General features: G+C 54.7%; 2 protein-coding genes across 5 annotated transcripts; both read right to left on the reverse strand.

The window, feature by feature from the left end:
* Positions 1 to 4,003: 4,003 nt before the first annotated feature.
* On the reverse strand, positions 4,004 to 35,604 carry NTN3 (netrin 3). Of its 4 annotated transcripts, XM_053992064.1 has the most exons (8): positions 35,544 to 35,604; positions 34,762 to 34,873; positions 24,940 to 25,935; positions 18,424 to 18,612; positions 12,532 to 12,681; positions 11,537 to 11,590; positions 4,677 to 4,751; positions 4,004 to 4,422 (listed from the first exon to the last, which is right to left on the reverse strand). In XM_053992064.1, exons 3-8 carry the CDS (start codon positions 25,904 to 25,906, stop codon positions 4,094 to 4,096), a joined length of 1,764 nt encoding a protein of 587 aa, XP_053848039.1. In that variant the 5' UTR covers positions 25,907 to 25,935; positions 34,762 to 34,873; positions 35,544 to 35,604; the 3' UTR covers positions 4,004 to 4,093. The 4 variants fall into 4 exon arrangements, with proteins under 4 accessions (XP_053848039.1, XP_053848041.1, XP_053848040.1 ...); XM_053992066.1 differs by lacking the exon at positions 35,544 to 35,604 and having other exon boundaries at positions 34,762 to 35,008; XM_053992065.1 differs by lacking the exons at positions 34,762 to 34,873; positions 35,544 to 35,604 and adding an exon at positions 33,225 to 33,295.
* Positions 35,605 to 58,436: 22,832 nt separating this feature from the next.
* On the reverse strand, positions 58,437 to 59,980 carry LOC128815460 (noggin-2-like). Its single transcript, XM_053992215.1, has one exon. It carries the CDS (start codon positions 59,101 to 59,103, stop codon positions 58,471 to 58,473), a length of 633 nt encoding a protein of 210 aa, XP_053848190.1. The 5' UTR covers positions 59,104 to 59,980; the 3' UTR covers positions 58,437 to 58,470.
* Between the last annotated feature and the right edge of the window lie 9,631 nt (positions 59,981 to 69,611).

A 69,611-nucleotide genomic window follows, 5' to 3' on the forward strand; every position in this document is an offset into this window, starting at 1 on the left:
GAGGTCACGCTATGTAGGTCTTGCCCTTTCTTAGAGGCTCAGCTCCTCACCAGGAAGAATATTCCCACACCCCAGCACTGAGCTGTGCCCTGCTGGCCAAGCAAAATGCTCTTTGCTTGATCCCATTTCACCTAAGGAATGTGTTTTCCTGTCTGATGCAGTCAATTTTATTTATGTGGACTTTGGTTACCAAGAGCAAAATGATGGAAAATACTCTACACATACATCCATTTGTCAGGCTGGAGTTCAGCTGTTCAAACTCCTGTGATCTCTCGTGAGTGGAGCTGGCTGGACAATACAGAAAAAGAGCATTGAGTTTTCTGTAGTGTTCTCACATTTTGTGTCTTTCCTTGGCCAAATTCTGGGCTTTCATGAAAGATGTCCACTGGCGTTTTGAAATGAGAAAAATTTCAACCAGCTGCAAAATTCAGTCCCAAAGCAGGGGGGAAACTGCAAACCTGGCCTCTCTTTCCGCTGCCTTTGTGTCTCAAATACTTTGCCCCAGCTGAATACTGGGAAAAGACCTGTTAAATAAAAAAACATGGATGGAAATGTGCGTGGTGGTTTTGGCCCTTCCCACATGGGCCGGCATCCACCGCCTGCAGCAGCCGGTCCCAGCACGGGGCTTCTTGGCACACTGAGCTTGGCCAGCTGCTGCAAGGGGAGGGGGATCCGTGCTCGAGGAATTGGGAGTGCACCAGGGCACACCAAAGGCTTTTCAGATACTTTGCTGAATTAATACTTTTTTCCTTGAAGAGCTATTTTGGAAAATACATGGCTTTGTAGTGCCAAGCAGAGCTTGCACTGCAGTCTCTCTCTCTTGCCCTTGCAAAGCCCATGGCTGTTGGCTGCAGCCACCAGGACTGTGTGACATATCCTGCTGCCACCTGAGCCCCCTACCCTGTGTCACCCGTGGCTTCTGGCTGCTCCCAGTGGTGTAAAGCACTCCTCACCACCAAAGGGTGGACAGGGCTGGGTGGATGCTGGTGGATGTGGAACTACCCCTGGATTTGCAGCCCTCCACCAAATGATGCCTGAGCTGGTGTGTGTTCCAAGCCCGATCTATAGGGCAGGACAAGCAGTACCTCTGAGCAAATCCATGGTGCCTCCTCCACTGCCCTTGGTGTCCTGGCACCAGCTCAGAGTGATCCAGCTACAGTGACCCAGGTACAGCCAAACCCATGTGCAGACCCCAGTTCCCGTGCCAGGCAGAGGAATAAGAAAGGTGAATTCTTGCTTTGGACATGGAGGTGACATAAGAAAGACAAGTCAGGAAAAGTCCTTCAGGGATCAGATTCAGTGAAGAGTGTCTTCCTCAGTCTAGACTCAGTGCAGAGTGTCTGCCTCCAGTCCTTCAACCAGGATTTTAGGACATTCCCCAGCCAAAGGGAGAGAGGGAGAGAGGGAGAGAGGGAGAGAGGGAGAGAGGGAGAGAGGGAGAGAGGGAGAGAGGGAGAGAGGGAGAGAACTCCTCTCCTCAGCACAGACCATGGGGTGGTGGTTCTGCTCTGGCATCTCTGATCTGCCCCAGCATGACACTGAGGTGCCAGATGGGAGCCATCCTTCCTCAACAGATGGCAGAGGTGAAAGAAGAGGGAAGAACTGCTGGGAAGATAAACGGAGAACTCCAATCAGCAAATTCCTTAAAGAGTTTTAGGTACCCCACTTCAGTCCCAAATCAGGTCCCAAAGGAAACCCTGGATTTCCCTGCCTGAGAAGGCTGTGCCCAGTGTTTTTGCGGAACACAGACACATTGTGCCTCTCCTTGCTTGGAGAAACCACGTACTGCTGAAGCCCTGCCCTAAGAAGTATCCATGCCTGTGGAACAGAGGTGCTGCCCTGCTCCTTCTGGGCTGTGGCTGCTGAGTGGGGGGGGGGGGGGGGGGGGGGTCAGAGAACCCCCACACCCTATGGAGTGATGTTGAGGGATGATCCTGATGAAAGTCCTGTCCTTGCACACCCAAAGGGTGTTCCACCACTGACATCTGTGTGAGGACTCCTGCATTTGTCCAGAGAAGCTGTGGCTGCCCCATTCCTGGAAGTGTCCAAGGCCAGGTTCGATGGGACTTGGAACAATCTGGTCTAGTGAAGGTGTCCCTGCCCCTAGCAGGACTTGGAAGAAGGTGATCTTTGAGGTCCTTTCCAACCCAAACAATTTTGTGACTGTTGGGTGCATGGGGTTGGAGTGAGCCTGAGCCAAGGGCAAGTTTGGTGAAAGCAGCCGTGGGAGGAAGAGGAGAACTGGGTGGCCCAACTACATCAAGAGCTATCTCATGGCAGAGGCCAATAGTCTGTGACATTCCAAACAAGAGGAGCCAGGGATGGGAGGGTCCTTTCAGCTCAGAGAGAGGAGGGAAGAGGGTCTGTGTAGGGAGAGGGGATAATATCAGCTCATCCAAGCCCAAGTGGTCCCACATACCCATTACCCCTCAGCTTCTAGCCTCCCCACACCTCTGCCCATGCCCTTTGTAGGCACCCATGGGACCTGAACAATGGCACTACAGGCCCTCCACAGCTCTGAAATCTCACTTCCAGCATCTCCAGCAGCTTCACCAATGCACCTGCATGTCCACACAGACATCCCCAGGGCCTAGATCCTCACTCCCCAAATTCCATTGTCCTGAAACCCAACAGTGCTCCACTAGTCTGTTTAGCTGGAAGCTCCAGCACTACCCTGGGATGCTGAAGCCTGGAAGAACCACCCTGGAATGGGGAGTCCACACAAGCTGCCGTGGGCTGGAAATGGTAAAGTTTAATGGAAGACCATTAGGCTACAACCCCTCACTGAGCCATTCAATAAGCAAGGCAAGGTTTGTGTGGAAATGAATATCTATTATCAGAGCACCTATTATTTCTATTTGTATTTATTAAGCCAAGACCACTACAATCTCAACATGGGAAGATACTGGTGTCTGTTTAACCAGAGACTAATACATGGTGAAGAAGATATAAAAGCCTAGAGGTGGATCAATGAAAACTCTTCTCTCTTCCTGTCACCTCTGCCTTGTGCATCTCCTTGGACAGCCTTGGCCACAGCAATTCTTCCCAGGAGAGCACAGTCTGGCCAGCTCTGAAGATGCACACCAAGACAGATGGTCACTTGGTGTCATCTCAAAAGAAACAGGTGGAATTATGTCAGTTAGTACCAGGTGAGAATACAGGCACATAGATCTGGGTGGATGGATGATTGGTTATACATGATGGCTCCAGTCAGCCTGGCTATTCCAGCTCAGGTTCAGACAGAGCAGGTGGACATGGGAGGGGAAAATGGTGTGTCCAGGTCTTTTTCACTGGGTTGTCTGGACTAGGCACCAGGACAGTGGCAACCAGGGGTTGCCAGGTCTGTCCCTTTCTCCCTGGTGGACACAGTCCTGCCTGGTAGTGGCCACCAGCACACTGCCAGGGCTTGGCTTCTCCCTATGGCACTGCAGCACCGCACAGGTCCTGCCCCAGCTAGCAGCACTGGTCCATGTCAGCCCAAGGTCGCCGGGGAATAAGGCCTTGTAAAAGTTTGTTTGTCCTTCCTGGTGGAGGTCCTGGGGCTGGACACTGCAGCACTGGACAATTTCCACTCAGCCTGCCCGCATATCGGAATGAGGGACAGAAGACTCTGACTTCCTGTTCCTCCTGGGTGAGGAGAAAGGCAGAGAGAGGTCTGGAAGCAGCACATTTTCAGAGTGAGGAAGAATCATACCTGGGTGCTGGAGAAGGGAGAGCTATCAACTGAGATGTCAGCACTGGGCAGAAGACAACTGTGTTAAAAGGAATACAAAAGCCTTGAAAATGAGTTCCAGAATGCCTGGAGCAGGACACCAATCTCCTTCAAGCGCCTTCAGGTGACAGGCACCCACAGGACCTCGCTCCACTTTGCTCCTCATTAAAGGTTTGTCATTACTGCATTATTTTTAATACACACTTAGAGAAAAGGACTGACACGCACACCCACCCATGCACACGCACACAACGGGAAACCATTGCCAAAATATACACTATAGACAAAGAGTCCATTCACACTATATATATGTACAGAGTCTGTGGGCAGCGCCCAGCTGGGCTAGGGCTGGGCATGGGGGACAGGGTGGGTGCAAACCCCTCAGGGCTTCACACACTTGCCCTTCTTCTCCCGCCGCTGCAGTTTCCGAAGGCGGCGTGTCCAGGCATCCCGCCACTGGATGACCAGGCTGTTCTTGTCGGCCATCAGTCCGGGCCGGTCAGTGGAGTTTTCACTGATCCCCATGACCAAGTACTTCTTGCTGATCTGGATCTTGGGGCACTTGCAGGACAGGTCTTTCAGGTGGATCCACAAAAAGTTGTCACCACGCTTGACCCGCTCGTCACGGCACTTGTAGACAGAGAGGATGTTGATGGTGAACTTGGCCCAGTTGGCCACTGTCTCCATCTCAAGGATGTTTACCTGGACCACTGAGGGGAAAAAAGGGGGAGGCATAGTGATGGGGGATGCTTTGCCTTGCTCCCCCAAAGGAAGGCTGGGGACAGGAACTACCCTTCTCCAGCAGCCCCACCTGCCTCATCCATTGCAACTTTGGGACGGTTCATTTGGAGACCTCTCTCCATATGAAGTGTCCCCCAACCCCTGGATGCCTTCATCTGCCCCACCCACAGCCAGCCCTCATCTGCCTGTGGGCCAAAGCCCAGGGGAGGCTGGAGGTCCTTACCATAGTCCTTCTTGCAGTACTTCTTCATGTTGATCTTGTAGTTGCCCTTGGCTGGTTTGCAGTAGGAGTCGCAGTCTGTGGCAGAAGAACAGTGGGTTGAGCACTGAGGGGCTCGAGGCACGTGGGGACTCATCCCACCATGGGGGAAGAGGGAGTGGGGTGGAGGGGACAGCAGCAATACCCAGCCTGGCAGAAGGTGGTGGGTACTTGACTCCTCCTGAGCCAGGGCCTGAGCACTGCTGGGGACAGGGGTCTGTTGAGTCCAGTTGCTCCCCTGGCACTTCACAGGGGCCCAGGGCTCAAAGACCAGCACGAATGGCTGATGCCACATCAACTGGGAAGAGGAACCAGGTGGCCTTGGGTGCATTGAGCAGACTCTGTCACTTTTGGTGACGGTGTCCTGCAGGATAAGTCAGCAGAGGGGTAGTGGAGGAAGCCTGGAGACTCCTTCCAGACACAGAAAGGGATGGATGGGAGGAGTGCAGGGGAAGTGATAGTGGCTTCCATGGAGGGCTGGCAGGGGCCATGGCCAAAGAGAGTCAACAGAACAGCTGTGACCCTGCAGTCCTGGGTGATGTGGGAAAAGAGGATTTGGCACCAGTCCCACAATCAGCTGCACAGGGGGCAGATCCAAAGGCAGGTGTGACACCAGACCAAGGGGGTCATGATCCTCAGAGTGATTCAGCTCTCAGGGGCCAGAGTGGTGGGAAGCACGCTCAGGGGGTAGCCCCTCCAGGGACCTGTGCCTTGTAGGTTCCCACAAGTGGGAAGGGGACTCAGGCTGTGGGAAGGAGACAAGTGAGGGAAGTGGCCCTGCTCTACCACATCACTCCTGTTGCCCAGGCATCCCCTGCTCAGGCTGCTCCAGAGGGGCTGGGGAGGCCACCAGGCTGTCCTCCACCACCCTGCTGTCCCCCAAGGCTCCTGTCCTCCAGGAAGCTTTTTTCTGTGCATTTCTAAAGCCTCCAGATTTGCATCTCAAGCAGAGGGAGGGCAGGGAATACCTCTTTCCTTCCCAAAGCCTTTGATCCCAACAATTGCCTGAAGCAGCCCTGTTCTCCTTCTTTCTTTACCCTGCCATCTTCCTTTGAACATCTCAATTTGTCTCTTTCCAAATAGCATGTTTTTTTTCTGAGCCCATCTTTCTTCTTTTCTCTGCCTTTTGCAGGTTCTCCCTCTGGTTTGGCCCCGTGTCCCAGGACAGAGCCAGCAGCTTCTAAAGTTGTCTTTGTTTGCAGGTTGCCACAGTGATCACTGGGGATGGAGGCAAAGCTCCGGGGGAAGACAGGGAATAACAGAGCCCTGTGCCAAGGGAAGGTGGAGAAATAAGGAAAAAAGAAGCCAGGAGCACAAACTCACCCTGGGCTCTGCTGTTCTCCTCTCTGCCCAGCTCCTTTTTATCTGGGACTTCATGCCACCTGTTCCAAATTTGTCAGTGATAGAAGCAGTGCAGCATTAAGCTAATTCTTGGCAGAGGGGGGATGAGCTCTGATTCTCAGTTCAGCCCCCCCATGCTGCCACACTGCCCCTCTGCCTGGGCTGGCAGAGCTGCCTTGGCCCTGCTGCCTCCCCTGAAAGAGCTGAGGTGGCTACAGAGGGGGCTCAGGGCCTCTCCATATAGGGAGGTGGAGTGTGCTGGAGTGCTGGGCAGTGGCACTGAAGGTGCCCTCACCCACTGCATCCCTGGGATGTGCTGCAGCCTCAGCCTGTTGTGCTCTCTGGGATACACTACAGTCCCATCCCAGACCCCAGAGCACCTCCTGAGACAGGCCACAGGCCCAACCTGACACACCACTCCGCCCTTTCCTGCTCCATGAAAGGGACTCTAGGGAGAGCCTCCCACCTTATTTTGGGGAGCGCCCATCAGGACAGGAGCCCCTTTCCTCCCCAGGCAAAGGGGCACAGAAACCATCCTGCACCTGGCACCAGTTGCCACAGGCCTGCCCATGGACACCGGGCACTGTGGGGAGGAGGGTGGCATGGCCTGGGGGCTCAGCTGGAGCATGGCCTGGGCTGGGATGATGGGTGCTGGGCTAGTGGAGTGTGGGGTGATGTGTGCTAGGAGGAGGCTGTGGGGCAGCCTCAGCCAACTGCCACCCCCTTCCCTTGGCAATGGGGGTGAAAGAAAAGCAGAAAGAAATCCTGTAACTGCCCTGGGCTCCTGCTCATGATTAACAAAATAACACTGTGATTCAAAGGAGCCAGAAAATGGTGTTGGGAATTAACAATTTAGGATTAGTTTAGGGTTATTTTTAACCACGGCTTTGTGCTGTAGAGGAACATTCCTCAAATGTAGAATCAATTCCTGCTCCACTTATCTAAGAAACTTGGGAAGAAAAAAAAATGTCCAAATAACTGGAAACATTTCCGTTCCTTAGCCCTGAGTACATGGCCTCCTCCATCACTGGGTGTGGGGCAGACACAGGTGCTGTGGCTGGAATGTGGCAAGGGATGTCAGGGCAGGATTCTGCCTGTACCTCCCCAGACTGCCTCTCCCTGAGCATCCTGTCCTGTTCCTGCAGGGTTTTGCCATGGGAGGTCTCTGCTTGGGAGCTACTCAGTCCCCATCACAACACAGCTATGGAGCATGGTTCCATCCTCCCTGGGATGCTGAGTGTCTGATGGGGCTGCTCCCACAGACAGGCCCTGAGAGCCCATGGCTTTACACATTCCACAGGGCAGTGTGGAGAAGAGCTGCTTTAGCTGCCTTTCTGCTGTGTCTGTGCAGCTGGACTGGTCAGCCAAGCCCCACAGAAGGGCTGGGGGTCAGCAGAGACCTGACAGAGCCCATGGCATGAAAGTGCACCCACAAACCCTGAAATGCCTCTGCATCTCCAGGATATGCTACAGCCCCATCCCTGGCACTAATGCATGTCTGGGACAAGTTACAGAGCAATCTCTGAGCCTGAGACATCACTGCGATGGGTTACAGCCCCATCCCTGATACTGCTGCATCCCTGGGATTCACTACAGCTCCATCCCAGGCACAAATGTATCCTTGGGCTATGCTACAGCCTCAGCTCTAACACTGCTGCATCCCTGGGAGATGCTGCAGGTGCAGAGTGGGAGGAGGCAGCTGAAAAACAGAGCCACTGGCCTGGCGTGGCATTCTCCCATCCCTGGGGGGGAGCATGTGTGTGAGAGGTGGCAGGTTTGTACATCTGGTTTACTTCTCCTCTCCTTGAAAAAAAGGAATATTTTGTTTTAAGAGAGATGTAACTTAATCAGGTGCTATGGCTGCAAATCTTTTACTGCTTACTTTGAATTCCCTTAAAGCCCTGTTTTGCGCTCCACGAGTTTTGTTAATTCTGCTAATGGGGAACGTGGATTTAATTTTTTTTTCCACTAAGTGGAAAATATTTTAAGATAATAATAATAAAAATTATGAGAAGTGGACCCAGGACGTTTCATCACTAAGCCAGTCAGTTGCTCAGGCACAGACATCAAAGCTGGACCTCAAAGGCTTTGGAAAATTGGAAAGGCAGGAGAAAGCTGGGAAAAGTGATGCAGAAGATGGCAATGTCAGTGAAAAGCCTGGACACACCCAGGGACTGTACCCCAGCGTGGAGGAGGATGGGGAGAGGGCGGGAAGCCCAGCACCTGAGCATGGCAGCCCTGAACAATGTGCCCCTGTTCCTGCAGCCAGCACCTGCTGCCAGAGGCAGGGCAGGAGGTGGGGAAATGGGGGGAGAAGGGGCTTGGAGGCTGCCTCAGGTGCTGAGAGCCCCTTGGGGAGTGTCCTGCTCAGGGACAGCTGGGGGCTCCTGGGGCAAAGGGATGTAAGCTGAGGGGCATCAGGGAGCAGGCAGGGTGGAGGTAGAAAAGACCATGGCTGGCAGCCCTGCTTGCAAGAGAAGCACACCAAGTGCAGGTAACCCTGGCAGTGCAGCCAGGGCAGCATCACCCCCATCTCTGATCCCCCCAGTGAAGGGAGCAGTAGGACCCCCAGTGGGTCCCTTGATCCTTCAGTGGCAACGACTTTGGGCAGAGGCAGCTACATTGCATTAAGGATATTTGAGCTAGAAGCCAGAAATCTTAAACCAACAAACCCACAGATAAACTGGATGCAGTTTGAGGTAGACCCGCTCTGCTAAAACAGAGTAAGCCACACAGCTCTCCGCCAGTGCTGTTTATTTTTGTGCAGCTGAACAGCTCAGACATCATTGTGAGACTGTTCCTATTTATAAAGCACTGGAGGGGAGTCACCTTAATTAACTCTGCTCCATGCAGCACTCTCTGCTGGCAATAAAACTGGCCAAATCTCTCATTCCGCCCCCCCCATTTTTTTCTTTTTCCCAAAGCCTGATGTTCCCAGTCTCTCCCCACAGCTGGCAGGGTGGGCAGGGTGGGCAGGGCAGGCAGGAGCAGAGGTGGTGGTGGTTTGCCCTGTCCCATGCAGCTCCCCCGAGCAGTCGTACCATCACCTCAGCTCAGCATCTTCCCATTGGGCAGGATGTGCACTCCAGGTCTCATCACTCCCCCTCTGCCACTGTGAGGAGTGAAACCTCTGCCAGATCCAGGCAGGGATGCTCCTCACTGTCCTGAAAACACCCCCTCTTTTCCAGAGCCTCTAGGGGCAGGGCTGTGAGGGCTTAGCAGTGCCCATAGGTGCTGGGTGGGGTGCCAGGCTGTGCAGAGCTCCCAGGCTCTGCACTGCTCCTTGGGGTGCATGTGTGCTAAGCCAGCACCGCTCTGCAAGGAGCTACAGATTCTTCCTTGTGCATCTCCCCTCTCCATCCCCATCCACACACTTTACTCTTGCCAGAAGAACACAGAATCATTAAGGTTGGAAAAGGCCTCCAAGGTCATCGAGTCCAACCTTGAATCAAATATACCACCATGCCCACTAAACTACATTGCAAAGGGACACATCTACTTGCTTTTTGAATGCTTTCAGGGATGGTGACTCCACCACTGTCCTGGGCTGCCTGACAACCCTTGCAGGGAAGAATTTTTCCCTGATGTCCAACCTGAATCCCCCCTGGCACAGTTGAGGCTGTTTCCTCTTGTTCTATGACTTGTTCCCTGGGAGCCGAGCCCGACTTCCCCATGGCTGCCCCTTCCTGACAAGGAGTTGTAGAGAGAGAAGAGGTCCCCTCTGAGCCTCCTTTTCTCCAACCTGTGCCCCTCCATTTCCTTCAGCTATTCCTCATCAGACTTGTGCTCCAGACTCTTTCCAAGCTCCTTTCCCTTCTCTAGACACACTCCAGCCCCTCAGTGTCTGCCTTGTTGTGAAGAGCCAAAAATTCCATCTCTTCAACACACCTCGTCCCTGGCTCTCTCCCGCAGCCAGCGAGTTCATGCATGGGGCTGCAGCAGCCACACTGGAAAATGTTCCCAGAGGGCTGGAGAGCACATCCCAGGCACACACCAGCCTGGGAAGAGGCTGTTGGCATTTTCCATTGCTAAGGCAAGGTGGTCATGGTAAGGAGAGCTGGGGAGATGGATACAAACAGAGCACTGGCTCTCCAAGAAAGGAGTAGGCCTCCTTGGGATAGATGTACACCAAACAGGGCACAGGAAAGTTGCTCATTAAATATGGGTGTGGGGAGCTGGAGGGGACCCTGCTGTCTTCACATGCTGCCATGGGATGGAGTGGAGGATTGTTTGGGATGTCTATTCCAACACAGTGGAATGCAGGGGAAGACTAGGCTCTTGGGGACAGCAGGAAGAGGGGGGGCCCAAGGAGGGAAGGGGCTGCTTCTTTCCCAGCTTCTCCTCCTCCACCTGGCTTGAAATCCCTACAGGGGATAGACCTGGGATGGCTGGGAACAGGCACACTGCAGTGCTGAGGGGACTGCAGAAGGAAGAGGAGGGGAGGGAGGAAAGCCCTGCTACAGCCCTCTTTAACCCTGCTGGGTGCATCCTGCAGCTGAGCATGGAGGGCTGAGCATGGTGGCACTGGATCCAGGGGCTGGCACACTGCTTGGTGTCACTGGGACATGCCATGACCCATGATGGTGGGAGCTCAGGGCACTTTGTGGGACCTTGGTCCCTGGCCTGGCTGGAAGAAGGACCCTTAATCCATCAGTGCAGGGAGCATCCATGCACCCACCCAGCAGTGCCCAGCTCCAGCCAAGCCTCTGCAGGAGCACAAGTGAACCTGCAGCTTGTACTGAGACGCCAACCTTCCCACTCTAGTCTGAGGAACCAGGGCAGCTCTTGTGGAGCTCTGAGGACCATGGTAGCAATGCCTCCCTAGCCTGTGCAAGGCCTGCAGTCTGTCAATGGAGCTGTCACCTCTCTCTCTCTGGGTGACCACAGCAGTGACAATGGTCCCTCCGTGGTCCAGTTACCTATGATCCCATCACCCTGTGCAGCCAGGAAAAGCAGCTCATACCCAGACCCTTCTCTCCTGCAGACATGGATGAGCTGAGCACCATGTCACCCACGTCCCAGGGGAGACCTGGCAGCCTGTGCTCCAGCACAGGGGCCCTGGAGCCTGCCTGAGACCTTCCAAGCCCCCCTGCCCCAGCACCTCCCAGACAGCTGGGGTCTTGAAGAGGCCATGGACACTCAGGAGAAACCTCTTGCACTGGCGCTGATAAAAGGAGGTTAAGCAAAGCCAGCTCCCAAGCACCCACTGGTGCCGTATGTCACAATCCCTGCATTAACCTGCTAAGGGATGGCAAGGCTTTATCCTGAAAAAGTCCATCAGTCTTAGTCAAGTCCTTTCCAGAAATGCACAAGATTTTAAATCTCAGTCACATCTTTCACCAAAACTTTTTACCATTAATTTTTTGCCAAATGGTTGGGTAGAGCTCAGCCTTCCCCTGTGCTGTGCCAGGGAGAGTGAAGGTGGGATCTGCCCCAGGTCTCTGGGTAGGGCTGAGGCCATGGACTTGGCCAGGGACACTTACCTGCAGGTGCCTCTGTGCTAGTGACCAGGGAGGTGGGGTTGATGGCAGGAATCTCTGGAAAAGAAAGGGAGAGGTATCTCAAGGATGAGATTCCTAGCTCTGGGGGTAACAACTGGGCAAAAGCCCTCTGAAAATGGGCCACAAGGAGATTTTGTTGGTCACAAATGAGAGATGATGGGATGAATCTCAGCTGACCATTGCAGACCATTGAATAGACCTGGAGATGCACAAACTGAGCTCAGTAAATTGGGCCAGGCAATTCTGCAATCCCCAAGGGCCCTAAGTAGTTGTGTGAGGATGTGTGCTCCAGGGATGGATGCTTCCTGGGTGCTCAGCTCATCTGAACTGAGTTTGGACATCAGATGGGTGCTTGGCTGAACTCAGCACACCTCAGGCAGCCCAGCACAGGGATAAATGTGGGAAAAGGTAACACTTTCTCAGGACTCTTGGCAGCAAAACTGGGGGGGATTTCTTTCCTAAACTTAAATCTGGGGAAGAACAGAGAGAGAGGAGCCAGCTCCACCAGTCACCTGCACTGCCACTGCTCCAGCAGCCCAGCAAAAGCTGCAGGGTGGGAAGTTGTTCCTCTGCCACTTGGGTCAGATGCAAACCCACTGTGACAATAAACACAGTTTTATGCTGACTGTAGGCTCTGGCCTTGCCCCAGAAGTGACCGTGCTCAGGGCTCAGCTGGGTGAGGAGGGCACGTGCTGTACCAAGGATGGGATCCAGCAGAGCTGTTTCAGCCACCTGGAAGCACTGACCCAAGGGGTCATCCAGAGCCTCCTTCACTGAGGCAGGTGAAGCCCAGGTTGCCCCAGAAAGTGATTAGAGAGTCCCACTTGACCACATCCTGGAGAACATCCATAAGGACAAACAGTCTCTTGTCTGAGCCTCCCACCCACCACAAACCATCCAAGGTGAGTGAGGTCCAAGGGGCATCCCCTAGTGCCTGTGGGGGTCCCTGAGTGCAGGGCAAGGCGTGGGGCACTCACTGATGCAGGGGGCCACCGGCGAGCGGCTCTGCTGGTAGCCCTTGGCACAGCGGTTGCAGGTGAGGCCGGTCACGCCGTCCTTGCATGGGCATTGCCCCGTGGTCTGGTTGCAGGTCTTGCCAGCCGCACCAACAGGGTGGCAGTCGCAAGCTGGGTGGGAGAGAGAGAAATGGTTATGTGAGAGGGGAGGCACAACACAAACCCCAAACTGGACCCAAGGTGCAGTCCCAGAATGGTGAAGAGGAGAGGGACCCTTCCAGAGCACTACTGGAAATCAGCTACTGGGGCTGGCACAGCACAGACCCAGCTGGACCCATGCGTCCGGACCAACCGTGGCCCCACATGTGCTGTGATCAGCACTGGCAGGAGAGCGAGTGGACAAAGGGGTTAGCCAGGGTACGGCCTAGCTGACAGGGATGCTCAGGAGGAACACCTGGAGCCTCTGCAATTCCCACAGGTGTCTGCAGCGACCAGCTCTCATTTAAGATCTTCCCCCACCTCAAATCCAGGGAGATGTTCCTGTCACAGCAGTAAAAACCATTTTTCTCCACTTGCTCCCCTACCTCTGAGCTTTTCAGTCAATGGAGCTGAACCAACACTGGGTTTTTACACAAACAACAAACCTTGTCTTGGTTTTAGAATGAAGCAGGTTTTCTCAATGTTTCCCAAGCTCATAAGCCTCAATGCCCCTCCTGACTCCTGGAGACCCTAGGTGACTCCACACCTTTCTGCAATAGCCTCTCTAGGGACAAGCCAGACCTGAGGTGGGTGAAAGCTGCCTTTGCTCTCAGAAGAATGCTCCATCACGTCACACTGGATGATGGACCCTCTGAGGGTTGTCTACATGGAGGGATGTAGGAAGGAGATACTTGCTCAGAGGAGGACCTTCCCATCTGCTTGCCTGGAGCTGGGCTGGCAATGAGCTGGAGGAGGTTATCTTGGCTTCCATCAGTGTAAGAGTTGAACGTGATTTCAAAGCAAAACAAAAACATCTCCCCCACCCGCCCCCACAGCCCCCTGATGTTACTGTTTCCCTAATTTTCACCAGATGGGACTGGTGGGAGCACCATGGCACTTGAGCCCCTCTCCTGCACAGCCAGAAACCAGAGTGAGCAGCCTCTAATGGGGACCAGATGCTCCATCCTTATCAGATCTTGGCTAGGAGTAGAAGCGGACATCTTTCTGACAGGAATATATTGGGGGCTCAGCTGTGATAATAAATGGCGGCGAGCAAGGGAGTCTTGGCATGACACAGGGCTGTTGGAAACACAAGGCCTTTCTTGGGCCCCAGTGGTCTGTTCCTGGTGTAAAGTTTATTGACAGACATAAATCTCAGCCCAATCAGGATCCAGTTCATCTAAGCTGATCTCTCTGCATGCGGTGGAAGGCAGATTTCAGTGACTCCGGATGTTTTACCCAGATAGGTAAGTAAGGCAGCTTTGCTCATCTTAAGTGCACAACCAGAGTCATCGGGGTATGAGCTTGGTCTCTTCCAGACCAATCTCTGCCCACTTGCTCTACCATAGTGGGATTTCCCACAGTCTCACAAAAATACACTGTTCCTTCCCATTCCCATGGGATGAGTATCCCAGGCAAGAGCGCTTCCCCTGATGGGTCCCGCACTGCAGCACAGCCCAGCCCAGCTGCGGCTGTAGCATCTCCGTCCTTCCTCATCCTGACATAACCTGTGGAGGGGGCTGTCTCAGGGAGTCTATCCCAGCCCCAGGGAAGCAGCTCTGCACTGCTGCCCACACACCGAGCCCTGCTGCTCCCAGCCTCTGGCTGCCAGGATCTGGCCCATGGAGCTTGAATGGTGGATTAAGTCACTAGCTTGGAGCTTAACTCATCAAGCTGTGCTTGCCAGAAAGCATGTCTTGCACCTCATTTTGAGGGTATTTTTGCATCTTGAGGCTTAGCTGCTACTGCTTCACCAGTTTTCATTGGAGAAAGGCTCACGGTTTACAGCTTTGTTTAAATTACCAAGATTAATGCACAGCCATCCTTTATTTGACTTTTCAATTAGCACCATTGAATTAATCCTGAAGGTTGCTCTGCCTTTTCCATCCTCCCAGCTTTTCCACCCCGCAGGGTCCAGCAGCAATGCTGGCAGTGGGAGGGAAGCACTCCTTGCTCACTGGCCAGTGGCTGAGGGCTCTGCACAGTTCGACACAATCTGCAGCTGGTAATTTTGTGCCTATTTCAGGGATGCTGCATCCCAGCAGAGGCAAACTGTGGTTGAAGAGTTATTTAGTACCACATGCTGGGGTTTGTTTAAATAAGATGTGGTAGTTCCTGGCCTCTGGGTTACTGATTTGCCTCCTGAATATTAACTTAGCCATCTGCAGCCTGGTCTAGCGGAAGGTGTCCCTGACCATGGCAGAGGATTGGAACCAGATGATCTTCAAGGTCCCTTGCAACCCAAACCAGTCTGTGATTCTATGAGCATCTGCCTTCATTGCGATGCCCAGCCTCTGTCCTGGGCCAGCACTGTGGCAGGTGCAAAAGCCTTTGTTCAAATCCTCAGCACACTGTTCCCATCCACCTGCTCCATGCCTGCTCTAAACATCCACTGAGAGGATTCTTGCCTTGCCTTTTTCCTGCAGGAGTGTAGATACCTGAGCTGCAGGTATGGGACATATCTTTGGAAAACACAAGTCCAAATTGTCTTGTCACACTTCTATGTATTTATATGCCTCTCTGGAAGAACCAGCTCTCCATTGCCAGCACTGGGACCTTACTTTTCCTCTAAGGAGCTCCCAATCCCAGCAGACCCACCTCTGTGAAAGGGAGGAGTGGAAATGCTTTCTGCTTTACTGAAGGAGGGGCAGCCAAAGATGCAGAAGCATCAGGGATTTTATTATTAACTCTGTTCTCCAAGGGACAGCCAGGAACTGGCTGCCCAGACCCAGGGTACCACCTTTCCTGCCAGATCCTCCTCAACATATGCACCATGGCAGGGGTCAGCCCTGTGCACATGTTCATCTGGCTCGGCTGAACTTTGCAGCCCTTCCAAACCACAGGCAAACCCTGCCAGCCCTCCGGAAGCAGCATCCTCCGCCCAGCCTGGCAGAGCCCTGCCCGTGGCTTGGCACAGGGACAGAGGTTTGTCTGCGAGGGGGCACCTGTCCCACTCCTCTGCTCCTCTGCAGCCCAGGCACTGCTGGCTGCCATTTCTCCTGTGCTGCAGCATCTGCACTCACCCCATCCCATCAAATCCTGGGCATAGTGGGATGCTTTGCCCACCCTGTCCCCTCCAGAGGAGCCACCTTGGATCAGAGATACTTTCCATCACTGTAATGCTGCACAATTACTGCCCTGTGAGGGTGGTGGAGCAAGACTCACACTGACAAATGGTGGGCACATGCAGGTGGGAGCAGCCAGGCCCCCTCTGCCTCCCCTATTCCCTGCAAGGAGAAGGGCTTGAGCCATAGCCAGGTAGGAAACACTGCAACCTGCAGCTGCCCTGCTCCCGCAAACCATGCTATATTCAGTAATCCTCCCTGGTCCCAGCCATATCCAGCTTGCTTTATTAGGCTTTGGCATTTTTTCTATTATTGCTCTTTGCTAAGTGCTCTCTTTCCCATCTGGAGCAGAAACTGAGCTCCTCAATGCCTAGGGAAGTGGTGCTGGGGGCCCTGGAGAGGTGAATGCCTGCAGGGCATCCACTTTGCTTGGTATTGTATCAATTTTGGAGCAAAAGTAGAAGGAGCCGGTCAGAGAATTACAGAATATCCCAAGCTAGAAGGGACCAAATATGACCATTGAATCCAACTCCTGTCCCTGCACAGAGAATGCCAACAATCCCACCCTGGGCATCCCTGGCAGTGCTGTCCAAATGCTCCTGGAGCTCTGGCAGCCCTGGGGCTGTGCCCATTCCCTGGGGAGCCTGGGCAGTGCCAGCACCCTCTGGGGGAAGAGCCTTTCCTGATATCCAACCTAAACCTCCCTAATCCAAACAAAAGCAGAAACTGTTCATTGGGGAGGGCTGGGAGGTGAGCTGCTGCCTACAGGAGATGAAGGGTGAGGTGGAGGCAGCACAGCCACCCCGGTGCCTCTCAAGTGCTGGGGGAGCCGGGTCTGCCTGCCAGCTCTCAGCACTTGACGGAATCCTCATGGAAAAGAGAATTTTGCTGCAGCTGCCCCAGTTTGGTGGTGCTGCAGCAGGAGCTGGGGGCTGCTGCCATCCATCCCTGGCCTCAGCAGAGCCAGGACCCCTCCTGGGAATGGGACACAATCTGGGACACTGCACCATAGACCATCAGGATGCATGCTTTGTCCTGCCTCCTCCTCTTCCTCTCTCCCAGTGTCTGCCTTGTGTCACCCTGAGGATGCTGGCCCCTGGCACAGCTTGGGACCTGGCTGACACCTGATACAATCTTCATCAATGGTGTGCTGCCAGGGGTTGTCATGCCCACAGCCATAGCTGTGGCATGGCTTGGCCAAGGCCACAGGGTGGAAACCGCTTGTGGTTCCCGGGAACACGGGCTGTGAGGGGGACATGTCAAGGCAGCTGCTTGAAAATTATTAGCTCAGTTTGCTAATGAGCTGGCTGCAGATAGGGCTCCTCCTGCCAGTGCTCTCTCCGCCCTCCTCCTGCTGTGACACTGCACAAACATAGGAAGTTTCTCCCTTCACTCCATCCTCTCAAGCATTCCTGGCAGTAGCTAGGATGAGAAGAGGCACTGGCACAGACCAGGCAATGGAGGGATTTCCTTTATTATATCCCAGCCTGAATGAGCCAGACCTCCAACAGCACTAATGCACCTGACAGGGGAACCCCAAAAGTCAAATCCTTCAATTTGGGTCCATGCCCACAATGTTAGCGGTCCAAAACCAGCTCCAGTAATTCCTGAAGGCCCTACATAAACACATGAGCATCATGTTCTTGCAGCAGTGAAGGGGCCTGGTGCCCCCACAGCTGCAAAATGCATTGGAGAGAGATCTGAGAGGGACACTGTTCTCCCTTCCAGGAGGGACTCACAATCAAAGACAGAAAAACAGGGATCAGGGATGAATTCTCAGCCTCTGAACAGCCATGGCTGACTTTCTGCCCATCTGATGTTCCAGTCTGGATCTAAACAGTCCTTGGGGACAGGCAGGGTGTTTTCTTATCTCAAATTCTTTGGTGAAACTATTGTTTTGAAAAGGCTCCATAGACAGGCTGAGCAGGGAGAGGGAAGAGGAACCAGATAGGCTTGGCAAGGAGTTAAGAGGAGGGAGAGGAGAGGTACAGGTCCCATGATGTTTGGCACAGGCTAGGGACCTTGAGAGGACAAACTGCAATTTGATGGTTTGGAGCCATTGTGGCTCCTGGCCAGCTCAAGGCCAGTTACCAGGACCCACAGTGCTCAGCATCTCCCCAAAAACAGATCCCAAGAGCCATCTCACAGCTAAAAAACACAATGCGGGGTCCAGCCCCACAGCCCACGTGGGAGATGTGACTTTCACCAGCATCCCCAACCCTCCAGAGCAGGGAACCCATGCTCCAAGCATGTCTATATCCCAGACAACATCCATAACAGAGACAGGGTTTCAGCACATTTAGTCATGTCTGTTTCAGCAGCTCCCCAGCATCTCTCCAAACACTGACCAATGGAGATAGTAACTGCAAACACACCAGAACCCTCCCAGGCTCCTGGCAACCTGCTCTCTCCCTTCCTGTAATCCTCCTCCACCTCGAGTTGATACTGAGCTCAAAGTGCTATCCCTGCCTGGTGCCCTTGGGGTGGTAGAGGAGATCGGGGTGGTAGAGGAGATCAGGGTGGTGGTGGCTGGAGCTGACCTGCAGCTGCCAAAGTGAGCAGAAGGACATCCCAAGGATGGGAAGGGAGAGCAAGAAGAGCGAGAGAGATTCTGTCCCTCATCTACCCCCACGGAGCGCCTCCAGCTTACCCTTGCAGGCTTTGCGGTCAGTGATGGCCTTGCTGAGGTCGCGGTAGAAGCCCTCCTTGCAGTAGTGGCAGTGCCTGCCCGCTGTGTTGTGCCGGCAGTTGAGGCACACGCCGCCGCTCTTGCGCCCCGACAGCTTGAACAGCTCCATGTTGAAGCGGCAGCGCCGCGCGTGCAGGTTGCAGTTGCAGGCTGTGAGGGAAGGGGAGAGGATGAGGGCTGAAGGTGAAATTCAGGACCCTCTGGGTGGGCTGGAGCTGCCCCGGTGTCCCCCACTGCAGTGAGGGGCTGTGCTGGGACTGGGATGGACACAGCACAGCACAGGTTGTCCCGACGTGCCGTCCAGATGTGCAGTGTCCACCACCCTGTGGGGCCGGTGTCATGAGGTCAGGGCAGAGGAGGAAGGACACGTGTAGGAACTGGCACCACTCAGCTGAAGGCAAGCAAGTGTGGGATGGAGGGCTGCAGCTAGGGGGTTTGGCAGTGCCAGCTGGGCACTTGCAGCCCCATGGTCCCCCCTGCTCCTTCCCTGGCAACTGGCTCTGGTGACAGAGCCCACCCGGCCTTCCAGCAGGACCACCCACCTCATGCCAGGCTGTGTGACAGCCCTCCCCTGCAACCGAGCCCTCAATTCTTTATATTTATGGCTCTATCTTGTATGCATGAGCCACACACAGAGAAACCCACGCAGCAGCCTCTGTGTGCTCACGTCCCTGTGTGTGCATGCACAAACATGCACAAGCACACATGCACACAAACATACCCATGAACACACGTGCACACAGACATGCACCAAAATACCCCCAGAGCTGTACACGTGCCCATGGGCAGGCACACGCAGATGTGCACAGAAACATCTGCACATCCTTACATGTGGATGCAGAAATTAGCCCCGGGAAGCACACAGCCCTCCTGGTTGATTCCATGTGTGTGAGATAAAAAGGCAAAGCACTGCCTATTCCAACTTAACACTCTTGCAAAAAGATAATGGGAACAAGATTTCCTTCGGCAAAATGTGGCGCCCTGCTCCCCCAGCCCTGGCCCCCTCCCCATGCTGGTAAAGGGAGGTTGGGTGAGAGCTTTTCCAGGCTTACTGTGAAATTCATTAATGTGCCAGCCCAGATTTAACTGCCTGGGCCTGGCCTGGCGGCCGTGTGAAGTTGCCTCCCTGCAGCCAGTGCAGCTTCACCCCGCACAGATCAAACACCGCCTTGCCTGCCCTGGTGCTCTGGCCATGGGCACACTGCAGGGAGAAAGAGCAAACCCCAACAGTAAAAAAGTTTTTTGGAGGCTTGAGTAAAGCATAAGGTAAGTGCCAGCACACTCAAACCTCGGCTGCCCCCAGAGCTCCCCTGAGTTATGAGATTAGTGAGAAATCACATGGCAGGCATCAAAATAACACCCAGCGTGGCTGTAGGTACCTTCAGGGGCTTGTTCCTTTTCAGCTTTTTTCTTTTTTCCTGGTGACAGTGGAAAATAGGGATTTTTAAGGCGAATTTTGGGTTGTGGTGTGTGGAGGGAAAGCAGCAAATACTGCCCAAGGCTCCAGGTAGCACAGGATGCTGTTGAACTGGGAATGTTGACATTCAAACAGTCTTTGCCAGGGCTGGAAGGGACTCAGTAAAGTCTACTGACAGCCAGTGTGCTCTTGCAGTCTCCAGATAATAGGACAGGGACAAGACAAGGTGGTTTTTGCTACAGAACTGTGGCAAAGGAGCAATTTTTGGGAGGAGAGGGGCCTTGTTTTCCCCTTGCAGCACTGAAAGGCAAGTGAGGTCATCCCAAAAGGCAGTTCTGTGTCCCTGTTGGAATACCCCCAGCATGCCTGGGGGAAGAAGAAAGACTAGCAGCCCAGAGGGGAGGCAATGGGCAGTGGAGGAGGACTGTTGGGTACATGATTTACTGTCCTCGGCACAGGTTCCTCTCTGCCTCCAGTTTAATTGGTGACAGAGTAACTGGCGGTGCCTTCTCCTGGCATCATTGACCCTGGCACATCCTGATCTACCCCAGGGCCACCCTTCCCTTGGAACATGCTGCAGATCCTCTGACCATCCCATGAGCTAGATTTGGGGAAGAAACCTCCCCTGGTAGCCCAGTATTATCCCCTCTCCTTCAGGCTGCCCGCTCTGGGCCGGTGTTGGTAGCTGCCAAGCAGACAAGAGCCAACAGGGGGACCTGGCTGGGCTTGGCCACCCCGGCTTGGGTGGCTGTCCCCACTCAGGGACAGGGTCACACCAGCACGTATGGCAATCCCCTCAGCCCCTGGCGCAGCCATCCGGAGCTAATCAGGGCAGACAGGTCCCCCTCTTACCCAGCTAAATACTCTCGCTGTTCCTCAGTACTGAGGCAGTTGTAAGCTCTGTCTCCTGTTAATCACTAATTAAAGGCTTGAATGTTCCCTGCTGTTTGGGGTATTAATAAGAATTTAATTGCACAGTTTGGGGCTAATTACCTGGTAGCTCGCTTCCGCCCTTGTACAGTATGCCCAATTAAACAATCATATGATCAATTAAACAATCACAAGATCTAATAATTTGCAATAATAGACTAATTAAACATTGACACCTTGCAATGGAGCAATCTTTTGTCTCCCTTTTGATGGTGTTTGAACCCCTTCACAGGCCCTGGCCACCCCAAAACCTCTCCTCCTCCAGGCTGCTGCAGATGTAGGAGCCTGGAATGACAGCACGAGGGGGTTTGGGACAGAGACCCTGGCAGGGCACAGGCAGCGCCATGCACCGAGGCACACGTGGGGCAGCAGTGGAGCCCGCAGGGCAGGAGCAAGGCTCACCGCCCCTACAAATTTCCTGGGAATAATTAGGGAAGGCAGACGGATCAGCGAAACCCTAGACCGGCTGCTGCTGCCAACCCGCAGTAGATTTGAGCTACGCCCCTGCTTTGGCTGGAGCAGAGCCTGGCTGGGACACAGGGCAGGATGAGGCTGCACCTCTCGGTTCCATGGCAGCTGAGACCAGAACAGCCCCTTTCCTCTCATCCACACTGTCCCTCTTCCTGTGAAAGGCACTGGGGGAGAAGGGCTCACTCTGCTCCTGCCAAGAAGCAGCAGGAGAAGCAGGAGAAACCCCCAAGGGGCTGCGAGGGACAAGGCTGAGGCATTCCAGCCCCATCCCGGGAGGAGCAGAACTCAGGATGGTCAGACAAGTGCAAATCTCTGCCGGGGTGTCTGCCTTCCCCTGCGCTCCAGATCCGCTCGGGGATGCGGTGCGGTGGGGGGGGGGGTGTCCAGACAGGGGTGGCAGGGACACGCTGTCCGCCTGCCCACCTCCCAAAGCCAGTCGCCTTCCCCCTGCTCTCCCCAGGAAAGGACCATGGCTGGTGCTGCTGGGAACTCACTGGTTTCCAGCAGGTCTACTGGGGAGCAGGTGCAGAGAACCCTGTCAGGGGAACTCCCAATAGAAGGGAAAGTGTACAGGAAGGGGCACAGGGGACAAGGGAATTACATGTGATCCTCCAAATCCCACCACTACTACGGGGATTGGTGTTTTCAGGCACCGACGTCCCGGGTGGAACACCACATCCCCCCCGAGCAGCCGGCGAGGTTTTCCCAGGAGAGCGCCGCCCCTTCCCCGCCGAGGCCCCGGATCAAAGCGAGCTCCGTGCATTATCCTGGTGCTCCGGAGAGTGCTCCTGCCGCGGCGGCCACAAAGGGAACAAGGGCTCCCGCATCACCAGCGAGTGCATCAATTACTTCCAGTGACTGCCTCGTGCTAATCCGCTTCCCCTCCTTCCCCAGGCCGGGTGTTTGGGGACCGGGCTGCCCCCAGCAGCTCGTGGGTGCAGGCTGAAACCGGCAGCAGTGCTGGGGAGGTGGAGGTGTAAGTCTGCAGCGATAAAGATGGGGGCGAATCCCCAGGATTCTGGCAATCCTGTTCCTGCCAGCCCCTTCGCTGGGATATTCCTTCACACAGCCTGTCTCAGGCTAAAAGCTGGGGGGATACATTAGTGGGGACACGTTCCTCTTCCCTGCCCTGGACACACAGAGCGTCCCAATACTGGCAGGGCAAGCTCCCTGCGGGACGTGCAGCCCCTATGGTGTGCCAGGAGAGCCTCCCGTGCCTGCGGGCCGATGATCTCCAACCACCAGGCACGGAGGAGTGCGCTCTGCGGCACAAAGCTGGCACAGTGCCCTCTTGCCAAGCCAGCAGCTTGGCAAATCCACTGTCACTGTCCTGGCTGCGACAGCCCCAAGCCTCCCTGCTTGCCAAACTCATGCTGACCTACTCAACACTGCAGCACAGTGATGTCCCCACGAACACCACAGTCACCCTGCGGCAGCCGTGGTGGGGTTGTGCCGTGTGCCAGTGCTCAGACCTCAGGTAGTACTTGCCTGCTTCACCTGTGCGTTTTCCAGAGGCACAAATTCTAGTGAAACAACAAATGTTTATCCTCACTTCCATCTGAATGGATACATGTCCCGGCATCGTGCCATGCTGTAGGACATCAGTTTGTCCCCGTGCTGGAGCAGGCTGAGACTCCCATGCACTGGACTGAGGAAAACCCCCATGCATAGTGCTGGGGAGCACAGAGCCAAGAGCTGACACATCCCAACATGACCTGAAGCTGTACCAGCCCCATGGATCCATTCTCACCCCCTTTCAGGGCGCTGCGATCCTCCACCCTGGCCCTGGGCTGTCACTGAGCTGCCAAGCCCCTGCATCCACCAGCTCTCCTCCTCTTCCTCGCCACGTCTGACATCCACCACCACGAGCCAGCAACAGCGCTGTCTGACCACAGGACAGAGTCCGAAACCCCGCAGCCCCCAGGCTGAGCAAAGGGAACTTCCCGGGCAGCCTCTCCTTTTAATTGGTGCTAATTGCTGCGTCTGTTCGTGCTGGCTGGGGAGATGTCATTGTTGAAAGGCACAGAGGGGAACGCTCGGGAAGCTAATCTAGCTTTCAGCCACTAAGCCATTCGAAGGCGGGTAATGGAGAAGCTCTTTCAGGTCCCTTCAGAGAGGGCACAAAGCCCGAGAGAGGGAAGGGAGAAAGAAGGGGAGCGAATCAACAGGAAAAAACTACTTTCACACGCAGCTCGGGGAAGGGTCTTTGTGTGCGGAGCTGTCGGGGGGGGGGGGCGGGGGGCGGGGGGGTTGAAGGGATGGCGCTGCGGCCCCGCCTCCTCTTCCCTCTCTCGTTTATCTTTTCAGCTTCATCTGCCAAAAGGGTGACGCAGCTGGGGGCTGGATGCTCAGAGCAAGGGACCCTCACCCCGCCCTGGATGAGATGGATAGAAAACCTGCAGATGCTACTCAAAAATGAGCCTCCTCTGTTTTAACCCCTTTTGTGCCAGCAGAGCCACCTCCACTGCTATCGTGCTGCTTTACTGGAGGATGTGGCAGTGAGGCAGGTATAGAGTGGGGAGTACAAGGGGGCAGCCAGTGGGGTGAGGTCCTCCTTGTGTCCTGGGGGTTTCCATGGGCTCACGCACATGCTGAAGGCCTCTCCTGCCTGACCTGCAGCAGCCCTGGGAGGGTGAAAAGTGGAGGTTTTTTTTCTGAACTCCAAAACTTATCTTTCTGAAACAAGTGTAAAAACACAAGGGCTGACACATTCCCACAGGGCATGAGGTGGCTTAAAGCATCAGCTCCAGCACTTGCTTTGAATCCGTTGCCTTTTTAACCATTCTTACAAGAAATCTGCTGGAACATGTATATATTGAAGCAGACAGCTGGGTTCTCAACAAGACATCGATCACAAATACTAACAAGTCCTTCTGACCTCTGGCACATCCACTGAGCCTTTCAGAGGCTGATTAATGGTACAGCTCTCCCTTGTCTCCATCTTCCCGCCACCCCCTGAGACCTGGGCTCCTGTCCAGGAGGAGCAAAAGGCTCTTCCTCCCTCTCCCAGACATTCACAGGGCTCTGGCATCCCCCAGCTCCATCCCAAAGCAGGACAAAAAGCAAAAGTCTCCACCAAAATCCCATAAAGATTCATGAGCAGGAGAGCCAACTAATACCAGTTTGATGTTTTGGAAATGTTTCATTTTGTGACAATATTTTTAACTTAGGGAAACCTCTGCAAGGACAGACAAGCTAAAACCACCACACAGACTGAACATGAAGGATGAAATTTCGATCTGGGAACCTCAGCCTCTGCCAGGTTTTTCTGCCTGCTCCCTGTCCGCAAGCACATCTCACAGGGAACTGCTGCAATTGCGCCTCTGGCCCGCAGACAGCTAGTTTGCTGCCCAAGGGAAACAATTCCACAGGGGCATCCCGCACTGAGGTCTGCTGACTGGCTGGAAGACACCAGTGATTTTTGGGAGCGTTTTGGTACTTTGGCTCACGGTGGAATCACTGCATCTCTTACAGAACAACTGCAGCAGAGACAAGGAAGACGGTTGAGCCTTTCCCAATCCTCCAGCACAGGGGATGCTCCCCAGCATCTCTGGACAAGCACACTCCATTGCTTTGGCTCAGCACCCATCACTTCCTACTCTGATGACCTGTTTTAGCATTTCAGCCCCAGAAAACAAAAATGTTTAAAAATGCCTTACCCAGACACTCGTTTGCCTCACGGGCAGTAGCCCGCTGCCAGGGCCGGTCGTAGTGGAAAGGCTTGCAGCGGTCGCACTCAGGTCCCTCTGTGTTGTGCTTGCAGTCACACACCAGCTTCTGCTCCTTGTCCTTAATGCAGCGTGCAGCGTGCCCGTTGCACTTGCAGCGCCCACCGACCTGCAGCTCCCCCACCGCATAGTAGTAGGGGGTGGAGCCCGTGGCCCCCTCCTCCTCAGCGGCATCCCGGCTGCCCAGGTCACGGAAGAGATGCGGGCGGCTGAAGACCACGCGGATGTCGGTGGCCGTCACCCAGTCCTGGAGCACGGGGCTGCTGTCAAAGTCCTGGGCCGAGGGTCGCCCGTCAAGGGTGCTGAAGGCAATGAGCCCCCCGGTGAGTGGGTAGAGGTCGGTGAGGCCGTCAGTGCACAGGGCCTCCTGCTCGTTCTGCTTGGTGACTGTGGCTTTGCTGGGCTTGCCATAGATCTTACGGCACTGGGAGGAGTAGTACTGGTAGGGCACCCAGGTCTTGCCGTAGTCCATGGACTTGAGGATGGCAGTGGACTCAGGCCGGGGTGAGCAGAACTGGAGGCTGACGTAGACCACCTCAAACTTCTTGCCAAGGGAGAGAGTGAGGGTGACGTTCTGGGGTGAGTGGTGGAGGGTTTCCGAGTGCCAGCAGGTCATGTTGGAGGCGGTGTTGAGGTCAGTCAGGTAGGCGGGTGGGTGGGCTCGACGGGGGTCCGAGGCATTGCAGTGCCGTGTCGGGGGCTTCCCGCATATGCTGGAAGCTTGAACCTCCTTCCCAAAGGCAGCGTTGACAAATTCAGGGATACAGCGTCGAGGAGCACCACTCTCATCGTAGCAAGGGTCTGGGGGGCTCTGCTGGGCCACAAAGGGGTTCACTGTCTGGGACAGGCCCAGCATGGCAGTGGTGAGGAGCAGGCGCAGGAGCTGCAGGACCTCCATCCTTCTGGGGAGAGGGAAGTGGCTCCTCCCTGAAGGAAGAACAGTAAGAGCAAGTGGTACCAGCAGTGTCATGGACGCAGCACCACACATATTGGGAAGGCTGGTAAGGGATGGAAAACTGCCCCATGTCTGGTCCATCACCTGTACCCATCTTTCCACCCTGTATCCACTGATGCAGTATCCTGGGAGTGAGGCAGGGAGGCAATTACTTCACAATTGGTGTGTTGCCTCATCCACACCAATCCCTCACTGCTCATCAGCAGGACTGAAATACCATGGAAATGGGAAAAGGGCCTGAGCTTTGGGTGTGAGGGGTTGAAATTGGGGTACAGCCTTTCCCCGGCCTCTTACAAACTGTCCTGTGGTGACAAGAATGTTCCTGTCTGCCAGCAGCCCTGGATGTCACACACAGTTCAGAGACCCTGTTACTGAATGGGTGACAAGGGCTGGTGGTGGGGAAGAGTTAGGGGAGATCTTTCTGATGCAACAGGAGCTGCAAACCCCAAGTTATCTACCTGTGGCACGAAATAGCTCGAGAAAGAGCAGGAGAAACAGCAGCAAAAACACCTTGAAGGCACATTGTGCAAGAGACAGGAGCTCGTTGGGATGAAGATCTGGAGCTCCTGAACACACCACTACTTTCTTTTCTGGCTATGGGCACAGTGGCTTCTCCAGGCCAGGGGCTGGATCCCCTCCATATTCCTCTGCCACACTACCCAGCAGCAAAGGAAGTTATTCTGACCTCACCCCCAAGAAATCCAGGTCTGGGTCTGGTATTTTTGTTGACTGGGGGAAAGGCCAGGACCAAATGCAGGACTTGGCTGGGCCCCTCTCTCAGCAGCTGCAGCACAGGCCAGGGAGCTCAGTGGCTCCCAGGGGATGTGGCCCATCTCCTGAGTTACTGGCTTGAAGAGTGGAAGAGCTCTGGAGGTCACATTCCCTCCTGCTGGCTCTGAATGCATGAAGGATCTCCCACACAATGCAGATTGGCCATGTCCCTTTCTTGCTACAGCAGACCTCTGAGCCTCCTGGATGGGTGGGTGGCATCAGCCCTGTCACCCCATGGGTTGTGCTGAGCCAAAGCCAAGTTGTCCGGCCTCAAGAAGCCCAATGCCACGACCAGGCAGGAGGAGGGGGTCCCCTGATGGTCCCCTCTTCCACTAGTAAATCTTTACAGGATGACTTGTGTTTCTCTCTGAGGAACGAAGGTCTGCATGACCTAGCCCAGTATCCCCAGCTCCAGCCTCCACCTACAGCCCCAGTGCCACTCCTGCCTGTCCAGCTGCCCACTCTGGCCAAAGGAAGCTCCAAGGAACAGCCCATTTCAGTGATCTAGGACCTTTTTTTTTTTGGTTTGTTATTCCATTTTGCAAAGCAAAAGGAGCCATCACTGTGGAAGAAAACAGCCTCTCCAGGCTGCCAAACCACTAATGAGGGAAAGCTCCTCCCTGCCCAGCCGCGGTCAGCCCAGCAGCCACGGCCTGTGGGTTGCTCCCAAAGGAGCAACAGGGACAGGGGTCTCAGCCCATCCTCCTGGGATATCTCCCTCAAGGCAAAACCTGCCCCTGCCACTTCCGTGCTGTTTCCTCATTGCTTAATCCTCTGCTGATGGAAAAAAAAAGATGTGAAAAATTGGTAGCTCCCTTGGTGGTCCCTGCATCACCCTAACAGCACAGTTCCAGCTTTACCACAATGCTGCAGAGCCTTTTGGGGACATGTCAGCCCATCGCTTGGTGACTTGGCTGCCGGCAAGACAAATATACTGTCCCTGGAGTTCCCAGAGCATTGAGAACCCACTACTTGAGGAGTGTGGCTGCAAGATTAGAGACTGCAGGGATGTAGCAGTCACCACAGCAGAGGAGGTGCCATGCCACGAGCACCAGGCAGTGAAGAGCATCCCCCCACAGGCAGGCAACCTACAAGGCCCCGTTGGGACTCCTGGCCCCACTGCAGGCAGCTGCCTCCTGGGCAGGAGATGAAGCTATGGCTGCTGCCAGATCCCTGCATCTGCTTGTTGAGCAAAGGCTGCAGCTGGTGAAACCCCCAACACAATCCTGACAGGATGATCCCCCTGCCCCTGCCTGGTGCTGAGCAGTGCACAGTGGGCATAAGCTCCTGCCAGCTCACTGGTAGAGCCCTGCTCCTGTATTCTCACCCAGTAAAGGGGCTGCAAGGTGCTGATGGATCCCCCCTCAACACCTGGCAAGACCCAGCCGTGTACTTGCAGAAGCCAGCACAGCACCTTTGGCCCTGTGGTGCTGCCAGCCCTCTCCCCCACAGTGTCCCCTTCCAACTGCATGTCCCACAGAGGGCACACAGTCAGGTGCTGCAGCCATCACCTCCCATCCCACCACCCACAGGGCAGCGCTAGCAGGGATACAACCCTGTGGGAAAACCTCTGCAGCAGGAGAGAGTAGAAACCCCCAGTGGTCCTCAGCAGCTGCATCCATCCACTCCAGGAAGAATCAGGATGTAAGTAACAAGGCATCTACTAAATCCATCCTGCCATCAAAGAGTCTCCTCCACCTCCTCTCTGCTATGTGGCAGCAAGGTGACAGGAGTAGGGACATGCTCAAGCAAAGGTCTTTTAATTTCCTCTCTGGTAAGACACAAAGGTCTGGGGAAATCCTTGCCCAGGGGAAAGTGACAGCAGCAGCATCTCTGGTAACCAGGGGAGAGGCCACAGGCAAAGTTGTTATGAGCAGCAGGTCTAGGACCCAGAACTAGGTTACTACTGGTTTTAGCATGCATGGGGGCATGAGCAGCTCTTGCTCATCCTTCCTGTGCCAGTGGGGAGCTTTGTCCCTCCTGCCAGTCTTACCAAAGCACAAGTCCCTGAGGTTCAGTGTTAAAGTTTTGGTGGCTCTGCTGCCGGGGAGCAGCCACTGGGGAGCCAGTAGTCGCTCAGCAGCACATCAACACTGCAGAGGCAGGGCAGGAGTGGAAATCATTATCATCCGCAGGACCACACACAGGCACGCACACTCCGTGCTCAGCTCACCCCATTATCCCACTGAAAGAGAGCTGGGGCCGGTGGTCTCCGTGGGCCTCACCTCCGTATTGGAGAGGAGGGCAAGCTGCAATCTGCTCCCTTTCATGCATATTCAGCATGACCCTGGGACTGCCGGCAAGCTGCCAGAGAGGCCTGGGAGTGGGTATTTCTCTCCCTGGTCCCCATCTGCCCCCCTCTTTCTACTTCCCATTTTTGCTGCCCCTGGTTCAGATCAAATGGAGACACTGCTGACTAAGCAGAAAGAATTGGGATGACCCCTGCTGAATCCAGCCCAGCACGTTCCGGGATCTGGCATGAGGAGTGACACGAGCAATGGAGCCCCTTTCCCTGGGACAGTATCCCAAAGGTGTCCCCAGCAAAGCTCTCGGGTGGCTGCCAGCTCCCTGCCACCAGCAGTAGCCATGGCCCGGGGGAATACGGCGGTGGGGCTCACCCTTCCCGAGGAAGCGGCCGCCCTCCCAGCTCCTCCCCAGAAGCGGCTGCATTTTTGAGGTGTGCGATTTCCTCACTCCTCCACCCCGGGAATGCTAACAGCCATGCGGCTTGGAAGGAAGTCATGCTGCCAGAGCACTTCAGAAGTGCTTTAAAAAAAAAAAAATGAGCTTCCACATCCAACACCTCCACACCCCTTCTCTCTACGACCACACGCTTCCCAGAGCGACCAGCAGTGCTTCCCTGCCTTGTGGGAGACTTGTCAGGGCGTTGCTCCCGCCTACCATGGGCTTCTTCTCCATCATCTTTGCAGAAGCCAGTGCCACCGAGGGTCATGCTGGGTGCAGATGCATGTCTGGAGCTCCAGGTTTCCCAGTGCTGAGCCATGGGGGAGGTGCTTGGCCCCCAAAATAGAATGGGTGAGGTAGGGCAAGGAGAACAAACTTCCCACGATGTGGATGCTGGTGCCTACAGCAGGCCCAGGATCACCACCTGGCAGACCAGGGCCACAGCAACTTTGCTGAAGTAATTACAGGATTAGGTGCAACAACACAGGGCAGAGAGGGAAGCAGGTTATTAACCAGATTTGATCCCAGGACCTTTGCAGCGCAGGAGCAGCTTTCTCTAATTAAAGTGGAGGGGAAGGCACGAGTGGTGCTCTGCTGTTGGAAAAATGAGGGCTTAGAGGGCAGGTGACAGCTAAAGCTGAGCAGCCAGCGCTGCCCTAGAAGGGGATGGGAGAACCCCAAGGAATGACAGGGGAATGGTGCTGCTCCCCCAGGTTGATGCTCCTGCACCAATGCTGCTGCCATGCTGCAGCCCACTGCATTTTTCTTCTCCAGGCCAGGACAGCATAGTGTGTGGGAGAATTGCATTACTTGAGGAAAAGACGTGGCCTCACTTGGAACTGGTTGAGAGGGGAATGACTGGTCCCCATGAGGTGCTGCATCAGCCTGCGCACAGAGATAAGGTCCTGGGTGCCAGCGTGGGGCAGGGATAGAGCCACCCACCCGCATGGGGCACAAACATGCACAGCAAAAGCCATGGATCAGGAAGCAGAGATTCCTGGGCAAGGATCAAAGGAGCTGAGTACTTGAGGGGGTCCAACAACTAAGACTCTTGGGTAAGACTGATACAGGAGGACTGCTCATTCCTGAACTGTGCCATCCCCAGTAAAGCCCACCAGCATCTCGGATGTTCTCTACGAAGGAAGCCACTGGGAGGACAGGACAGGACCCAAAGTAGAAGAGAAATTATGTGCTCAGAGAAGCTGAAACCAGGCACAAATGACCAGAGCATGTCCCTTAACCAGGGTGTATCTGCTGCCACAACCTGCACATTTCCACCTCATTACAGGCCCTTTGTAATGAGGGCATCTGCACTCCCTTGCCACATGTGCTGTGGGAGCAACCCCCTGCAGCTCTGCCCCAGCCCATGAACAAGATCCATCCTGGGGGGCTGCCAGGGTCCCTGGATACCCAGATCCCTCTCCCACCATGCCGATGCCAGCTCAGGGAAGCTTAATTTCTCCAGCCAACAAACAGAGTCAAGCCCAAACTCTGCTCCGGCTGTAGATAAATCATTCCATGTGTTTCTGGGATATAAAAACACAACTGAGAAGTATTTAAAGTGAAAGGAAAAATTCCATGGAGCCAAGGTACTGGTCCAGCTCAGCTTTCCAGAGGGAGGGAGTGTGTGCTGGGAGAAGCTGGAGAGGTGCAGTGTGGCTGGGAGTGCTAATCGCCTTCCCAGCCACTAATGGAGCAACTGGTGCCCACTTGGGACATGGCTAATGGCACAAAGGAGAAGCCTCACTTTCTTTTATAAGCTCCCTCATCTCTCCTGATATTTAAGTATCAGAAGCTTCTGAGTGCTTATGGCCCCACAACCACAGGGCTGCCCACTCCATGCAGCCCCTCGGACTCAGCCCCCTGCACGCACAGCTCAGGAGGGCAATCACACAGCAGCATCTTCCTGCAGCAGGCATTGCAGGTGAGGGATATTGCAATGCACTCTTGGCAGGTCACAGCCAGAATTACACAAGCCATACGATACTCTGGTGGTGCCAGGAGATGTGTACAAGTTACACTGCACACAGGAAAGCATGGGCCAGATTCTGACCTCAGTGCTTTGGCATCAGCCCGAAGTAACTCCATTCACATCGGGCCAAACCAAGACGTAAGCAACTCCATTCAAATTTACACAGGCATACCTGTGGTCAGGATCTATCCTGGCTTGAATTAGTTGCAGCCTGATGTTACAAAAGGCAGCAGAGCCCAGATTTCCAAGGTTATCGAAAACAATTAAAAGAAAAAAGAAATTCACCATAAAACAAACAGTCCTCAGGCTACTCAGCTATGTGCACGGAGCTGTCAAATGCAGGACACTAGGACACATCCCTGCTCACCAGTTTCAGTAACTCATAGGAAGGAAGGACCATAGGAAGGAAGGACCAATATCCAGCTTGGGTGTCCTGCTGGGTCCCCCATACCCAGTCTGCTCACCACTCACTCACCCTGGGTAGAGGAGACTTCAGCATAGTATCACCATATGATGCAGACCTGAATTCATTTTGCTGCAAAGCTCTTGCATCCCCCAGCTAGTGCAAGCTGGAGATCTCCTAAAGTTCCCAATGCAACAGCAGCTCAAGGAGACATTTGGAGCCCTTGACCTTGCAGGACAAGCAAGCACTGCCTGGATGCATTTGGACACAATGGTCCTTGTGGGTCCCTTCCAACTCAGGGTGTTCTATGTTTTTTTTCCACCCCATTTATTAACCTCTACTGCATCTTGGCCCATTAGTTTTTTTATGCAACTCTAACCCCACCGCAGTCTCCCGAACCCCTTTGCACATTCCGACCACCATGCTTGGCTCTACTGAGTGGTCTCAGCAGTATCCCTCAGGGTGCAGAGAGTTTTCCTCCCACTACTCCCAGTGGATGCAAGGGACTCAGAGTTCCAGTCCAGAAGTCCTCATTGCTTCCACCCCTTTCCACTCCATATGAGAATAAAGTGATCTAGTTTCCATAACATCCCTCATTGCGTTTTCACAACATGCCGGGCACAGATGTTGAAAATAGTCTGGATGAATATTTAAAATGGTATTCAGAAATGACAACATTTGGCCAGCTTTGAAAGAGCTCTCACATCGGGCAGAGGATGGCTCACAACAACGGGCTGGAAACACACTGCACTTTGACATCTCTTTTTTTTTTTTTACCCCCTCTCTGGCTATTGGTACAATATTTCATGCCCCTGGTGTCCCACGGTCTGTTATTGCTTGAGTGCCAGCCAAGCCTACAGCATTAGGAAGAAGCTGTCATGTACATTTTTAAACATCACGGGGCAAAGCAGAATATGGAAAATCTGTCGCGTTTCCATACCGAGCACAAGTGTCCTGCGCAGGCTCGGGGAGAGGCTCGAAGGGGCACAGAATAATTGCTTCCTTATGGGGCAGGGCCTGACTAACCAGGGTCGGGGAACAGGAGGCAGAGGTGTTGCCTCAACACCCTTGACATGCTGGGCTGCTTTCCTGCTGAAGATGTCTCAGCACACCCCCCCAAGGTGTGCACTGATGCTCACCTCCTCCTTCAGGGCAGGGGAAACCCCCTCTCACAGTCACACCTCTGCCAGCAGTCAGCCAAGGTGGGACCTCCATTCAGTCCAACCCAGACTGAAGACACCATTGTTCTGGTGCTCAGAGAGCAGTGGAAATGCTCCTCAGCCTGAATGCCTAGCAGCTTGCATTTCTGGTGAGCATCTTGCACTCAGCTGCATCCCTAGGCCAGCCTTCTCTCTTCCACAGCCTGCAGACACACATCAGCTCCTTCCCAGCCTGGCATTATACCTGCCCTCTTCTCTGCAGGGACCTACCTTCCTTCCACACACAGGTAGAAGAGAAAGGGGTGTTGGGACCCTTTCAGCGCACCCTGCTCTTGGACTGCTGGATCTCCTGTCCGCTCATCAACCCGCTCCAAACAGGTGTCAGAGGAGCACAGCAGCTCCCTCTGTTTTGTAAATGGGATACTGCAGAAAAAGAGAAAAAAGTTGCCCTCCATCCATCCAAACACCTTGGAGACTGTTTCCAGCACACGGCCAAAGCCACATCCCTCTCCACTGGTTACAGAGAGCTCTAGCCTCTCCTGGCTCTGAGAGACAGGCAACAGCAAACTTGGCCAGGGAAGAAGGGTCTGTGGCATTTCCAGCCATGCAGGGTGTGCACATCCATGTCTGCATTCAGTATTGTCTCAGCCTGGCTACTGGTCCAAAACAAATGCCACAGATGGAGGTGGGGATGCTCAGCCTGGCTTACATCCCATATGTTCATGGGATGAGCTCCCTGAGAGAGGAGCATTCATGCCCAAGAGCTGCCTAGATGACCATCAAGCCAGCAGGACCCAGCACTGCCAGAGCAGCTTGTGCTCCTGCCCGTGGGGCCTTCCTCACCCACCCTGCTTGGCGACACAGCAGACTGCCAAGCACCACGTCCCCGTCACACCAGTTAGTCCTCATCCCAAGAAAGGTATTTCCACCCACTCACTCTCCAGTGGGCCAGGGAAGCTGTAGGCCGGTGTTTTGAGGAAATGAGGTTTCAGCAGCTCCAAGAGAGGAAAGCAAAAGCAAGCCCACCAAAGTCAGCCCAGCTTCCCTTCCCATGAAGGGAAAGGCTCGCACATTCACTGGCCAGAGCTCTCACCCCAGCTGTGGCTCAAGAGCCAGGTGCTCGGGGTTCCAAGGGTCTCACCCAGTCTGGCTCCAGAACTGCAACAGAACAGAGCACATCCCATGGGAGCCGTTTCCAAAGGGAGCCGACCCACCCCGCGGGGGAGTCTCTCAGAGCAGCCGTGCTGGGAAGGGACCAGCAATGGACCCCAGCCTGGGATGGTGACAAGAGTGATGCCTCCTGCCCAGGTGGCTTTGTGCGGGTGGAGCCCTCACGGGCGGAGAAGGGCCTGCGGTGGGAGCGGAGGGCAGGGGACCACGTGCGTGCCTCGCGCCCGGTCAGCCGGGCTGGCACCGCAGGCTCGGCCTGGCAGGGCTCCCACCGCTGCCCGCACCGCACCCGCACGGAGCGGGGCCGGGGCTCCGCCGGGCTGCGACACTGTGGGGCCCCCTAGAGCGCCGAGAACCCCCGAGCCGGCTCTGCAGGGCGGCGGCAGCGAGCCGGGCCGAGCCCGGCGAGGGTGCGGAGCGGCGGCGGCCGGAGCTGCCCGGGGACGGGAAAGGGGCTCGGCGGCGGGCGGGCGGCCTCGCTGCGGGGAGGTCCCGTTCTCGGCGGTGAAAAGATGGAAAGGGAAATAAAGGGAGGGTGAGCGCGGGGGGAGAGGGAGGAATAAAAGGCAACGAGGGAGGGAGCGGTGGGGAAGAGAGCGGGAGCCCGGAGCGTCGGGAAGTTGGGAGCGCAGCTTACCGCGGCCGGGCAGGTAGCGGGGCCGGTCTGGGCGACAGGTCCGGGAGCGGCGGCGAGAGGAGCCGGGGCCGTGGCGAAGCGGACGGCGGGCAGGGATAGCTCCTTCCCGGTGCTGGCCGCAGCACGAAGAAAGGAAAAAAAGTGAAGAAAAGGGTGTATGGGGTGAAAACCAGTGATAACAAATTTCCAGGGAATCGTGCGTGGGGGACGAAATAAGGCGAACTAGTGAAAAGCGGGAGCGCTGCTCCCGGCAGTGCGGGCGGGTCCCAGCGCCGTGCCCGCAGCCGGCCGCGCTCCCGCCCGCTCCACCGAACCGCCGGCGGCTGCTTCGGCTGCGGGAGGGAGGAGGAGGCGGCAGGGGAGGGCGAAAAGGAGAGGAAAGGGAAAAGAAAAAACACCCCTTAAAAAAAAAAAAAAAAAAAAAAAAGAAAAGAAAAGCAAGAATTGGAGAAACTGAGCCCCGACCGCCGCCTGGACGTGGAGTAAAAAGACTCCAATAAATCCCGGGTTGAAAAGAAGGGAAAAGTCACCTCCCCGAGGAAATCAGAAGCAGATTTCGAGCCATTTAATCACATGCAGGGAGGTGTGTGCGTGTGCGCCGCCCGCCGCCGCTGCCAGCCCTGCCTCCGCCCTCCGCCCCGCCGACAGCCCAGCGGGCAGGGCCGGAGCCGGGCGGGAAGCGGGGCCGCCCCACCGGCACGCAGCCCTCCCCGCGGGGTCCCGGGTGCCACCCCGCGGGCCCTCCCTCCGGTCAGCGCCGCGAGGGTCCCGTCCCGTCCCACCTGCTGCCCGGCCAGCTCCGCCGCACCCCAGGACTTCGCTCAGCCCACAGAGGCTCCATCCCCGAGGGGTGCGGGAGGCTGTGGACCGTAGCCCACCACGCCGAGGGCTCAGCGGTGCCGCAGCCGAGGCGGCCGATTATTCTCCCTCTGCTTCCCAAAGCAAATGAGGCGGAAGCAGCTCCTCTTATGGAGAAAGCTGGAGTCTCCGCTCCATCCCATGAGTGCAGGAGCTTGTCATGCGCTGCTGCACCAGAGTCGCTCTTGGTCTCTGATTTTTGGGCAGGGAGGGAGAGAAGCGGGGCACTTACGTACCCAGCACAGCTGCCTTCGGGCTGCCCCCGGGGGCTGCTCTGCTATCCCCAGACCACCTGTGAGCGGGCCACGAAAAAGGTGAAACTAATTTAATGAAGCTTGTACAAGGGGGTGGAGGAGAGCAGGAAACTCGGACCTGGATTTTCTCACTGGGGCCGTGTTCACAGCCCTGCGGCCCCCATATCTGCCAGTTTGGCCTGGGGAACATCCTCTTGTAATTGCCCTTGCAATGGATGTGAGGGCTGAACACAGCACCGGAGGTGGGATGAAGGGCAAGGTGCCAGCACAGTGCCCACCCATTATGTTCAAAGCCTCCACCCACCATCACCCTGCTCCCGGGGTCCCTGGTTGCCCATATCCTGTTGCTCTGGGGCAGCAGGTTGCAGGAGCAGCTCTCCCAGCCGGCTGGCAGATGCTCGCTGAAGGAGCAGACCCCAGCTGGCCACGAGCCCCAGGGGAATTGCTGTTTGCTGCTCTCTGTCTTGTTGCACTAAACACATTTCCACTCCTATTCCAGCAGCTGGGATGTGGATAAACAAGAGTGAAGTCACCAGGACAGAAGAGACCTGAGCAGGGAAACATCAAGGCTCTAAGTCCAATGCTACGGGTGTCTTGTAGCCTCCCTGTCTCTCTCAGGGACACTTATGCATTTGGAGAGCTGGGCAGTCAAGCCAGAGGCCACAAAAGCAGCCCCAATGCAGATCCCAGATAAGACTCTAGTGCAGGGCCAATGTTTGCTTTGTGTGGGATCACATCAGACTGCGGGACAGAGCAAGGCCCAGGGTTGCCAGGACAGTGTGGCACCAGGGACAGGCTGGGATGATGAAGGCTATAGGGCAAAATGGGGCATGGCTAGAAGATCCTGAAGTGACATGAAGCAGGAATTGTCCAAGGGATGGACCTGAAAGCATTTTCCTCACCAGGAAACACAAGGACAACCATGAACAGGAGCTGCAATACTGACCCAGCCTGGCCTGGCTGCTCCAGGCTGGTGCTGAGCTAGGGGGCCTGCATCACCACAACCTCAGTGCTCCTGTTTTCACACACATTGGACCCCCACCCTCCCGTGACTCAAACATGATGTTGGAAGTGCTGGCCATCATATTGAAAAAATTTGGGACTGCTCTCCACAGGCATTACATCAGTGAAAGCCAAGTTGAGATGGGCAGAAGCTGTTTCCTGAATCCCTGTTTCCCCTGTTCCCTCTTCATAGGATGGAGAGCCTGAAAGAAAGATGTGAATCTGGATTTGGCAAATGGGAGTGCTACAGATGTCAGCAGGGATGGAACACTCACTGAGGTAGGAATCAGACTGAGACCCTGTTGGCATTCCTCAGTGTGCTGACATCACCCAGTGTTCGCTGCCTTCCTGGGCAGATCTGGCAGGGTTGGCAGGATGAGAGGGCAAGCACGCTGTGTTGTTTGTCACCCTGCAGTCTGCAGGAAGCTCTGCCTGTTGCAAGCTCCCATTCTGCATCCATTCCTGCTCCTTGTGCCTCATGAAAGCACAGCATTTGGTGCCAGCCAGGCCTTCCAGTCAACAAAGGATTGCTGAAGGGACATAGACATCCACAAGCTGTTGGAGCAAAAGCACCGGCATCAAGTCAGCTGGGGCAGATACAGAATTGTTAAATGGGTAAATGGGTTGGAAGGACCTTAAAAGATCATCCAGTCCAATTGCACAGCAGGGATATCTTTCACTAGACCAAATTGCTCATTCAAACTTATCCTTGAGCACTTTCAGGCATAGGGCAGACACAGCTTCTCTGGGCACCCTGTGCCAGGCCCTCACCACCCTCACAGCGAAGAATTTCTTCCCAATATCCCATTTAACCCTACCCACTGCCAGTGGGAAGCCATTCCCTGTGTCCTATCACTGCAAAGGCCCTCTCCAGCTCTGTTGGAACTGCTTTAGGAATTGGAAGGGGCTCTAAAGTCCCCCTGGAGCCATCTGGCCCCCAGACTGATGCCCTCTTCTGTCCTCTGTACCTCGCCCCCCATCCCCCCTCCCCGTGCAGCACACGCTCAAAGCCAGCCCAGCCCTGCAGAGGACTCCCCGGCCATTCCTTTGTGCTCACAGAGCGGTTTGGACCCAACACCAGACAGCAGAGAGCAGAGAGCAGACAGTGGGCAGCAGGCAGTGGGCAGCGGAGAAGGCAGAGTGGACAGTGGAGAGGGGACAGTGGACAGCAGACAGCGGGCAGTGAACAGCAGAGAGCGGGCAGTGGGCAGCGGGCAGTGGGCAGCAGAGAGCAGAGAGCGGGCAGTGGAGAGTGGACAGTGGGTAGTGGACAGTGGGCAGCGGAGAGCGGGCAGCGGGCAATGGACAGTGGGCAGTGGACAGTGGACAGAGGGCAGTGGGCAGAGGGCAGTGGGCAGTGGGCTGCGGGCAGTGGGCAGTGGGCTGAGGGAAGTGGGCTGCAGGCAGTGGGCAGAGGGCAGTGGGCAGAGGGCAGTGGGCAGAGGGCAGTGGGCTGCGGGCAGTGGGCAGAGGGCAGAGGGCAGTGGGCAGAGGGCAGTGGGCAGTGGGCAGTGGGCTGCGGGCAGTGGGCAGAGGGCAGAGGGCAGTGGGCAGAGGGCAGTGGGCAGTGGGCTGCGGGCAGTGGGCAGAGGGCAGAGGGCAGTGGGCAGTGGGCAGTGGGCAGAGGGCAGTGGGCAGAGGGCAGAGGGCAGTGGGCAGAGGGCAGTGGGCAGTGGGCAGTGGGCAGAGGGCAGTGGGCAGAGGGCAGTGGGCAGTGGGCAGTGGGCAGAGGGCAGAGGGCAGAGGGCAGAGGGCAGTGGGCAGTGGGCAGTGGGCAGAGGGCAGAGGGCAGTGGGCAGTGGGCAGAGGTCAGTGGGCAGAGGGCAGTGGGCTGCGGGCAGTGGGCAGAGGGCAGAGGGCAGTGGGCAGAGGGCAGAGGGCAGTGGGCAGTAGGCAGTGGGCAGTGGGCAGAGGGCAGAGGGCAGTGGTCAGGGGGCAGTGGGCTGTGGGCAGTGGGCAGAGGGCAGAGGGCAGTGGGCAGTGGGCAGTGGGCAGAGGGCAGTGGGCAGGGGGCAGGGGGCAGTGGGCAGTGGGCAGAGGGCAGTGGGCAGTGGGCAGGGGGCAGTGGGCAGAGGGCCGTGGGCAGAGGGCAGTGGGCAGTGGGCTGCGGGCAGTGGGCAGAGGGCAGAGGGCAGTGGGCAGTGGGCACAGGGCAGTGGGCAGAGGGCAGAGGGCAGTGGGCAGAGGGCAGTGGGCAGTGGGCAGTGGGCAGAGGGCAGTGGGCAGAGGGCAGTGGGCAGAGGGCAGTCGGCAGTGGGCTGCGGGCAGTGGACAGTGGGCAGTGGGCAGTGGGCAGTGGGCTGCGGGCAGTGGGCAGAGGGCAGTGGGCAGTGGGCAGAGGGCAGTGGGCAGAGGGCAGAGGGCAGAGGGCAGAGGGCAGTGGGCAGTGGGCAGTGGGCAGAGGGCAGTGGGCAGAGGGCAGAGGGCAGTGGGCAGTGGGCAGAGGTCAGTGGGCAGAGGGCAGAGGGCAGTGGGCAGAGGGCAGTGGGCAGAGGGCAGAGGGCAGTGGGCAGTGGGCACAGGGCAGTGGGCAGAGGGCAGAGGGCAGAGGGCAGTGGGCAGTGGGCAGTGGGCAGTGGGCAGGGGGCAGTGGGCTGTGGGCAGTGGGCAGAGGGCAGAGGGCAGTGGGCAGTGGGCAGTGGGCAGAGGGCAGTGGGCAGGGGGAGGGGGCAGTGGGCAGTGGGCAGTGGGCAGAGGGCAGTGGGCAGAGGGCAGAGGGCAGTGGGCAGTGGGCAGTGGGCAGTGGGCAGGGGGCAGTGGGCTGTGGGCTGTGGGCAGAGGGCAGAGGGCAGTGGGCAGTGGGCAGTGGGCAGAGGGCAGTGGGCAGGGGGAGCGGGCAGTGGGCAGAGGGCAGAGGGCAGTGGGCTGTGGGCAGTGGGCAGTGGGCAGAGGGCAGTGGGCAGGGGGCAGTGGGCTGTGGGCAGTGGGCAGAGGGCAGAGGGCAGTGGGCAGTGGGCAGTGGGCAGAGGGCAGTGGGCAGTGGGCAGTGGGCAGTGGGCAGTGGGCAGAGGGCAGTGGGCAGAGGGCAGAGGGCAGTGGGCAGGGGGCAGTGGGCAGTGGGCAGAGGGCAGTGGGCAGGGGGCAGAGGGCAGTGGGCAGTGGGCAGTGGGCAGAGGGCAGTGGGCAGTGGGCAGAGGGCAGTGGGCAGAGGGCAGAGGGCAGTGGGCAGGGGGCAGTGGGCAGAGGGCAGAGGGCAGTGGGCAGTGGGCAGTGGGCAGTGGGCAGTGGGCAGTGGGCAGAGGGCAGTGGGCAGAGGGCAGAGGGCAGTGGGCAGGGGGCAGTGGGCAGTGGGCAGAGGGCAGTGGGCAGGGGGCAGAGGGCAGTGGGCAGAGGGCAGAGGGCAGTGGGCAGTGGGCAGTGGGCAGAGGGCAGTGGGCAGGGGGCAGAGGGCAGTGGGCAGGGGGAGGGGGCAGTGGGCAGAGGGCAGAGGGCAGTGGGCTGTGGGCAGTGGGCAGTGGGCTGTGGGCAGTGGGCAGTGGGCAGAGGGCAGTGGGCAGGGGGCAGTGGGCTGTGGGCAGTGGGCAGAGGGCAGAGGGCAGAGGGCAGTGGGCAGGGGGCAGAGGGCAGTGGGCAGAGGGCAGTGGGCAGAGGGCAGTGGGCAGGGGGCAGAGGGCAGTGGGCGGGGGGCAGTGGGCAGAGGGCAGTGGGCAGGGGGCAGAGGGCAGTGGGCAGAGGGCAGAGGGCAGTGGGCAGTGGGCAGTGGGCAGAGGGCAGTGGGCAGGGGGCAGAGGGCAGTGGGCAGAGGGCAGAGGGCTGTGGGCAGAGGGCAGTGGGCAGTGGGCAGAGGGCAGTGGGCAGGGGGCAGAGGGCAGTGGGCAGAGGGCTGTGGGCAGAGGGCAGTGGGCAGTGGGCAGTGGGCAGTGGGCAGAGGGCAGTGGGCAGTGGGCAGGGGGCAGTGGGCAGTGGGCAGTGGGCAGTGGGCAGAGGGCTGTGGGCAGAGGGCAGTGGGCAGTGGGCAGAGGGCAGTGGGCAGGGGGCAGAGGGCAGTGGGCAGAGGGCTGTGGGCAGAGGGCAGTGGGCAGTGGGCAGTGGGCAGTGGGCAGTGGGCAGGGGGCAGTGGGCAGTGGGCTGCGGGCAGTGGGCAGGGGGCAGTGGGCAGTGGGCTGTGGGCCGCGGACACTCGATCCCCGCGCCCCCCGCGGTCTCGCGCGGCACTCTTGCACCCCCTGGCGGCCCCGTCGCGCAGCGAGGAGTCGCGGCCGCGCAGGGGTCCGGCCCGGCGTGCGCGGTGACGCCGGGGCCCGGCAACACTCACTGATGAGCCCAGCTGTAATCCAGTCCACAGCCCCACCGAGGAAGGAGAACGTGTCACCGCGGGCAGCCCCAGCCCCATCCCGGTGTGTTGGAACGGCTCCTTGAGGTGAAGCTCATGTTTCCAGACAAGCAGGGAAGAGACCCTACCTACTGCCTCGCCATGTCCTTCTTCACCCTCCTCACTGGAGAAGGAAGAGGTTTACTGCCAGAGGGGAGGACTCTTTCCTTTGACTGGTCCCAGAGGCCTCTCTCCCAGTGCAGTGAGAGAGGAGGATCCCGTTTCAGCCACTGGGTCATCCTCAGGATGTCTCCATAATTCTCATGTTTCTCTTCTTTCTGTGCTATTTACTCTTCCAAGGGCACCTTATCTGCCTCCCTTTTGGGTCTATCAGTCTCCTGACAGACACATCTGCCTTCCCACCCTGTGCTCAGAATCTGTCCTCTCACAAGGTTTCTTCTGGAGTGCAGGTCACAGCAGCAGTTGCCAGGAACTGATATGTGACCTTGCGGGGAGGTACCGACACCCTCCTCATGGGGTGTGATTTGCCCAAGACATTCTGCCATGCTCTGTCACACCAGTGCTTGGGGCTCACTTGAGCCTCAGCAGCCCTTGGGAGTCTGTTCCCTCCACCCTGACTCTCCTGCTCACCACCAGCCTTCCCGCAGGCCCAGTGCATCCATGATGCATTTGGGTCCTTCCTCTTGCTCTGCACAGCTGGGGAATACAGATGTCCTGGGCTACCTGCCCAGCCTGGGGTCCAGGTGCAGTTTGAGCACTGTGGGGATGTGGAGGCAGCCCAAATAGGTCCTCCCTGGGGACCTGTAGCCCTGCTCTGGGCCACAACAGCTCTTCTCTGCCACTCAGAAAGGTCAGTAGGGGCTGTTCACCCTGGTGGAGACAAGGTTTGTTTGTTGAAAGGTGTGCAGTGAGCGTGGCTTGGGAAAATGGAACCCAGTGTAACACCACCAACAAACCCAGCGTATAATTCCTTATAACACATATAACCACTGAGGTGACATTACGTGGACTTTGCCCTGCCCTGCCCCTGATCACCCCAGCATAAACATTGCACAGGTCAGGCAGAAAGCTGGAGCTTCAGCTTCCAGTCCCAAGCTAAGGTGGGGCAGCCCAAGGGACTGTAGTCTGCTAGCAAGGCTGGAGAGATGCTGAGCCTGCAGCAGTGTGTGCTGAAGTCATGTTCTGGTGTCATTGACATTCCTGGTCTTGGACTGGAAAGATGCTGCAGAGGCTGGGGACAATGTGCAACACAGCCCTCAAACACACTCCATGCCTCTAGGAAGTGGCAGCTCTACAGGCACTCCAGGTCCTGCTCTTCTAGCACATCTTCAGCTCTGTTATCCCCCTGTGGTGACTTTTAGCCCATGGCAAAGGGATTTGCATGGCGCTGCTCACAGTGAAAACATTCCTGGACAATGCTGAATGTGATAAGCACGTCCCAGGTCCTCCTATTCAGCAAGCAGCTGGGGTCAGGAATTGATTTTGTGCCTCTTTCTCTCTCATCAGCTTTCTGACCTGCAAGACTAAGCCTGATCCTTTTCCTGAACATGCTTTGGTTCATCTTTATCTAATTCCATCCCCTCATCACTGCCATGGCTGTGTGTGCAGACCGCTCAAGAATGTCACCCCCACACCTTACACTCCTGTCTGTGCCCCCCCTGCTCTGCAGTGACTGCTATGGCACAGATACGTTCCTTCCCCACGACAGGCAAAGGGTCACGCGTGTCCCCAAGGGCGCGATCGCAGCAGCCGCGGGACCCACGAGCCCCGGCCGGGCGGCCGCGAGATGGAGCCGTTCCCCCGCAGCTGCGGCCGCGGCCCTCGGTCTGTGCCGGGGAGAGGCTCCGGCAGCCGCGAGCGGGTGGATTGGAACACCGGATACACCGGTCCCACGGGGGCACTGACAGCTGAGTGTATGTTCCCATCGGCAGGAGGATGCTAAGCCTGTCCTCTTGCCATCAGGGGAAGGACGCTGTGCTTGTCACAAGTGAGAGGACACTGTGCGTGTCCTGCGCGCCTTGTGCCACGGCAGGAGCCTCGGCATGCTCTCGGGGCAACGGGGGCCTCTCAAGGATGCACAGCTGCCAGCCAGCGGCATCTCTGCTGAGCGGGATTATGTGGCTGCAGAGTGAGAGCTTCTCCTGGGAAATATCTCTCCTGAATTTTAAGAGCTGTTTTCCAGGGGCCCAAATGCTGTTCACGGGCCTGAAGTCAGAAGCAAAGCTTATTTAGCACAAGGGGTTCTTTTAATAAACCTCATCAGCTATCTCAGCATCTTCATGTGCTGGGGACCCTGCTCCCGTCTGCTCTCTTTTCCCTGCTCCGAGCCTTGTGCAGGGATCGGAAGGAGTCGGGCGGTGCTTTCGCACCGGAGGAATGTGAGTGAGCACTGCCGGCTGGCAGATAACACCTTGTCCACAGCGCTGGAGGAGCAGGCAGCCATTGCAGAACGATGTGGCAATCGGAGCACAGCATGTGCCTGGTGCTTCAGGGGTGTTCCCAGCGAGACACCAAGGGAGGAGGTCCACAAACCTGCCTGGCAGATGGAGGCTGTCCTCTGTGAGCTGGGAGCTCAGGCTCACTCTGGCATGGCTGGGGTTGAGGTTTGGCTTGCATCTTGTTTGCTCCAAACCAATTCAGTGTTTGAGTAGACTTGGGTTGGGATTCCAGAGAGCCTCAACAGTTTGGGCTGTGCCTCTGCTGCTCAGTTGGGCACAGCACAGGGGGCCTTGGTTGCCCAAGGGTTGGGGCCCCAGCCTGCTGCTGGGACCATGAGCTGCAGCACAGAGATGCCAGCCCAGATCTCCAAGGCAGCAGGGCCTGTTGCTGCTCAGACTTGCCTCGAGCAGCTCCCGTGGCTCCAGAGCCTGCTCAGTTGCAAGCAGCAGCAGCCACTGTGATACAAACAAATCTCTGTTTTTTGAAGTGGTCATGGGATTGAAGTGCCTGCTTCCTTGTCCTCCTTGGGAGTGCTGGTACATGAGCAGTTCTCTAGGGATAAAGGCAATTCACAGCCCCAAACTTGCCAGAGCTCCAGAAGTGTTTGGACAGTGCTCTCAGCCATATGGTGGGAACGCTGGGGTGTCCTGTGCAAGTCCAGGAGCTGGGCTCGATGTCTGGGTGCCACTTACAGCACAGGAGATTCCGTGATTCTGTGAATTCCTGTGAGGCAGTAGAAGTGTGAGCATATGGTCAAATGCATGCGGCCACACTTCTCCAGTCCTCCAGATTGTCTGGGGAGGTCATCCCTCCACTGCCTCTGCTGATCTGGGGCTGATCTCCAGCAAGGCAGGAGCCCAGGGGGTCCCTTGGTGTAGCCATGTCAGACCGAGCAGGTGGCACGGGCCTTGCTGAATCAACTCAAGACTTTTGTCTGAAGCTCTCCTGAAAATGAGTCTTTCTGAAAGGTGGTGGTGGTATGTGGCTGGCAGCCAGATGGTTGGGGGAAGAAGGGATATTGACAGGAAGGGCTGGGACAAAGGGCTGGGAAAGAGTGAGCAGGGTGAACAGTGAGAGAAGGAAGGCAGGAGAGGAGAGGTGGGAGGGAGGGAAGGGAAAGAAGCTCATAGGAAAACATGGTGTGAAGAGGGACAGAAGAAAGATGGTTTGGGGGGTTGGGGGGAAGAGAAACACACAGAGTTTTGTAACAACTTAAATTCATTCCAGACAATGTCCAAGGAGCCCTGGCAGCACGGGTTGAAACTAACCCTGCCTTTGATTTTATGAGTTCATTATATGTTGTTTGGGACAGTGATTCATGCATCTTGGCTGCTTCACATTTTCCCTTGTGTCACAAATGAAGAGGGGACCATGAGATGGATTCTTCGGATGGAAAGTATTCCCTCAGCTGTTAGGTAGATGTCTCTGTGCCATGCAGAGGTCCCAGGAGAGTGGTCTCCTGGGCTGCCCCAGCTCCCTGCACAGCACACAAAACCTCTGTGCCTCGTGTCTTGCTCCCTCTTAAAGGGAATGTACCGGGGGTGGCTGGGCAGAAGGATGCCCAGTGGTGGCCACGTATGTTCTGTGCCTGCCCTTCACTGCAAAGCCCAGATGGGCCAGAGGATGGACAAATGGGAGAGCTCAGACCTGTGTGGGGAGCATATCCAGCCACCAAGGATGGTCCTATGACCAGTGTCCCAGAGCCCATCCCTGAAGATGGTGAGGGAAGGTGACCCCAAGGCCACAGTCCCAGCTTGGGAACCATGCTGAGATCATACTGCAGCACTGCTCTGGGTGCTCCTTACCTCCATCCCCTCCCCAAGAGCCTCACTACACTTACAGGTTCTCACTGCTCAAAGGTACGAGGCCCTGGATGAACTACAGGAAAAACTGTTCAGGAACAAGTTGGTGACTTCCAGACCATTTTGGTTGGGAATATTTACAACCCTCATAATAGGCCCTGGTCAGAAAATTAAGAAAACCTGCCCAAGACAACATCAAAGTTTGCATTAGAGCTTACTGAAAAACCCTAATGACTTGGTTGGGTATTGTTACTATTTTTAGCATTCTGTGTCATTTCAGGCTTTCCAGTGGAAGAAAGAAAAAAGTCTCACAGATTTTTGAAACACGTTGGTAGAGAAAATACAGGCCTCCAAAACTGGACACCAAAAGCTCTTTGCCTGGCATTTTCTGGTTTTGATTTAAAATTTCTCTTCCAAATGAGACAAAGTTCAGCCTGAAAAATTTTGACCAGAAAGGCATTTTTCAGTATGGTTGGTCCTAGCCTGAGCCCTATAAATGATAGTGCTTCTACACTGGAGAGCTGTGACCCGCCTGCAGAACCTCCCATGCTTCTGTACCTTACACTGACCAGTGGGAAAGTGCCTTGAAGATCCACATTTATTGAGGCATGGAAACCTCTGCAGAGGCCTGAAGTAGCTCAAAAGGAAACCTGAGGCTTCCTTACAAGCTTGCACTAGTGCCAGATGAACTCCACGTGGACTCCCAAGTAGAACCACCACACAGAAACCCATTTTGAGATGTGCTGTGGTGAAGAGGACAAGAAGCACTGAAAGTGGGGTGTCTGAAATCCTGGTGGGGGGACCAATAGTCCAGCCCTGCAAGCCCAAATCTGCCCTGCTCCAACTGAGTTCCAGTGACCCAGGTAGCCCACACTCCCTCCTTCCTTCAGGCCTGGGCTCCGGCACTGCTGTTCCTGCAGGGAGCCTCTTCTGAGGATACAGCACACTCATTCTGCTGGGATTGCAGGCCAGCATCTTTCCCCAGCAAAAGCTTCACTTCAGGAAAATGAGCAGGTTTTTTTTTTTTTTTGTTTGAATCTTGTTGTTTTTACAGAGAATTCTTAGGAAAAACACTCGCTGAGACGGATCAGTTCATGTTCAAAGTTATCCTGAGGCAAAAGGCAGAGGGTGTGGGCTGTGATACACACCCACATCTGTACAATGAGGAAGGCAACAGCGCAAAGCAAAAACAATTGCATGAAAAGCTTTCCAACAACAAAGTTTGCAAACCCGCAGAGCCCAGGCTATTTCTTGTGGTTGATGGGTAAGAGTTCCCAGATAATAGGGCCTGACAATGGAACAATGGGGGCCGAAAGACTCGGTTCATGATTAGGAGTTATATAACAGTGGCTGGCATTTATTAATAACACTCGTGTTGGGCTTCATTTTCTTAGTTAGCAGTTTTCAGGTTCAGAGCACTTTACAACCCCTGGCTATTCCATACTGGATGCTCAGCATGAGGTGACCTGGAGCAGTGGGAACAACCTTCATGCCTGCTTCTCTTGCAGAACTTAAAGAGGAGAAAGGAAAATGCCAAGCAATGGGCTTTCACTGGCTATTTGGGACCTCTCCTCTACCCCACAGTCACGGCATGGTGTAAGATCACAAAGGAACATCATTTGGGAAAACAGAGTTTTCTGAGATGTGTTACTGAACCTTAATATTTACAAAGTGCTCCTTTTCATGAAGAACGACAAAAACTGGTACTTTCACTGGGACTCAGGAATAAGTTTGGGTGTGATCCCAAATAGGAACCAGCCCTGGAGGAACAGTCCCACAGCCAGCCTGCAGTGATAGCATCTGCCTTCTGGCACAGTTCTGGGAGCAGGAGTGAGACATCCCACACAGACAACCCGATGGCTGCCTACCCCGTCCTGGACATGCTGGTTGGAGCAGTAGGCATGGCTGCTCCTGGAGGATGCACTCGGGGCTGGGCCAGGACGGTGGCTCCCTGTGCTGGCTCCCATGAGAGCCTGACGCAGAGCAGTAGCTATCCCGCCGGCACAGGGGATGAGCGGTCCAGTCTGAACAGGTTGTCTCCTTCTGGTCTGGCTATTTATTGCTCCTCTGACTGTTGCTCATGGTATGTGCTGACCGCTCAGCCTGCTTGTGAAAAACAAGAGAATTCCCGTCCAAGCTTTGGTGCCAAGCAGGCAGCAATGCTTTTCTTCTGAGCAGGCCTGAGAACCTCTTCTCAGCCCTGGGAGGCAGATGTCTCAAAAGCGGCTCAGACCTGGGAAAGTTGCGGTCCGGGATCAGGCTTTGGCCTCAAACACCCAAACAGCTCATCAGACAGTCCTCAGTCTGCTCCAGAGGCAGAACCAGTGCAGGCAGGAGAAAAGCCTGCCAGTGTTCGTGGAGGCAAAAGCAAAGGGCCTCATGGCCCCACAGCTTTACTCCTAACCAGGAGGCATGGGAGAGCTGCAGATTCCCACAGGAAAACACAGGAGAAGGAGGCAGGGTTTGCACCTACAAGGGATAGGACCTTGTGCCTTTTTCCACTGGTTCTAGAAGTGCATGTGCTCCAGTGCACAGCCCTGAGGTATGGAAATTCACACTTCCAGCAGTTCCTCTTATAGGAAAGGCCAGGTGATGCTAAGCAAAGCCAAGGGCAAAGAGCCACCCCAGGGACAGGCCTATGACAAGCCCCAGGAGTCCTAGGGAGGTGCCTGCGCCTGACTGGAGGCACAGGGCTGGGATGCTGAACTGATTCCCAGAGCCCACTGAGCAGTAGCCAAGCTGATGCACCCTGTAGGAGGAAATCTCTCTTTTTTGTAAGATTGAGATCATTCATATCTGTCCAGATGTGCCCACCTGCACAGGACAGATCTTGAGATAACAGATATCATGACCCTGCTTTTTTTTCACCTGGTCTTTCAGAGATGCTGGCAGCACCAGGAGCAATTTTAGCACTTGTAAACCATCCTCCCACATGGGAAAAAACTTCCCACACCATCAGCTAATGCTGCCTAGTGGAGAGCAGATTGAACTCCAAATGCCAGAAGCATTGATGGTTCAGGGACTCTGCTCACTGGCAACCATCTGCTAGTCGACAGCTGATCAGCTCCTCCTACTCAGAAGTGTCTGGGGACTCACCCTGCAGACTGGTCCCTCCACACCTTCCCTGCCTGCATGCCAGGTGGTGTGTAGGGCAGGGACAGCACAATGCTGGCATCTCAGCATCCTCCACACTGCAGCCAAGTCCAGGTAGGGCTGCTAGCAGGGGTCACTGGTGATGCAGAGATGGGGCTGGGTTGCCCTCAGGTCTTTGGCTGCAGAATGTATTGCTGGTGGAGTCAAGAGAAACCAGGATGTTTCCTGGGGCTCATGTCTCCTTATGGGTCTGCCTCAGACTTGGGAAAGTCAGTTCTGGGGCTTCTTCCTGCTCTTCCTATGCACCTTCCTGCACAGCTGGGGTGAATGAAAACCAGGCTGGATCAGGGGGACCCCACACAGCATGGCCATGGTCATGCTATGTGGCATGGGTTCTACAAGGGGAATAGTGCCCCTCAAGCCCCCAGCCCAGGACATCTGGCCCTGATGATCACGGGTAGACTGCCCAGAGCAGCCCAGCATATGCGGTCCAGCTGCCTGTGCGTGGCTCCAGGTGAGGCAGGATGAGGTGAGAGTGGCTGGATGAGACGAGCAGCGAGGCAAGATGATGAGAGTCATTTCAGACCTTTTAAATCAAGATCTGGATGTGCCCTTTGCTGCTGAGATTGAAATCAGGACCCTCCTAGCTTCAAAGACGGTGAGCATAAAAGGTCAGATTTCTTTACTGTACGTCCCAGGTGAGAGCTACAGCCAGAACTGTCTAACAAGCACAGTGTTCCAGGCAGGAAAATCCTTTCATTATGTGCCCTGAAGTGCTGAACAGAAAAGGCTTAAATACAAATTAGTTTTTTGCAGGGAGAAATACATACTGACCCCAGCAATCTGAGGAGGATTAAAACATTCTCCTCACACTTACTGGGAAAGAATAACATTCACCATCTGGCCTGAAAGGAACTTCTGGTTCTTTTTTGGCACCCTAATCTGAATGCACAGGAAAACTGTGTTCAAAATGGGTTCAAACTGGGTCAAAAGGCTCTGGTGCTGTCTGGGGGAAACCTCTAAAATCCCCATCACGACTTTTTCCCTACAATTTAATTTGTTGGGAAATTGCACAGGCAGAAAAATAATATAGTTTCAAGGTAAGTTTGGTCTAAAAAAGTTTCTTGCCAATGTTGAATGCAGTTCCTGGGGCTATTTCCTTCTGGCATTTGTCTCTGCATCCATCTTTCATGCCTTCCCACCTCCAGATAAGGTGCATTTAACAGCATGGCACTGGCATAATGACAGATAGTGCCAAAGCTAGTATCTCTAGATCTTAGTGGCAGCTACTCAATGGCTCATCTTTGTGTGTTTCTCCATCTGCTCTGCCTTGTTTGAGGTTTTACCCTGTTGGAGATTGGGGTTTTTTTGGACTTGTCCTTCTGGTCATGGCCTGCACCTCAGAGATCAAATTGAAGAGCTTTTAAGAGAGATGAAGGAATACCATGTTCTCTGAATCCTTGCCCTGGGCATTCCCTGGCTGTGCTCCAACAGCTCTCAGGACACAGCAGGGCCATCCTCCTCCCTCAGAGCTCAGTGTCACAGAAGAGGAAAGGAAGAAGCAGGCCAGCCATGATTTGAACTATAAGTCCACAGGGTTCGTTAGCAGGAATTTGTGCTTTGTTTACCAATGCGCTCCTCTATGCCCAGCATTAAGTACTCACATCCCATGTTTCAGCAGGCTTGCCCAGAGCATGTGAACAAGAGCTCTTATTCTCCTGTGTAGGCATCCACAGTGTCACCTCCTGTCCGTGCTACACAGGGGGGAGGTTTGCAAATGGTCTTTCTTAGGCAGATGTGCTGCATAGTCCTTGACCGCAGTTTTTAATGAAAAATGGCATAAAAATATAAAATTTTGATGAAGAACAGGGGGCAAAAAACCTGACTGAATTTTCACAATTCCTTTCCTGATTCCTGTCTCACTACAGTTGGTTGAATGTTTCTAAATTCAGCTATGCTTCAACAATTTCTGACCAAAAAACATAAGGATGTTTTTAGAAAAACGTTTCTCAGTTTTTCCCTTCTGGTTTGGCCATGTGTTTGACTCACTGAGAGGAGACTCCAGTTGGTTTTTCTGACTAGAACCACACTTTAAAGAGAACAGCCATTCCCTTAATTGCGGCTGATAAATCTCATGGGCACAGATGAAGATAAATCACATTTTGAATCCAGAGTACAAATTCTCAGGGTTTAAACATTTGTGGTATTTGTTAAGCAATTTGAAGTCTTATTGAAGTAACTGAGCTGGACAACAGGGTTGGACCTGGCCCAGGACAACAACTGTGCCCAGACACTTGGCCTGTATGGAATAGGGATAGAGGGGCCTGGATGAATCCCACTTCACTCAGAGCACTCATGGAGGATATGTCCTTTCTTCTACGCAGGATATCTTTGGTTGTGCTTCTTCCACTGCTCCCTTTGGGAGGATGGAGGGATGTTCTGTCAGCTCCCGTGGGCAGCCTTTATATTCCAGGCATGCTAAAACTCCTCATGAAGAACAAATTTGCTTCAGCCCAGAGGAGAGTCATGGAGGACTTTCTTGTGTCTGCTGCTGCTGCAGCCTCCAGAGGAAAAAGAGGCTCCTGCCACCCAAGGGTCAGCAGTGGCTGCTGCGAAGCTGGAATTCCTGGAAAGCTGCTGCGTGTCCAACACATGCCATCCCACCGGGGCACAAAGCCTTGGCACTGCAAGCTCGGGCTGCTCCTCAGGACGGCACCACCGCATTGCGACCGCCGCAGGGCACTTGGCAGACGCTCTTTCATGTCCCATGGCCGGATGCTCGAGGTGGCGCATTCCCCTGCCTCCCACGGAGGCACCTCCAGGTGCTCCGAGCCCCGCGGCGCTGCCCCGGACCCAGCGCGTCCCGCCTGCCCCGCACGGCCGCCAGGTGGCGCCGCTCTCCCGGGGCCGGGGCCGCGCTCTCGGGGCCGGGACAGCGCGGACAGCGTGCCCGTGGGGCCCCGTGAGGACACTGCCGTGCCGTGTCTGGCCAGTGGTCCCTTCACCAGCCTCCCTAGGGACCCCCAGAGAAGTGTCCGGGAGCAGGCAAAGCCCGCGTGTTCCCGCTGAGAAGTCACGTCCCAGCCTGGTCCAGCAGCCTGGGCGCAGGGCACCTCCCTGTACAATTCAGCCCAGGGCTCTGTTGAGTACCACGACATCACAAACACCATCACCATGTCCTTTATTAGTGTCCTTCTTTATCCAGCTTCATGGCGAATCTGTTGACCCACACGCTGCCTTTGCTGGCGCAAAGAGGTGTCCAAGTTGATTGCTGGCTCAGTTCCCAGGTGGGAAGGGGGGAGACAAATGTAGGCTCTTTCCTAAAATATGGTCGAAGAGCAGAACACCAAGTGCAGCTCGGTGCTTAATCTCAGCTCCAGGAGAAATACGGTCTCTGTCCCAGTGAAGTAGATAAACTGAGCCAAGGCTGGAGGCCCAGTCCTTTGTCAGTACCCTCTCCTGGAGAGAAAGTGTCTTTTGGCAGGAAATGCAATGGAAACAGATCGGACAGTGCTTGAGGACACAACCAGCCTCAGAGGGGATCTAATGGCTCTTGCAGAACCCTCCAAAAAGCTTATGGACTCAAATACCTGTACATGATCCAACATCCATGATAAGGAACTAAAAAGTTCTCTGGCACTGTTGTTCTATTTCCCACCCCAGACTCAGAGCTGGCTCTCCAAAGGCTGTCCTGTCATGGAATCCAGGAATGCAGCCTTTACTTCTCTTCTCAGCCTTTCTCTGCTCCACTCTGCCTCCTGCTACCTCCCCAAAGGCTGCTTCCAAAGCAGCCAATGCTGAAACAGAGGAGCTACAAGGAGCACTGGACATGCTGCTGCTCAGTGGGTGGAATCAGCATCCTGGAAACTCCAGTGCCCCTGCTGTGGACCCCCAGCAGCTCTGGCAGCACTGGCTCCAAAGCCTCAGCTTCTCTTAGTGGCATGCAAGACTACCCCTGGGGAAAGGTCAAGATCTTACTTAAAATGGGGGGGGCAGTGAGCTTGGCTGGGCACCTTGCTGTCATTCTTCTGGATGGGGAGATCACTGGTTTCCATGGACCATGTTCACAGGTGACAAAGCACAGGACATGGCTGACCTAGTCAGATTATAAGCATGTCCCATATCTGGATACCCTTCACTCCCAGCTTCCAGATACAAGAAGGAGCCTTTCCCATCACATGCTCTGTCACCTTGCTGGGATCATGGGCTTTTCTGAGGACTCCTCTCCCTTTTTAGGATATCAGTGTGATGCTGGAGAGCAGGGTCTCCTACCATATTCCAGCAGTGGTCCACAGGCCCTTGGTGGTATGTGTCCCACTCCAGGGTGCCCAGGAGGAGGCCAAGGTTCTTTGGGCAGGCCATTGAAACTCCTTGGAAGGAATGGTGGGGCCTACAAAAAGATGGGCAGATGGGCAGAATCAGTCCACTGAAATTCACTCATGGGCTTGAACATGGCTGCAACAGCCACATCCCACACATCTGTTTCAGGGTTTGGGTCAGACTCATCCAGATGAAAAAAGTAAAATATGTAGACTGTTTTGCTGTTTGCAAACAGGCCCTTTTTTTTTTTTTTTTTTTTTTTTTTTGTGAATGGATTCATTCACCGTCCTCCTGAAAGGGCAATTTTAGCCAATGGCTGGTTCACAAGCGCTGCCTCCCAGCTTCTCTCTGTGGCTCTGCCTCTCTGATTGGGCTCCCAGTGCCACATGATGCTGTCCCTTCCTCTTGATAGGGGTCTGACACTTTTAGGCAGAATACCAAACAGCTAACACCAAAGAGCAGCCATGTCCCTCGGATGCTGCTGCTGTTGATGTTTGGTTTTAATCACTGGGGGGGGAGGGGAGGCTCATGCACGGCTTTTGCAGATGAGCCAGCAACCCTTCTGACACCTCTGCAGTGTCAGTGAGTAAAGCCTTACACTCCCTCATGGAGAGGGGTCAGGGTCCTGCTCTGCCAAGCAGCAACTGGGCACGAGGTTGGGTTTGCTACATGGACACAGTGAAGGAGAACAGCACGGGAGTGGAAAGGAATCCTGGGTCTTGTACAGAGAAAGCAGAACCTTCACACTTGTACCCAGTAGCCGTGAGGAGATGGTGAGATGAGCCCAACACTGCCCACCCTGCAGGGCACATGTGGTCAGCACAGGATCACTGAGGATGGAAAAGACCTCTGAGATCATTGAGCACAGTGCACCCTGGCACTATTAACCTCAGCAGTGTGGCTTGATTTTCATTGAGGTGATGAACGAGGAGCTGGGGGTGCCTGAGGAAGTGGGTCCAGCTCAGCTGGAGCTCCTAATCAGCAGCAGTCAGCAGGATGAGCTCACTAAGGACCTGCTGCTAGACCAAGCAGGGTGTGCAGAGAGACTGGCTTTCCCTGATAGCTCCTGGTGGCCATGACGGGCTGCAAAGGCAATTGACAACAAATGCTCAGCCTGGAGGAGGAGATGAGCACAATTTTGCATGTTGAGAAAAGGTTTAGCCTGGGCTTCAAAGATTAAGAAAGGCAATTAGTGCCTCCAGTCCATTCGTCTGCCTTTCTAAGAATGATGAGGTATGAGCCTAGGTCATCACCTGGGCCTGAGTCAGATATCTCAAGAGCTGGCACTGAACATCTGTGAGCTATGGCCCCATTAATCTGAGTTACCCTGGCAGAGCCAGCATGCTGACAGAAACTGCATTCCTGGACACCGGCCTTAGTTGAGGGGACGTGAGCTAAATGGGGAGAGGCAGGGCAGAAAATGGGGATGAAATAAGCTTTGCCAATGAGACAAAGAGTTAACCTGCTGCTGGTGTCAAAATCAAACTGGGATGTGAAAGAGGAATGGAAAGGTGACTTCATCCCATCGAGTCAAATGTCAGGAGCCATCCTGAACTCATTCTCTCTCCCAAAAGAATCAGGATAATCTAAATCTGGGGTTCATGCATGGGAAAGCAATTCACCAAGTGATAGAAGGGCCTTGACATGCAGGATAGGAGACCTCTGCAGACCTGAGAGAGGTTTGCTTCAGTCAGGCTTTGTAGGGATTACAAGGAAGAGATCCAGCTGTGATCCAGCCAAGGGAGCTGCCCCTGAACCGCACATGGTGTTGGAGCAGGTGAGCTCTGGCCAGTGCCGGCTGTGGAGAGGAAAGCTGCCTTTGCTTTCCCATAATGCCGAGGGACATGTGCCTGCAGGAACATCCATTGGGTCCTGTGGAACTTCCTTCATCACATGTGCTCTGCCCTGCCTGAAGGAAGAAGTGGTTAAAGGGCTGATCCTCCAGATAACCACCTTCTGCTTAAGCATGGAGACTCAGTGTGAAGAAGGGTCACAGCAAAGCATGGGGCTCACTGCAGCTCCACAGGGCATGGGCACGGTCCCCTGCCAGCACCAGGTGAGTGGAGGAACAGCTGGGTGCCCAGGAGTGGGAGTGCACGGCCTTGTCAGTGAGTGCCCGTGGCCGTGCATGGCTTTTGACAATGTAATGACAGGAGGGACCTGAGTTAGAGGATGGCACCCACTCTCAGTGCTCCAGCACTTTTCCTGGGCTATGACCCCAGAACACACTGGGAAAGTCCGTATTTTCAGAAGCTGGCACCCACCACGGTTCTCGGGGTTCTGCTGGTTCTGCCTGTTCTGTCCCTTTCCCCTTGCAGCTCATCCCTTAATCACAAGCAGCTTGGGGAGACAATGCAATAACCGCACCGAAGAATCAGGCTTGTTCCCCTTTGTCTTAGTCTCCTCTGAGGCTCGGCGATTGAGGCAAGCCATCACGCCCATGGCCCGGCCATCACACGTCCGACTCACTGCCTCCCAGGGCAGCCAAGCTCCTCGGCATGAGGGCACTGTGCCACCAGCACCAGGTGACCGTGGTGCAGCGCTGTGGAAGGTTGGCGAAGCAGAGCCGGGTGGGCTGGCACACAGGGCTGCCCTCTGCTCCACAGCCCTGGCCTTCAGTGAGCACCTTGGCTCTCAGCTCTCATGCTTTCACCTCCAGACAAGCCATGATCTCAAGCGGGACCACTGAGTTCTCCCCAGAGATGGAGGCAGCCCCCCTCCTCCCTCTAGCACATGGCATGGAGGCTTTTAGGCTGGTTTTCGCTGAGTTCACACAAATCTCGCCTTCCCTTTTCCCAGCCCCCCTTCCCCATGCAACTGAACTCGGCCATTGAGCCCAGCGAATGGTTTATTTCCCAGGTTAGCACAAAGCAGGGGTCTCTGTGTGCCCCTGGAACCAGCAGAACAAAACGCACAAAGATGTTAGAGGGCCATTTGTAACCAAATCCCAACACACCAGATACTGTTGGGATTATGTCAGAAATATTTTCCCAGAATGCCTTCCCCCCATGCTCCCTCCTACAGATGTTCAGCCCCCACACCACAGATGTTGTTCCTCTTGCAAAATGAGCTTTCCCCTTTCTCTCTGAAATGCCCCTGATGTTTTGCACATTGTCTTCGCTGAAGTCTCCTTTTCACCCTGCCCTCTGCATCTCTCCTTTCCCTGATCCCTCACTGACAAATGTGTGGAAAGACCAACCTGCCTCCTCAAATGGGGATGAGGAGATGGCTGCAGGGCTCTGCAGGGATGTGGGCTATGGGGTGTCACTGTCCCTCTTGCCTTGTCCCCACCATGCTCATCTCAACTACTCTCTCCCTGTTTCAGCTTCAATCTGTGACCTCCAGGCTCTGTAGTCCTGCTTCATGGGACTTGCTGGACCTCAGTCCCCTCAGACAATAATGGAGGGATACAAGCCAGACCCTTGGAGGGTCCTGGTGCCTTCCCATGGGCTTGGTGTCATGCTGCTCTCCTGTGCTGCATGCTAAGCTGGAGGGGGGCGGGGTCTCCTTGCTGTTCCACAGCTGCCTTGGGGGAGAACATCTCCTCACTGGCCAGGGCCTTTGGCAGCAGTTTGTTTTTCAGGGATGCCAGGCACGTTTCGGGCACGTTTCATTCACCAGCAGGAATAGCCAGACCTTCCCCTCCAGCACCAGCAGCCCACGCAGAACACGCAGGGGAATGGCCTGGCAGCCTGTCAGGGCCGTGCTCCAAGCCCTGTGACCGACAGACAGATCTCCGTCGGCAGCGGGCTCACACTGCCAGTGCCCTCGCTTTCCTGTGCCGGGTTCCTCCCCAGCCCGGCTGTCGGAGCCCCCCCGTGTGGAGCCGTCCCGTTTCTGCCTTGCCCTGGCTCCACGAGCTCCGGTGGGAGTGCTGGGATCGGCCTGGCACCAGCACAAGCTGCGGGCACTGCACACCATCGCAGAGTCTGCTGACCCCGCACACACCCAGCGGCGCTGCGGGCAGGATGCCGGACCCGGGGCTCCGTCGCGGCAGCAGGTCGGGGCGCAGGGCTCGTCTCCATCCTTCTCTCCTTTGCTACTAGCGGCAGCCGAAAAAAAAACATTTGTTCCGACACACGCGGAGCTGCCAAGTCGTGTCAGGCGCTTTGATGGCCGGGGCAATAACCTCGACCGCTTCCTCTGCCAGCGGGAGAGCCGAATCCAAGAGCCGCAGAGCGCGCAATCTCCCAAGGACTTCAGGTGACACCTCCAGTCCGGGACATCGCAGCTCTTTTATGCGTTACGAGACATTTCTCTCCCCTCGGTGTTTTTCTATCTCCTCAACAGGTTATAGTTATACAAGCAAAAAATCCCAGAGCGGAATCCCGGAGAGACAGAAACCGGAGGAGCTGTCCCGACTTTTGGGGCATCTCGTGATTTACACCAGCCTGGCCCAGGCAAAGCCCTTTATTCAGCACCTGCTCTGAGTAAGAATCCGAATTTCCGCTGGTCTCCCAGAGACCTGGAGTGCAGCATGGGGTTTTTCTTCAAAGATAGAGTTTATTGCTAAAAATGTTTTGATCAGTGATAGCTCATATTTACATTGATATGTTTTTAAAGGAATATTCAAGTAAACATTTCCAATAGTTTCTGGCATAATCTCTAGCTTTTTTTTTTCTATACACAAACATTAAAAATAAATAAACTGTACACAGAAAATTTCTTTTAACCTCTACACGACTATATGTATGCCCACACAACAAAACAATTCCACTCTTTCATAGATTTGTACTTTCCTTTAAAATTTCCTTCTTAATTAATTGTTCTAAACTTAAAAAAAAAACCAAAACACTAGAGAGCTTGGCAAATTAGTTCAAACATCAGTGACAAGGTCTGAAGAAGATAAAAAAATACAGCACAGAGAAACAACCCTTCGGGGATGCTGTGGTTCTTGTCTTCTTTTTTTACACCCTTTACCCCTTTTCTCCTTTTGATAAAAACATCTTTACAAGAAATTTCTGCCCTTCCCTTCGGGAGGGAAGTGCATGGGTTCTGTGGGGATGGGTTTAAAATGTGGTCCTATGTCTTTAAAATAATAATAATAACAATAATAATTATAATAATAATAAAAAACAGCTGCGATTTCCCCCCCTTTTCCTTTAAAATCTCTCTATTTACACGGCTGGTAGTTTTTTTTTTCCTTTTTTTTAAGGTTTTTTTTTTTATTTTCCTTTTGTTAGAAGGCTATATACGTATAAAAATAGACATCTGATTGTAGTGCTTTACTGTGCCTTTGGCCTGCCCTGCAGTTCCTGGGTTCGCTTTCCCCCCTTTTGAATAAAATAATATTAAAAGAAGTCCAAGAGAAAAAAAAAATTAACAACAACAAATAATAATAAAAAACCCAAAAAACTAAAAAGCAAAACAAAATAAAACAACAACAACAACAAAAAAAAAAAAAAAAAAAAAAAAAAAAAAAAAACCCGAACAAAAGCCCCCTAAAAATTAACAACAAAAACCACCAAAACAAACCAAAACTCCAAAGCGGTTCATCTTCTCCCACTTCGCTCTGGGGGGTGGGGAAAAAAATACACCTCCCAAAAAAATTATCCCAAAAAACCCACCCCCCCCAAAAAAAACCCACCCGAAAAACCTCGCGCCCCCCCCCCGCCCCCCCCAAAGAGATCCGGAGGAGGAGGGCGGCAGTGCAAGGGGCCGGGGAGGCTTAGCAGGAGCACTTGCACTCGGAGATGAGCGGGTACTGCACGGGGATCCAGGTGCAGTACTTCTGACTGGACCAGCCCTGGCAATGCCAGCGCAGGAAGGTCTTGGTGACCGACTTGACGGGCTTGCAGAACATGCCCTCGGGCAGCGAGCAGGACTTCTCGGCCAGGCAGTTGCCCTCCTTGATGTAGCGCGGCCAGAAGCGCACCCCCAGGTCCTTCCACGCGTAGAAGACGGGGCAGTGGGTGTGCGCCCACAGCCACTGCAGCACCTTCCGCCGCGCCTTCTTGCCCAGCCGCAGGCGCGGACCCCGGGGCGGCCCCAGCTCCAGCCGCCGCAGCTCGGCCGGCAGCGCCGCCCGCCCCCGCCCCGCCGCCGCCGCGGCGCCCGAGGCGTTGGCTGGCCCCGGCACGGCCACGGCCATAAAGCCGGGGTCGAAATGGCTGCCCAGCTTCTTCCTCAGCGTCCTCTCGTCCAGGTCCTGTTCCTTGGGGTCGTACTCGGGGTCCGGGTGCTCCACGATGTCCTTGACGGGCAGGTTGTCGCTGGGCGAGGGTCGCAGGCGCAGGAAGGGCTGCCCGCCCGCCGGCAGCCCCAGGCAGAGGCAGAGCAGCAGCGCCCGGATCGCCGTCATGCTCCGGGCGGGCCCCGGCGCTGCTCCCGGCGGCCTCGGCTCCTAGCGCTGCCCGGCGGCGCCCGCCGGCTCCCGGGGGCTCATAAATAGGCAGAGACACCAGTGTCCGGCGGGGCCCGTTACTTTAAATAGCCCGGCCAGGGTTGTGTGACAGCCGCATCTGAGACTCGCCCCGCGCCCGCGGCCGCTGGCTCCCGGGGCTCCCCGCCGGGCCGGCTCCAGCCGCGGTCGGCAGCGCCGGGGGGTCCGAGCCTCCCCCGCGGGGGAGGGCAGGGCACGGCGGCGACCGAGCCTTCCTCCTCCTCCTCTGCCGCCGCTCTCGCTCGCTCGCTCCCCCCCCAAAATTCACAGCGGACTCGTCTCCATCGCCATGGTGACAGCTGGGCCGAGCCCCACGACAGCTCGTCTAGACGATGTGACAGGGTTTGGCGTGAGACCGGAGCCCGAGAATAAAACCCTCCTTTATAGCCGGGCGCGCCGGGCGAGGGGGCGGGAGGAGGGTCACGGCGCCGGGGCGCTCGGGCGGCCCCTGCGCGGGCACGGCCGGGGCACGGGGCTCAGGCGGCGGCGGGCAGCGGCGGCAGCGCCCGCGGCCCGGCCGGATTCCTCCTCATGGCGAGCGGCGGGGGCGGCCCGCAGGCCCCCGGGGCATCCTCGGCGTGATGGGGCTGGGGACCCGGAGGGTGTCCCCCGCACCGGCGAGGCGGTGCGTCCCGATTCCCTGGCGGCTCCTCGGCGGGGACGGGCAGGGACAGGCTCGGCTGTCGCTCAGCAGCCCCGGCGACCCATGCTGCTGCCGCTGCTGCTGCCGCTGCTACGGGGGCCCGGTCGTCCCCACCGCGCTCAGCGCATCCAGCCGCGGCTCCGCTCCGTGCCCTGCGCTGCCTGCTCGGCTCGGAGCGGTGCGGTGCAGCCCGCCCCGGCTCGGCTCAGCGCGGCTCGGTGTCGCCCGGTGTCACAGCGTCCTGGCCGCCGCCGCCTCCCGCCCGCCGCGCTCTGCCGCGCCGCCGCTGCCGCCCAAGTTAAATACGCGCCCGGCGCGCGGCCGCCCCGCCCCCCTGTCACTTTCACCGCGCGCTGAGTGACAGCCGGGTCCTGCCGCCACCCCCCCGGAGCCGCCCGCCTCCCTCTGGAGCCGCGTCCCACCTGCGGTCCCGGACCCGGGCTCGCCGGGAACCGTCACCGATGGCCCCGGAGCAGCGGGGCACTGCACGGACCCCCAGGTAGCGGGACCCTCACCCTGCCCCTGCCTTCCACAGCTGCTTTGCTGTCCCATGTCTGCTTTTCCACAAGTGCCCAGCCGCCATCAAACCACCTTCCAGCTTTACGCAGAGCTTTAGTAGAATAGAGTGCCATGTCCTTAGAGCCCCTCTGGGACAGCACACCAGGGTGGGACCACTCCAGCATCAGCATCTCAGCACCCTCTGCAAGGAAGCCTGCAGCATTCCAGGAGCATCACACTCACTCGGGAGAAAGCCTCCCTGTATCCCTCGGTGCAACATGGTGTGATAACCAGCCAGGTTAAAGCACTGGCTCTTCCTTCACCTCCTTCTACATCTTTTTTTTGGAGAACAGCTGGACCCACAGCCTTTGAGGCACAGAGACTGCCAGCCTGGTGTGTGTCAACAGTGCAAAACCCTAAACCCTCCTCACCTCCTTTACCTCCACATTGCTGAGCACTGAGCTCACACTTGAACCGTATCCAGAAATTGGACACACAGCTGGTTCCTCCAGGCTGACAGTGTGTAAGAGCATTCCTGCCCATGCCAGTCACTCTCTCCCAAAGCCATGAGGTAACCAGTTACCCACTGGAGCCAAGGCAGGGTGCAGAGGGCCTGAGGTGGATCATGGGGCCAGTTTCTCACCACAGTGTGCTTCTGACCTAGCAAAGTGAGGGACTGTTGCAACAGGTCATCCCAGAGCATCCCTCAGGCACATGCTTGGGGTTGTACAGCACTGGCTTCACTTACTAGACTAAGTAACAGAGCATCTCCCCTGGCTTCTATCTCTTCATCATCCCAAAAATGCCAAATATTGGGTTCAGACAGGAACAATAAACAAATCCCCCTAAAATAGAGAGGCTGGACATCCAGCCCTGAGTCTGAATAGAGTCAGAGCATCTGCTGGACACTGGGGAGAGAGAGCTGCTGTACCAGTGTGGGAGCTGATCCCACTAATTTACTCTGTGCAGGAGTTTAAGTGTATCTAGCCTTTCTTCCCTCACTCTGTATTTCTGCTTTCATGATCCCAGTTTGGTTTGCTGAACTTGGAACTTCACTCATTTGGCTCACACATACTCTCCAATTAGACCTATGAAACTGTACCATTTCCCAGCTTTTTCAGCATTAGCTCTCAACAATTTGCAAAAGAGATCGGTATTGCTACCCCCCGAAGCTGAATATTATCCGTGAAATGTTCTCATTATCTATTTCCTGACCCCGATGCACATGCAGTGCTTGAAGTGAAGGCAACCTGAATGTGCAAGATGTGCTCTGCCATCGCTCTCTGCTGGGTGGGAAAATGCAGTGCTCTCAGCAGTGTCAGAACTAAAGCAAACACAGAAATGAGAAGCAGCTCAGAGCAGAGACACCCAAGAGTCAGGAAGGGGGCAATTACTCAGCAAGATGTACTGATGTTGGCACTGCTGCCTGAGTAAATCTTGGTGGGGTGATTAACATCTGACTATAATTGTAATAATAAAATCCAACATGTATACAGCATTTTTCATCCTGAAGGATCTCAAAACACTCAAGTAACTTAACTCCTTCAACTGTCTCCTGGACTTTATAAACAAGGTTCTTAATCATCCTGCCCAGGCAAAGATGTCTTTGCTCTGGCCACCCTCACCTTGCTTTGACAGGTCCCCCATGGGAGAGGAGAGACTCTCCAGGGTGGCCTGGAGAAGATTTCCCCCTTCTGGAGGCAAAATTCCTTGAAAATCGGGCTTGGCATGTTCTAGGGGTAGTGAGGGGGAAAGCACCAGTATCTCCAAGGGGCTTGGAAGACAGCAGTGGACTAACTGCTCTGCTCTTGCGCTAGCCACTGTGAAGCACTTCACTTGGTCTTCTTCTGAGGTTCCCAAAGGGGAAAGAGGAAATGAAGACAAGCCCCTAGGGAGGAAATTTAAGGTTACATTCTGTCTGCAAGGTCCACCATGAGAGCCAAAGGCTCCTACTTCCCATCCCTTCCCTTCCCTTCCCTTCCCTTCCCTTCCCTTCCCTTCCCTTCCCTTCCCTTCCCTTCCCTTCCCTTCCCTTCCCTTCCCTTCCCTTCCCTTCCCTTCCCTTCCCTTCCCTTCCCTTCCCTTCCCATGTGGCACCTGATCTCGCAGTAGGAAGCTTTCCAACCTACTAGCTCCAGTGCTTCCTCCCTCAGATGCACACCACAAGTGGTCGCTCCCCGTCTCGTGCCGCCAGCAGGGCAGAGGGTAGCGGTTCGGCCACAAGTCAGGACCCCTTATCACCTAGAGCAGCTGATAAAGCAATCCATGCCAACAGGTTGTGATAAAAGAAGAAGGGAAGGGCTCTTGCTTGCATCTCCCAGTAGTTTTATTCCACCCCCCGGAGAGGAGAGAGCAGATGACACAAAGTAGCACACTCAAAGGGAGGCAGAGGCAAAGAGCCAAGAGCGAAGGAGTGCAGTGACTTATAAAGGGGGGGCAGTCTCCAGGGGGCAGAGAGCCCAACAACCAATCAGGCTAACATAAAGGAGGAGCATTAGGTGGGACTACATTAGCATGAGACCAATAGGGAGGTGGAGGGGATGAGAGCATAAGACAACCAATGGGGATGCTGGGATTACATAACTGATAGGGAAGGTTCTAGCAAAAGGGGTAGGAATTACAATGATGGATAGGGAGTAGAGGCAGGGTTACAGAGACTGACATGGAAGGGACTGGAAAAGGGGGTACGTACATGAGTTGATGGATAGGAGAAGGAGAGGGTTAAACATGGGTGAAACCATTTTGAAAAGGAAGTAGGGGTACATAAGAATAAACTACTACAAACATTCAGAATCAGATTCTATAACAACCTAAGAAAACATATCTTCAAAACACACAACCACAATTCCCCCTTTTTTGTTTCGTTTTTTTTGATGGGGTTTGGTGTAATGGGTAGGTTCTTTAAACTTGGGTCTCTTCCCACCACCGCTGAGGTGGGGAAGATCCTTGGCTAGTAGATGTTTTTATTAAAAATCTTTTTATGACACTAATAGCAACGGAAATTAAGAACTAGAACGATCAAACAATTGTCTTTCACAAAAGATGACACACTTTCGGACAGACCCCATCCTTCAAAGAGATCTTGGAACCAATCTCCTGTACTTTCTTTCATCTCGTGCATAAGATCTTTCATCTTGTTGATTGAGGTGTGGACACTTTGGCTTTGGTCAGTGATATTAAAGCAGCACAATCCCTCAAACTCTTGGCACCCATGCCTGTGTGCTAAGAGAAAAAAAATCTATGCTGCTCTGTTTTGTAGTGTTGCCTGCCTGCTTCCTCCTCTGCTAACAGGTCACTGAGCGCTGTAGAACTTATGTTCGCCTGTTTTGCAACCCAGCACTTGAGGTGGCCTAATTCCCCAACTGCTTTGGCTGCAGCCACTCATGGCAAAAAGGCGGAGACCACAGCCCTTGCTGGAAGAGACCAGTGCTGAATTTCTGAATCACAATGTTCATCCAATTCTGTGATGCTGCGCTTACGCTTTTGGATTGCCGAATTACTTAATTTGGATTGCTAATTCAAAGTTTGTGTCTGATTGGATGAAAACAGGGACAGCTGCCCGATGGTGCATGGACCTCCTACTAGATGAGAGGAGATCCCTGCCTAGGCCCTCTGCCCACAATTCAAAAACATACCCTTTGGGAGTTTCAGGGGGATCTGATTTTCACTTGATGGTATGTTCAGGTGCCTGATTGACTTGCACCAGCTGGCCACCTGAAACTCCTTTCTATGTATCTTAACTGAGATGTAGGACTCCACGTAATATGGAGGTTTAAAAATAAACTGAACGCAAAAAGGGGCAATCAGAGAAGCAAGTAACTCAAATTCTGTAGGTTCTTTGTCTAGTTCAGGCAAATTTGATGACCATTTTCTCCATAAAACTAGAGGGTTGGTAATGGGAACATAGCGACAATAAACAAGGGGAGGATCCTGATTAATGTTATTCATGAGGGCCCTGAGCTCAGATGGAAATTGATCAATAGAAAAAGGGATCCCCACCAGGCATGTTGACATGGGGTCATCTGCTGAGGCCATAGATAAACACAGGTGGTTGCGTTGCAGCGCATGAGCAAGGATTACCCAAACATTCTGTCTGGGTTGAAGGACGATCCACGCCTTGAGGAGATGGGGCATCAACAGCAACAGGGGCCATGCGAGTATTCTTTTCCACATATTGTCCGGAATGGATGTCACTTAAATATAAAGGAGAGAAAACACATTAGGAAAACTTAACACTAATTTTCGTTGGGGGTAAAGAAAGAAAATATGAAATTTCTGAATTCTCATCTTCCTTTATCCTCTTATGATTTGAGGCTATAGTGATGTTGGCTGGGTTGTCGACTGGTGGCAAGGTGGTTGTATGGCAGTGTCTACTCTTGGATGGTATATACGGTTTGACCCACTTCTGCGGGATCCACTTTGGGCCTGAGGGAGTGGATACACATGTGTACCCACACCCCCAGGTGATCAATTCACAGGCCCCTCTGGTTTCCTGGGATTCAGGATCTTTAATTAGAACAGGTGGTCTTTCCTTAAACTCTAACATACTGTTCTGACTGAAATGTCTCAACACCGGCAAGTGAAGGGTTTCAAAGGAGCAATTCAGCAAATTCATTGTGAAAAACACCTTTGAAAGCCTTAAGTGAGGGGATATTATCATGGCATCAGCCCTCTGGTGTTCAAGGGTCCACTTCAGGTTCTGATGGGTACTTTCTATTATTGCCTGGCCGGTGGGGGAGGATTGGTATTCCAGTTTGATATTCAATTCCCCAATCGAGCAGGAAATTGCTGAAGGCCCTGGAGATACAGGCTGGCCTGTTGTCAGTTTTGATGACATTTGGGATCCCTAACGTGGAGAAGGCCTGCACTAGGTGTTTCTGCGCATTCTTGGCCTTCTCCCCTGTGTGGGCTGAGGTATATGCTGTGCCAGAAAAGGTATCCACGGTGACATGCACATACCTGAGCTTGCCAAACTGGGGTATATGGGTGATGTCAGTTTGCTAGATTTCACAACTGCAGAGTCCTCTGGGGTTAAGTCCTGCCCCCAGCGATGGTAAAGTGGACCCCTGGCACTGAGGACATGTGGCCGCAATTGCCCTGCCTTGGTCACACTTTAGGTGGAATTGGTGGACCAGACCAGGCACATTCTGATGAAATTGCTGATGGCTGATTTTGGCCCAATGGAAGGTATTCCCTTGGCCAGCCAGCTGTAGCAGCACGGCCAGGGCATCAGCTCTGCGGTTGCCCTCTGCGATGAAACCTGGAAGGTCAGAGTGCAATCTCACATGCATCACATAAAATGGTTGCTCCCGGTGGGAAACCAGCTCTACTAATTTTGAAAGCAACCTCTATATCACCGTATTTGGGACTTCTCTGAGCATAGCGTGCTCTGCCCTAGACACCACCCTGGCCACGTAAGCCGAATCAGTTATGATGTTAATGGGTTCGGGAAATCTCTCAAAGGCTCTGATGACAGCATCCAACTCGGCTACTTGAGGGGAGCCCTCCACAATCTTGAGAAATGTACTCACACAGGTTCTCGACAAAGCTATTATTGCCTTGTCGGGAGCGGGATTTGAGTTAAACCATGAAAAAGTGCAGAGGCTACCGCCCTGGAGATATTTAGGCCTTGAGATCACCAAGCACATGATAACACCACAGCGGTTGGTGATCAAAGATGAGCCCAAGACCCTGTGGGATCTCCACCAGCTATACTAATCTTGAGAGCAACCTCTATATCACTGTATTTGGGACTTCTCTGAGCATAGCGTGCTCTGCCCTAGACACTACCCTGGCCACGTAAGCTGAATCAGTTATGATGTTAATGGGTTCAGGAAATCTCTCAAAGGCTCTGATGACAGCATCCAACTCAGCTACTTGAGGGGAGCCCTCCACAGTCTTGAGATCAGTCTCCCACCGCTGAGTCAGGGGGTCCTTCCAAGTCATTACTGACTTGTCGGAACTCCTGGATGCATCAGTGAAAATGGCTAGGGCCTTAAAGGGCTTATGACTTTGAATATCTTTTGGAATCAGATGGAATTCACAATTAAACAATTTGTGGCCTGGTTGACATATCGATAATTTCCTGGGGTAGCTGTCCAGGGCAAATTGGAGGTTCTCATTCTCCCTTAACAGATGTTCTAAAGTCTCATTCATTAACTTTTTGGTGAACAGCCGAATTGGTACGTGGATACACACGCAATCACACCCCGCAAGCAACTGCATGCGTGTCCTGGCCTTACATATCAGCTGGGCCATCAACTCCTGCATGATACTCTTGGACAGGTTATGGCAAAGGAACACCCATTCTATGATCAAGAGAGGGTCCCTCTGACCTGTCCCATTGAAAGGTCAGTCCATATAAGTGTGGCAACTTCCCTAAGATGTTAAAACTGAAAGGGAGCTCTGGCTGGCAGCAGTGGGCTTGCCGGCTTTCCAGTGCCAATTGGATCCTTTCTAACATGGCCCGAGCCTCCTGGGTTAATGAGACCATCCATCTCCTCCCCGCCTTTTAACAAGTCAAAAAGAGGAGACAGATCCCCCATGGTCAGGCCCAACCAAGCCCTCACCCAGTTCAAGGACCCACACAGCTGCTGGAGATCCCACAGGGTCTTGGGCTCATCTTTGATCACCAACCGCTGTGGTGTTATCATGCGTTTGGTGATCTCAAGGCCTAAATATCTCCAGGGCGGTAGCCTCTGCCCTTTTTCATGGTTTAACTCAAATCCCGCTCCCGACAAGGCAATAATAGCTTCGTCGAGAACCTGTGTGAGTACATTGTCGGCGGGGGTGCACACTAGTACATCATCCATATAATGATAGATGATGCCCTCCCCTGCTCTGGCACGCACTGGGGACAAGACTCTGGCGACGTACCATTGGCAGATGGAATGCGAGTTCTTCATCCCCTGAGGAAGAGCACACCAATGGTAACGCCACATGGGAGCTCCTCGATTGATGGAGAGAACTGAGAAGGCAAAAAGTGGCACATCGGCCTGGTGCAAGGGAATTTGGAAAAAGCAACCCTTGATGTCTGTGACTGCCAATTGCCAATTTTGTAGGAACATCAATGGGGACGGCATCCCTGGTAGAAGACACCCCATATCCTCTATGACATTTTTCTCAAATCGTGGAGGGGCCACTTGTCCTTCCCTGGCTTTCTGAAGACAAACACTGGGGAGTTCCAAGGGCTGTTAGTCTCTAAGATGCTAGTCTCTTTGTCTAACTGCTCTTCCATGAGTTGATTGAGCACACTTAATTTCTGTTTACTCAGCAGCCACTGATCTAACCAGACAGGTATATCAGTCAGCCAATTTAATTTCTGAGTAGGGCACTCTTTTCAGTGACTGCAATCAAAAACCCTGGGGAGTCTTTGGTATCTCCAATTTTACTCCCCATTGGGACATGCAGTCTCTCCCCCACAGGGTATATTTGGAATTCAACACAAAGGGACATATATTTGCCAATTGCCCATTGGACCCCTTCATTTGCACGACGTTCCTTGACTGGTAAGGTTTGCCAATTGGGTGCCCCCTACACCTTGGACCTTGGAATCCACGTCTTGCAACTCCCATTGTGATGGCCACTTGTGCGGTGGAATGATAGTCACGTCTGCCCCTGTGTCCATCATCTCCTGAAGTTAGATTTTGTGCCCCTTGCTTTTAAGTCCACACCATATTAGGGGCTTCTCCTCTCCCACCAGTTCAGTATAATAAATGGAAAGGTCCAGGTAGTCCCATAATAACCATGGCATTGGAATGGCCTGGGCAACAACCTAGCCCTTGGGTAGGAAGAGGTGGGGGTGGACACAGCATGCCATGAGAACAAGATGCTCTGGGGTAGGTGGTAGGACCCCCAGCACAATCTCCATCTCGGAGGGTGTGTACTTTGTGTTCCCTATGACAAGGTACTCACAACCCTGCTGGCATAGAGACTGGACCTGCTCGCAGAGCCTGGTGTCCTGCTCCAGGTCTACATAGAGTTCTTTTGAGTCAGTAAAAGTCGTAGCCTGGGTAAGGTGAAGCCAAAATGGCTCAGTCACATCCTGTGTAGGAAAAAAACAGAGGGGCTGTTATACTGATATTCCTTACTGCCAACCATCCCGCGCTCTGCCCCATTTTTTTCTTCACGCCGGAGCAGGGTCGCACTCACTCACTAGTTTTTTGTTTGACCATGTCCTCCCTGCTCTCCTCCTCCCCCCTTTCTAGGTGGAACCAGGGGGGCCTTCTCCATAAAGGGACAATCTCTGATTAAATGCCCTTTTTGTTTGCAATGAAAACAAGTGTACAATCTTGGTGTCTGTGGCGGAGTTGCAGGTGATACAGCATCCACTGCAGCCATTGTCTTCTCTCTGAAGGTCACTTTCTTTGGTGTTTCTGCCTGCCTTGCTCTTGCCTTCCATGTGCATTCCTCCATGATTTGGTCCAATGAGGGTGGTGGAGCTGACGGGAGGCTGAGAATGATCCGTCTGCAGTCCTCACTGGCGTTTTCAGTTACCATTTCTAGGATGATCTCCTCACACATTTCAGGCTTCAGGATCTTATGCTCAACTACTTCTCTGACCCTGTCCACAAAATCTAGAAACGTTTCATCCACTCTCTGCTTTCATGATACAAAACTGGGCAGGGGTTCTCTTGTTAGTAACATCTGAAAAGCCTTCTCAGCCATTTCTTTAACACTGTCTAACATGGCCTTAGGGATTTTTTTCGGCTTGCTTTCTGGCCAGCTCCCAGTTGCCTTCACCGACCAGATGTCTGATGGTAATTGGATTGCCATCTGCATCAGTTGCCGTGTCCTTGCTATCCCAAAACCCTGGAAGGAGGTTGGCAAGTTGTCCTTTCCAGGCCTTCAGCCAAAACTGATACTCTGATGGAGTGAGTAGGCTGGCGAATATTTCTTTTAGATCCGCAGGGACAAGGGTATTTGCCGATAAAGTTGTTCTGAGAAGGCCTTTAAAATATTCACTGTTCCTGCCGACCTCCCTCTGGGTCTTGTATAGCTCTTTTATATTTTGGTAAGAGAAAGGCACCCATTTAGGATGCCTCCCCCTACCATCATAGGTGACGGGAGCAGTGAAGATGACGTTGTTTTACAATTCCTGGCTTCCCATCCCCTCACACCCAGCTCCCATGTCACCATGGGAACTGGAAGGAGGGGCGTGGGAAACCAGAAGTGGGTGGAGCTGACCAGGAAGCCAAGAGGTGGAGTTCAGGCCAAACTGGGAGGAAACACTGGGAGGGGCAGGGATTGGCTGATGTAATTCAAGGGGAGGGAGCAGTGGGAGGTA

Source organism: Vidua macroura, chromosome 16 (assembly GCF_024509145.1).
Source record: "Vidua macroura isolate BioBank_ID:100142 chromosome 16, ASM2450914v1, whole genome shotgun sequence".
NCBI classification, from domain to species: Eukaryota; Metazoa; Chordata; class Aves; order Passeriformes; family Viduidae; genus Vidua; species Vidua macroura.

Excerpts from the sequence above, each read along its gene's own strand:
- LOC128815460 (XM_053992215.1), bottom strand. The coding sequence starts at position 59,103 with ATGACGGCGATCCGGGCGCTGCTGCTCTGCCTCTGCCTGGGGCTGCCG.
- NTN3 (XM_053992063.1), bottom strand. The coding sequence starts at position 26,044 with ATGGACCAGACATGGGGCAGTTTTCCATCCCTTACCAGCCTTCCCAAT. Across the intron at positions 18,613-24,939 it reads TGAGGCAAACGAGTGTCTGG|CCTGCAACTGCAACCTGCAC; the intron begins GTAAGGCATTTT and ends CTTCCCTCACAG. Across the intron at positions 4,752-11,536 it reads TAGCACAGAGGCACCTGCAG|ACTGCGACTCCTACTGCAAA; the intron begins GTAAGTGTCCCT and ends CTTCTGCCACAG.